General features: G+C 44.1%; 9 protein-coding genes across 9 annotated transcripts; 5 read left to right on the top strand and 4 right to left on the bottom strand.

Annotated features, from left to right (window-relative positions):
* Positions 1-32,532: 32,532 nt before the first annotated feature.
* On the top strand, positions 32,533-32,901 carry GGS23DRAFT_601588 (cytochrome C oxidase copper chaperone-domain-containing protein; the record flags this gene model as incomplete). Its single annotated transcript, XM_051519214.1, has 3 exons — positions 32,533-32,557; positions 32,612-32,676; positions 32,761-32,901. The coding sequence occupies 3 exons, from the start codon at positions 32,533-32,535 to the stop codon at positions 32,899-32,901; spliced, it is 231 nt and encodes a 76-aa protein (XP_051367087.1).
* A 5,021-nt stretch (positions 32,902-37,922) lies between these two features.
* On the top strand, positions 37,923-41,006 carry GGS23DRAFT_590555 (general substrate transporter). The gene is made up of 6 exons (XM_051517702.1): positions 37,923-38,360; positions 38,430-38,820; positions 38,883-39,008; positions 39,083-39,333; positions 39,417-39,859; positions 39,923-41,006. The coding sequence occupies exons 2-6, from the start codon at positions 38,651-38,653 to the stop codon at positions 40,508-40,510; spliced, it is 1,578 nt and encodes a 525-aa protein (XP_051367086.1). The 5' UTR covers positions 37,923-38,360; positions 38,430-38,650; the 3' UTR covers positions 40,511-41,006.
* A 2,967-nt stretch (positions 41,007-43,973) lies between these two features.
* Positions 43,974-45,318, top strand: GGS23DRAFT_601586 (uncharacterized protein; the record flags this gene model as incomplete). The annotated part of the gene is made up of 2 exons (XM_051519213.1): positions 43,974-44,058; positions 44,120-45,318. The coding sequence occupies 2 exons, from the start codon at positions 43,974-43,976 to the stop codon at positions 45,316-45,318; spliced, it is 1,284 nt and encodes a 427-aa protein (XP_051367085.1).
* A 1,587-nt stretch (positions 45,319-46,905) lies between these two features.
* GGS23DRAFT_590539 (SURF4-domain-containing protein) lies at positions 46,906-49,169 on the top strand. Its single transcript, XM_051517701.1, has 4 exons — positions 46,906-47,365; positions 47,536-47,648; positions 47,725-48,218; positions 48,292-49,169. Exons 1-4 carry the CDS (start codon positions 47,205-47,207, stop codon positions 48,427-48,429), a joined length of 906 nt encoding a protein of 301 aa, XP_051367084.1. The 5' UTR covers positions 46,906-47,204; the 3' UTR covers positions 48,430-49,169.
* On the bottom strand, positions 49,170-51,362 carry GGS23DRAFT_590535 (glycosyltransferase family 57 protein). Its single transcript, XM_051517700.1, has 2 exons — positions 50,908-51,362; positions 49,170-50,799 (listed from the first exon to the last, which is right to left on the bottom strand). Exons 1-2 carry the CDS (start codon positions 51,137-51,139, stop codon positions 49,250-49,252), a joined length of 1,782 nt encoding a protein of 593 aa, XP_051367083.1. The 5' UTR covers positions 51,140-51,362; the 3' UTR covers positions 49,170-49,249.
* Positions 51,363-51,390: 28 nt separating this feature from the next.
* GGS23DRAFT_590531 (uncharacterized protein) lies at positions 51,391-53,753 on the top strand. The gene is made up of 2 exons (XM_051517699.1): positions 51,391-52,911; positions 52,979-53,753. Exons 1-2 carry the CDS (start codon positions 51,739-51,741, stop codon positions 53,045-53,047), a joined length of 1,242 nt encoding a protein of 413 aa, XP_051367082.1. The 5' UTR covers positions 51,391-51,738; the 3' UTR covers positions 53,048-53,753.
* Positions 53,754-54,094: 341 nt separating this feature from the next.
* GGS23DRAFT_608289 (DNA-directed RNA polymerase) lies at positions 54,095-55,579 on the bottom strand (the record flags this gene model as incomplete). Its single annotated transcript, XM_051520183.1, has 4 exons — positions 54,095-54,099; position 54,215; positions 54,408-55,466; positions 55,520-55,579. 4 exons carry the CDS (start codon positions 55,577-55,579, stop codon positions 54,095-54,097), a joined length of 1,125 nt encoding a protein of 374 aa, XP_051367081.1.
* Positions 55,580-55,938: 359 nt separating this feature from the next.
* Positions 55,939-59,507, bottom strand: GGS23DRAFT_601581 (ubiquinone biosynthesis hydrox; the record flags this gene model as incomplete). Its single annotated transcript, XM_051519212.1, has 5 exons — positions 55,939-57,260; positions 57,316-57,386; positions 58,291-58,697; positions 58,779-59,325; positions 59,398-59,507. 5 exons carry the CDS (start codon positions 59,505-59,507, stop codon positions 55,939-55,941), a joined length of 2,457 nt encoding a protein of 818 aa, XP_051367080.1.
* Positions 59,508-62,080: 2,573 nt separating this feature from the next.
* Positions 62,081-63,695, bottom strand: GGS23DRAFT_601580 (Ribophorin I; the record flags this gene model as incomplete). Its single annotated transcript, XM_051519211.1, has 3 exons — positions 62,081-62,357; positions 62,421-63,272; positions 63,343-63,695. The coding sequence occupies 3 exons, from the start codon at positions 63,693-63,695 to the stop codon at positions 62,081-62,083; spliced, it is 1,482 nt and encodes a 493-aa protein (XP_051367079.1).
* Between the last annotated feature and the right edge of the window lie 4,103 nt (positions 63,696-67,798).

The following is a 67,798-nucleotide window of genomic DNA, read 5'->3' as shown; positions in this document are numbered from 1 at the left end:
AAGTAATAAAAGGACTAGTAGGATATAAAGCTAAGGGCGGATACGGTAAAGGCGGTCGATAATCCGGTAGCCGAAGGACTTACGCTTAGTTAAATAAACTAACCGGAATTAGTTACGCTTCGTCGCGACTTTACGGTTTCGGAAACCGCGGGTATTTATTCCTTATCCTAATAAAGGGTTAGGAATTTTTTTATTATCGTAACGAGCTTAAGGGCTTATAAATAACGTTAGCGAATATTAAATAACGTAAAATAAGGCTTATATATCGATAGAACCTTCGATATAAGCGACGATAAAATAAATAGCCGGTAAGATTAAAACGTCGGCCCTATATAATATTAGCTTTAAACCTCGACGTACGGAGGTAAGAATATCTATAGAAATACGTAAGCGTAACCGAATAAGTAGCGGTAGTAACGGCCGGTACTCTAGAAAGAATCGAAATACTTTTTAATAAATCTATTCTAAGCCGTATTACGTACGTAACCTAAGTAAGAAACTATACGGCGAGTTCCGTACTTTCGATTACGGATAACCGAGGTAATTCCTAAGGCGACGGTAATAAAAGCGAAAGCGGTTGGTACGACGGAGGTATTAAACGAAACCGCCGGAACGGCCGGGCTAAAGGGAATAATAGGAACGGTAATAGCTCCGGGAGCCGAGGAAGCGCTACGGCCTCGTCCTTATTCTCGTTTTCGTCTTACGATATTACTACGAATCGAAATAATAATAATAACGGCCGCTTAAGTTACGCGAATAACGGCGATACTACTAAAAAACGTAACCGAATATACGCGAGTCTAAGTTCGGGTTTTACGCGAGAAAACCTTACGAATAATTAATATAACCGGGCGGTCGCCTTCCTCGATTATTTCCTCGTATAAAGAAGGGAAGTCTTCCTCGGAGGATTTTTCCTTAAAGGATTTATCGGTAGAGACCTTAATAACTCGGGATACGGTACCTTAAAAAACGCGAGTAACTAAGGCTTAGGTACGTTATATTAAAGCGCTAGGTACGATTATATCGACGTCGCCTTCGTCGATAAAGGGATCCTTAAGGGGCTAAGCGATAACTAAGGCCCCGGACCCGGGAGTAAAGGGTATCCCTCCGCGGCGAATAAAGCTACCGGCCGAAGCTCTAACGTTACCTCCCGTATAAATACGGAAGATAAGCTAGGAACTCGCGGCGGAAAAGCCGAATATCCTTTACTTTAACGAAGCTACGGTACCTTAAAGCGCTAGTACTATCTTACGAAGCTTTTAAGTATCGGATATATTAAGAGATCGTTAATTACGGTACTATATTATTACCGGTAAATAACGAATAAGTAATAAACGGATTATCTCGAATAACTTCTTATTTATTAATATAAAATAACTAACGATTACTTTATTATCCTAGGATATTTTAATATTAAAAGTAATATATTAATCGTAAATAATAACCCTTACCGTAATAAGTTAGGCTACTATCCTACGGTCGCTTAATAGGAATATATTACGACTCGTATAATACGCGAGCTACGCTTTACGTAAATTATAAAAGAAGCGGACTTACCTTACGATAATAAATTAACGAAGCTTTATTAATTATATTAGCTTACGATCGCGTAATTAATAGAATTATTTAATTATAGTTAGGGGCATATACCTATAATAAATAACCTAGGAAAGAAAAAGAAAAAAAGAGGTACGTTTAATTCGAGAGCGAGAAATCCTAGATATATTTATACTTAACCGCCTTCGTAAGAGAAACGGTAGAATCGGTTAGTATAAGTAACGCGCGCGAGCGCGCGCGATAGTAATAAAAGAGATTAAATCTTAGTATTAATACTAAAGGTATTACTACTACTATTACTATAAAGGTATTACTACTACTATTACTATATTACCTATATAATTAACTACCGCTTAATCGAAAGCGAATAATTATACGAATAATTATACGAGTAATTATTTTCATTTATAATAAACTATAGAATACTAAGTAAGGGGTACGAAGAGTATATAACTTAGGAGAAAATATTATTAGTAATAAACCGGAGCATATACGGATAAGGGGATATAGGGGAGCCCGAGATAAGGCATTTAGTAATCGATTAACCTTAACGAGGCATAGCGAGACTAGGGAATAACCCCTTGGCCTATCATCGTAAGCAAAGGACTATAGTTAACCTTACTATCGTAAGCTTAATTAGGGGGTATATTACGTAGGTATATACCCTTAGTAGGAACTACCTAGCTTACCTAAGCTAGCTAAGTACTACTATATGTACCTATAAATCGCTCTATATTCTCTAGTAGCTTTCCTTTTTTTCTAGTTAGTTAATATATACCTTCTTACCCTCATTCCATTGCTCTCTTTACGAATAACCTATTAACCTAAGCTTAGCTCTCGCCAGCTACGTAACAACTTTATAATTAAGGATATTAAGAGTTTATCGGTTAGGTATTTTACTTTCTAAGGAAGCTTTCCGTTATCGTTTATAAGCTTAGAAAAACGTTTATAGTTTATAAAATAGGTAAAGATCGCCTCGGAATCGTAAATTACGTTACCTCGTTCTAGCTATACGAGTTTTCGTTTAACGTTAGCTTAACTTAATTTATTAGTAATCTTAAAACGGTACTTTAAGGTTATAACGATAACTCTTTAGATCGTTTAATCTTTTATAACGTCGTTAATACGCTCCTTAATAATCTTAATCGTAATTTATTCGCCGATTTTCTTAATCTTATCGTCGTCGCTTATACGATAGCAGTTAAATAATCGATCTACCCTTTTTAGCTATTAGGTTACATTACGTTTATTAAACTTAAGCCTAAGGTAATCGGTAGGGTTTAGAAATCTAATAACTAGTATTATAATAATTAAGGTAGCTACCGGTATATTCTAGCTACTATAGTGGTGCGGTAAGACATGCCCTCTTGATGTATCACGTGACACGCTACGATAGGCCTTATGCCTATATAGAGTAACCATAGCTCCCGTAAGTGCAGGCTATGCTATGCTTATTATTTAGTTTACTACCTAGCTAGATTACTATCTTTACTATTTTTACTTTAATTAAAGATTCGTTTTTATTATTAAATTCGTCGTTCTTTAATTAGTATATCTATTTTAGTTATAGGCGCTTAAGTTACTTTGTCGTACCGCTATAGCCGAATAAGTAACTTTTACGTTTTGTTCTTTTTTTTCTTTACCTTTTATGCCTTCGGGCTAGCGATTATTATATCTCTACGATTAAGGGGCATAACTAAGATACGATAACTATATTAGGTTCCTTGCCTCTCGATTAATATAACGGTATTAGTTTTATTTATCTTAGACTATCGTACGTACTATAGTCTTCGATAGAGTATACTTTCGAGTAAACCTATCCGGGTCTTTAGTATCGCGTATGCTTTGCTCCTCCTTAGTAACGATTACCCTATAATTTTTCGACCCCTTAACCTTTAGTCTACGGAGTTTCTATTACGTTATTAGGATTTAGAGGATACCGATCGCCGTTAGCGCCGCTATTTAATCCGCGAAATAGTCCGCGTTTTACGTTAAATAAAGTATCCCGCCTTATAGTCGTTTATCTATTATAGGGAAGTACGTATAAGCCCGGGAACGTTTATAATGATATTATTATTACTAGGATAACGCTTAGCCCTTAAATACCGATAACGCCGTTACGCTATCGATACTACGATATAATACGACGATTAAACCGCGTTTATACCGATTAGGATAATCCTCGTATGGTTATCCATCTACTATATAAAGGACGTACGAGCGCCTTAATATAAATTACGATAACCTATACGACCCGTTATTCCCTTATTAATATTAAGGGCGGATAAAGGCTAATAGTAAATATACTTTAACCGATCTTACGATAGCTTCTTTTCCCCTCTAAACCTATTAATCGATATAGATTAAATGTATAGAAACTAATAACTTATTATACTAAAGGCATTTTAGGATACATAGGCGTAGCGATTCGACGATATAGTATACGATATGATATGGATATTAGTATTAATAGCATAGATAGAATTAATAGATTAATAACTATTAGTAACCGATAGTTTTAAGGAGAATTAAAAATTAATATTAATAGGACTACGTAGATATAAAGGATTAAGGAAACGGAACTAAAATCGAGCTAATAGGTATACCTATATATAGGCTGGCCTTATATTACTAACTAATAACTAGTATAGCGAGAAGTACTAATATAGGCGTAAAGCGGCGCCTAACGGTAATACTACTAATATTATTAAATAACCCTTATTAGATCGAGACCGGCTTATAGCTCTAACCGGTATCGTATTTAGCGCGATCCTTTACTCGAGATCTATTCCTTATACGTATTACCTTAACGAAGGTTATACGTTAGGAGTTCTAAACCTTAATAAAAGGAATTATCGTCGATTTATTTATAATAATCAAACTATTGATCCAAGGAATACGTATCGTACTCTAGTTAGGCGTTAGCCAACTAGAAAAGCTTGTATAATATCTAGATCCTATCGATCGGAATAGTATAATAAATAATAATATATCTATACTAGAGGAAAAGTATCAAGATATAAATAATAGCTATCTTATCTTTACCCTTATGTTAGATAATAAGACCCTTACTATCCCTCTTTCTACTTTATACCTCGTACCGTTAGATTAAACGGAATCCGTAGCTAAGAAACGGAGTAAATCGCTATCGAGGCCTAAAGTAATAAAAACTAAACTACTAATAAAGACCTTAAAAGTCGATACTAGCCTTCCGCCCTTATATCCGCCCGAAGAAAAGAAGGACGACGATAAAACTCCTACTTAGCTACTCCTTACCCGTAGCTTTATACTTATTCCGTTAATCCTTATAGTATTATCTTAGAATAATAATAACGGGGCTTTTAGTAGTTAAAATATACCGGTAGCTACCCCGATTATCGTAATACTAACTATTAGATTCCCTAACCTTACCGATTATCCTAGGCTTAAGTTTAATAAATTTAACGTAACCTAATAACTAAAGAAGGTAGATCGATTATTTAACCGCTACCGTATAAACGACGACGATAAGATTAAGGAGATCGGCGAATAAATTACGATTAAGATTATTAGGGAGCGTATTAACGACGTTATAAAGGATTAAACGATCTAAAGAATTATCGTTATAGTCCTAAAGTACCGTTTTAAGATTATTAATAAACTAAGCTAAGTTAATATTAAACGTAAACTCGTATAGCTAGAACGAAGTAACGTAATTAACGATCTTAAGGCGATTTTTACGTATTTTATAAATTATAAACGTCTTTCTAAGCTCGTAAACGATAACGGAAAGCTTCCCTAGAAAGTAGGATACCTAACCGATAAACTTCGGATATCCTTAATTATAAAGTTCTATAAGACGGGAGATTATAACTATAATAAGATCGGAAATGTCGACTACCGGATTCTTTATACCTAGCTTTATAAGTAGGCGGAACGTCGTATAATAGCATAAATTACCGATAAGGCCTAAGCCGAAGAACGACGATAGTAAAAAACGGTAACTTTGAAAGAACCCGAGAAGCTTATAATATAAATAGTTTAACGATTAGCGACTCCTAGCCTCTAAATGCCTCTACTACCGCTTCCTTCGTAGCCTAAACCTTTTTATAGCTACTTAAGTATTTATTAAGAAGCTAATATATAGGCCTTCTACGACCGACTTAATGCTTTAAAGATAAAAATAACTTTATAGAACTACCGTTAAAAGAATAGTTCTTATAGTCCTAAGGATACGTACGACGTCGATTAATAATATTAATAAGAAAACCCGTTCCTAGTAAACACGGTTCGGAACGTAAGTCTTTATAACCTATAAACTAACGGTAGGACCTTCGTAAGTTTTAAACGTAATATAATATTAAACTACCGAGGCATACGTAATAAAATTCTATTAACTTAGTCGAATAATTATAAGGAATTTAAATACTAGTTTTATAATACTTTTAATCGGCTTTATAACTATAGCCGCTACCCGCTACTAATGGATATAACCTAGAATCGGTTTTACTATAGGAATAATAAGCGACTATACTACCTCGAGAACGAAAACCCGGATAAGTTAGAATTAATATTAATCCTAGGATCGATTATTACCTAAGCTAAGCGTAAAAAGGAACCGATCGCTTACTATATCTTATTTTACGTATACTAAAGTAAGGAATCTCTAGAATAGATACGTAAAATAGTATATTATTATCTAGCCGAAAAACTAAAGCTTATATCCCTCGACCCGCGATACTTTAAGAACGAGGAAGCAATATTAAAGTAGGAAAAGACATTAAGAGCTATATTAAAGATTAACGTTATTTAAATAGTCGAACGTAAATATAACTACGAGTTATATAAGACGGGGATCTTAAGTTATAATTAAACGAAGGGTTTTATTAACGACGAAGGTATCTATTATTATAAAGGTATTATTAAAACGGACCTAGTCGAAGTTAATATAGTTAAGCGAGCTAAAGGTCCTAACGGCGAATATATCGAAAGAGAAGTACCCGATTAAGAGGATATAGAAGTCCTATCGTTATAGCCTAGGCGTAAATCGACTAAAGCCGGTAAGAACGCTACTTCGAATACGAACGACCTAACTAAGAAGGCGAGGATTATTAACGAGTTATTAAAAGAGTTTTAGTTAGATAAAATTAATAAGAATAATAAGAAACGCTTTAAGGTTTCGTAGGACGACCTAATTAAGTTTATACCCGGGTTTTTGAAATAAGTAGTTAAGTACCTTACGATACGCGTTATAGAGATTAACGAAGGTTAGCTTAAGGTTATTAAAATTATAAAGAAATAGATATAAAAGGATTAGAAAGAAAGCGTTAAAATACCTAGCGTACCGTAAACTACTACCTCGTTTACTAACCCTTCGAGTAAAATGGCAGTAAATTTTATTATCGTAAAGGATATTAGAAACTATATCCGGCCTTTCCTTAAGTTAATAATTAACGTAGGACTTAATAAGGACGAAGCTCTCGTATTTACGGTAATCGATATAGGGACGTAGGTTAATATAATCGAAGAAAGCTACGTAAAGAAGTAACGTTTCTTTATAACCGGTACTAAGGCGATATAGTAAGGTTTTAGATCTTCTATAAAGACCTTATACGTAAGGATAATCGACGGTCTTATCTAGCTTATTAATTACTACCTTCGCTTACCGATCTACGTCGTTAAAAATAGGTTCGTTAATTATCCCTTATTACTTAATATAAACTTTATCTTCTAATCCTATATAAAACTCGAATTCGACGGAAGTACCTTTATAGGAACCGTTAACTTTAATTCGGCCCGGATAATAATCCCTTTCGTTATTAACTTAAGAAGCGATACGTTACTAAGCCTTATACTCAGCGATTAGGAAAACTAAATACCATTAATATCCTAAGCCGCTTTAATAACGTATATAGGCCTGAAAACGCATTCTTAGCCGAGTACTTAGAAACCGACGCTAGCCTTTAAACTAAAATTAATTATACCCGCCTTTATAACGACGATATAGAGGCAATACTTATTTCCGAAGCTAAGGACTTATCGGCCTTCGAACTTAGTTTAAATAAGGGAGATAAAGCGATCGTTAAATTAAGCGACGAAGAATTCCTTTACGTCTTTAGTAAAGCCGTTACGAAGGTAATTCGATATACGACGTAGGAATCGAAATAGCATAGGCGAAGCCTAGCCCTTATTTCGGAATTAGCTTATTAAGTTAAATATACGTTTTTAGTTAATACCATATATAAACCTAAGTCGCGTAAAGTTTAACCCGTAGATAACGTACCGTTAAACGGTTAGATACCGCTAGGAATATTCGATTAAAAGGATTAAGTATTAAGAAAGGTTAAGTCGAAGTACGAACCGCTAAAGGTATTATAACGCGATAGACCCTATAAGAATATTATACTAAGATTCGCTAGTAACCCCCGAGATATTAAATTAATAACGGAAAGGCTTAACGCTATTAAAGTAGGTTTATTAGATACGGAATTAACCGATTAAGAGAAAGACGTACTTATTAAGATCCTATACCGAAAAGAGATAGCCCTAGCCTAGGATTTCTTTAAAATCGGGAAAATCCGACCTAAGGTTTACCCCGATTATAAGATTAGGACGGTACTATATAACGCCTAGTAAGCTAAAGGCATTCCTATCCTAATACCTTTTAAGGAACGAATAATCGAAGTCTTACGTATACGACTAAAGAACGAAATCCTAGATGTTATGGTTTCAAGAGCTATTCGCTGGGTGAAAGGGTATAAATTAAAGGAATAAAGTTATACGAAGAGGAAAAGGAAGAAAGGTACGCTTTACTAAGGCCGCGCCTTCAGGAGCTGGCTATATACGGGAGGAGCGGTTACGTATCCTAGTATTATATTAACTAAGGTTTTATAATTAGGCGTAACTTATTATATGTTACGTAGGCATGTACCCCTAGTGGGAACCACCTAGCTTACTTAAGCTAGCTAAGCACTACTATATATACCTATAGATCGCTCTATATTCTCTAGTAGCTTTCCTTCTTTTTTAGTTAGTTAATATATACCTTCTTACCCTTATTTTATTACTCCCTTTGCGAATAACCTATTAATCCTAGCTTAGCTCTCGCTAGCTACGTAATAGTTATAAGCCCGGGGTACTTCTAAGGAGCTATTATTACTTAGGTTATTCTAGCGTAAGTAAGTAATATATTTATCCATTTCTTAGATCTTACGATTATACTCCCTTTATATTTCTATACTAGTACTCTACTCTCGTATTAAGTATTAGATAGTCGATTACTTATTTCGCTATAACGATTAATACTTCCGAATTCTCCTTAGATAAGATTCTTATTAACGTTTACTTACGAGCTTACGATAAGTAGCTACGGTAGTTCCTAACGCTTAAGTCGATAGCTACTTAATTCGATATCTAAAAGGACGTTAATCTAGATGGAGCTAAGTTTAACGTTATTCGAGTTATAGTAAGTACTCTTAAGGAGTATATTACTTAAGAGAACGAACTCCTTAAAGAAAACTATAAGAAAGCCGTCTACGAGTAGGCGTCGATCCTAACCGAAGACCGGGGAGATTAATTATTAAGGCTTAAGGTACGAACTCGAGAGTAATAAACGGTAGCGTATAATAAGTTCGTTTCCTAGTAGATAACGATCCAGGCTTAGGTTATAGCTATTAATAAGTAATATAAGGTCCTTTATAGCTAGATTCTCGCATTTATTTTTATAGGATTTCTTAAGGTAGCTAATATAGAGATATAGTTCTTAGACCTTAACCCGATTATTTAAAACCTCGTAAAGATCTTCCGTAAGTAAATTACTCCTACCGAAGCCGTTATTAAGACGCTCGTTAAACGAGAATACCGTAAGATGCTTTAAAGAGTAATGGTAGGTACTTATAATCCCGAGTAATTTTACGCTATATAGTAATACGCCTTCCTTCGCGCTCGCGTTTATTACATTAACGAAATTAAGGGCGTTATAAGAGTAAAGGATTTCCTCGAAGTAGTTAGGACTAAGATCGTAATCGACTAGGTTATACGGATATTAATCGCTCTTACTAAAGCTAATAAACTCGGCGAATAACTAAAGATCCTTAAGTAACTAGGTATCGTATTTAACGCTTTCGCTACCGAGAATAAGTAGAAAGGTAAATTAAGTTATAAAATTTTCGTAATAACCTACCAAGGACCGACTTTAGGAGCGAAATTAGCTAATAATAGCGGCTAAGGAAAACTAACGAGCTACGAATACCTTTATAAGTCTAGAGGTAAACCATACTTATAGGTAGCTCGCTCTTATAGAATCCTATAGAAGTCCGTTACTAATTAGACTATACGTAACCTAAAGCCGATCCCGGTTAATATTATACGAAAAATTAAGGCTAGATACGACTTATTTAAGTACGCTAAGCTCCGAAACTAAATTAACCGCTAGGGGTAAGACGTTCCCGTAAATAATATACCTAATAATCGCTCCGGGAACGGGAGAGGAAATAACGCTATTACTTAATTAGCTAATATTAACGTAATAATAATCGACCTACGTACTATATACCTATCTACCTAAATTAAGATCTACTTTATTATAAACCTAGTCCGATACTTATTATCGGAAAGTACCGTCTTCGATAATTATAAAGTAGTTTACCTTATTAATAATCGTAATCTTTTAATAAAGGGGTCGTTCGTTTCCGTTAGAGACGGATAGACGGTCGAAGCTAGTATTATAAGCTTTCTTATTATTAGTACGGGTCGTAAGATTATCGAGAAGTATATCTTAGATTAATTTAGTAAACCTATCTTTAATTTAAAGCTTAAGGACGTCGTACTTATTAAAGATTTCTACGTTAATATTATCTTTAAGGCGAAACTTCGTAGTATAGGTATTTAGTTTTACGGTTTAAATTATACTTTAAGGAATGAAACCCTCGAAAAAAGTACTATAGTAAGGAAGCTAAAGCGACGCTTTAACCTAGTCTTTTTCGAATTTAAGTAGTTCTTTTCTTATTCGTAAGTCCTATCCGTAATATTATTTATAATATTATCGAATATTTTACGTAGCGTAGCGTCGATTATAGTAGTACCTTATTTCCCGGAGAGAAACGTCTGGTAGAGAAGATCGAGAGATACTACTAAACCGAGAGAAGATTCCGAGGCGCTCTAGTACTAGCGAGTAGGGTATTTTAGTCTTAAGGCGCTTAGAGCCTTCGTTAAAAACGCCCGGAACGTTAAGATTAACGATATATCTACGATTAAGTACGAGTATTATAGTTAAGTAATAAGTAAGAGAGTAATCTCGCGCCGTTTATTAATATATCGCTTGCTACGTCTTTTTTAGAAGGTATATTAGAATTTATTTAATTACCCGGAAGGTTACGACGGATTTAAATAGCTTATCGTAATTAAGGATAAATTTAGCGGAATGTTATAGGTTAAGACCCTAAAGAGTAAGTAAGGTTTACTAATAATAAGAACTCTTCGATTCTTTAAAAGATAGGTTTAGAAGTAATTCCGATTCTTAATCTATAAGATACGTTACGATAACGAACGCTTAATAATAAGTATTAAAGGTATGTTTAAATATAAGATCTAGGTAGTAAAAAAGGGCATTAATTTCGAACTTCCGCCGGTTAATACTAAGGAGTTAACCGGTAGGAATAAGAGAGCTAGATAAATTATTATCGTTAAGTCGATTAAGATAAGGATTAGAGTAAGGCTATTAAAGAAACTATAACCGGAAACCGTTAAAGCCGCGGTATATCTAATTAATATTAGCCTTAGCTAAGCTTATAATCTTCGTATACCTTACGAGCTTTAGATACTTAGTTTAAATAGTATTTTAGATAGTATACTCTAGAGGTAATAAGGGAGCTAACGAGCGACCTACGACCGGATTAGAACGGTATTTATATATACGGGTATCGCGCGTATCCTTTAAAAGGAAAACGTATCTAGGATCTTAATAGGAAAGGATTTAAGGTAAACCTACGAGCTTATATCGGATATTTAATAGGATATTATACTAATAACCTATACCGAATTTAAGTTCCTAAGCTAAGTAAAGTAATCCTAACTAAGGATATAATCTTTAACGAAGAAACGTTTTATAGCTAGATAGATAAGCTAAAAGCTTAGTAACTCGAACGGGAAAAAATTAATCGAATAAATCTCTCGATACGTATAAGTAATAACGTTATTTAATTAATTATCGAAATATTAAACCTATAGGATTCGCTCGTATTATTTAATCGAAAGCTAAGTAGCGAACTAACTCCCCTCGGGGGTAGCGAGCCTACTTCGGGTAATTAGGATTTAGATACGACTTAGTCCGCCGGTTTTAGCTCGGGGGTAAGGTAGCTTTTAGAAGAAGAAGAACTAGAGATAGATTCCGATAATTTAAAATACGAAACGGCTAGGTTTAAAAACGAATAACTATAAGAGGTAGTAGAATTATTCGAATTAATCGAGCAGGAAATATAAGAGTAACTCGAAGCGAAAACCTAGGAGAAATTAAACGAAGAAACGGATATACCTTACGGGCTCCCGAGTTTAAGACTTACTTTAATTATACCCGCGGAAGCTACGGAAAATAAGAATATTCCGATAAGGAGTATAAAGTAACTAGAATTAGATACGGCTATTAGTAAAAATACCGAAAGTCCGGAGCGGCGAATATATTTCGCCGACGGAATAGATACTCGGGAATAGCCTCTAAAGTAATTAATTAAAAAAACTCGTACTTCCTCCGAAGAAAAGGAGTAATATAGCCTATTCCCGTAAACTACTTAGCGTAAGTAGCGTAAAAGAAAGGTTTATCCTCCTATTATCCGTTATAATAAAAGGAAGAGAAGAGAAAGCCCGGAAAGGAATAAAGTAATAAGTAACTTAAGTATTAGAGTCTACGTAATATCGGGTAACCTAACGGCTAAGAATAACCTCCTAAAAGATCGTTAGCTCGATTTCGTAATAACCTTCTAGCTTAATTAATTAAAAGGATAGTAAGTAAAGAGCTACGATAAGTATATTACGCTATACTTAGTTTTCGTAATAGCCGTTAATTAAATAAAGGCCGAGCGATTAAGCGTATCGCTTAATAAGATAAGAATTTACCGCAACGATTTATTTAAACCGCTAAAGATATAAAAGGACCTAGATAAGTATTTATTAGGAAAGCGATTTAAAGAGAACGCTAAATTTAAGATTAAGGCCTTCCTACGTATTAAAATATAGCGTATTATTAATCGCGAACGGGTAAGAATAAAGCTAATTTATTAATATAAGTCTTCGATTATAAATTCGACGAAGATAATTTCCTTACTACTTATAAGTCGCGTTAATAACGCGAGGAGATTTATAGCCTAAAAGAGTTACTCGAGAGTACTTACGTAACTACGTTAGTAATAAAATCGTTCCGTATAATAATAACTATCGTAGCTTAATTTAACCTCGAAGTTAATTAATATAACATTAAAAACGCGTTCCTTAACGCGGTAAGACCGGAAAACGACCTTATACTTATAGAGTTACTAAACGGGTTTAAGGAAGAAGGAAAATACGCCTTCGCTATAAAAGTAATATACGGGTTTAGAGATTTACCCCTACTTTAGTTTAAGAAGATCGAAAGTACCTTTAACCGCCTAGGACTTTAAAGCTCTCTAAAGAAGCCGTACTTATTTTATATAAAAGGACGAGAAGTCTTCGTACTAGTATACGTAAACGATATATTAGTTATAAATTATAAAAGCTTAAAAGCGATAGTATAAAAGGTAGCTTAGGGGTTAAAGAATACCTATAAAACGAAAGAGCTTAAACCGGTAAAGTAGTATTTAGGGATTAAGGTAATACGTAATCGTAAAGTACGAATTATAACCTTAATATACGACGTTTATATCGAAAAGATTACTAAACGCTTTAAATTAACGAATAATAATTAATTTCCGATAATATTATTATTAATTACCGAGCTAGTAAAGTATATAGGCGTTACTTTAAAATAATAAGTTAAGGAATACTAAGAGAAAGTAAGGTTACTACTTTATAGCGTAATTATAATACGTTTAGATATCGCTTTTATAGCGTTTTAATTATTCTATTTCCTAATTAATTTAAGACCTTAATACTTTAAAGCGATTAATTAAACGATTAAATACCTATATATTACTCGTTTCCTTAATATAAGGTATAGGGATAAGAATAATAACGCGTAGGTATTCTTAATTAATAATAACGCTTCGTTTATAAACGATTCCGAGTTAAAAAAGTCGTCTTAGGGATACGTAATATCCTTATTTAGAGGTCCGATTATATGAAGAGCCGTTCGTTAGGATATAGTATCGATATCGACGACTAAAGCTAAACTACTCGTATTAAAGTATATAGTTAAGGAAACGATAGCTTTTAAACGTTTCTTTAGGGATATTACCCTAAAGTTAAGAAAACCTTAGAAGGTATATAACGATAACTAGTAACGATAAAACTAATAATAGGAAAGAAAGAAAGAATTAATACCAGGCTACGTTATATAGATATATAGAATATATAGCTACGCTAGAAGTATTAAAAAGGTACCTTCGAAGTAATTTATCTCTTTATTAACTAAATACTAGTAAACGGACTTACGAAAGCTTTATTACGTTAGTCGTTCGAGTATTTTAAAGTATTACTTAACCTATAAGATACTCGCGGAAAAGTAGTTACGATAATACTTAAAGAATCGCCGTAAGTATTAACGGTACGTAAATTCTTACCTTAATTAATTAATATATAAATATAAAGTATTACCGTTATATAGAGACGGCTTTCCTTACCGCTAAATATTAAACTCGTATTACTCCTAGATCCTAGCATAGGAAGGCTACTTTAAGATAAAGAACTTAACTATAGGAATAATAAGCGCGGTCGGATTAACGGGAAATATAAGTATTAACGGGTTCGTTTTAGTATTCGATAATCTCCTTATATAAGCGGTCGGCTTATCGGTATAATACTTCGTATAGGTATTATTCGAAAAAGATAGGCGCGTAAACGCGAGCGATCTTAGATATTACTTCCTTAGAAGATTACTCTTCGTCCTTAGAAGTCTCTTCTTCCCCTTCTTTTCCTCCGACGTCCTTTATTTTTATATTTAATTTTTATTCGGGGGCGATAACGGGCGAGGCTACGCTAGGTATTACGATCGATAGGCCGGCGGAAACGCTACTTACGTTAGCTAAAGTAATAAAAGGGCTAGTAGGTATAAAGCTAAGGGCGAGTACGGCTACGGTAATCGATAAACCGGTAACGGAAGGGCTTACGTTTAACTAGGTAAATTAACCGGAATTAATTACGTTTCGTCGTAACTTTACGGTTTCGGATACCGCGGGTATTTATTTTCCGTTTTAATAAAGCGTAAGAAACTCCTTTATTATCGTAACGAACTTAAGGGCTTATAAGTAACGTTAACGAGTATTAAATAACGCGAAATAAAGTTTATATATCGATAAAACCTTCGATACGGGCGACGATAAAATAAATAGCCGGTAGGATTAGAACGTCGGCCCTATATAATATTAGTTCTAAACTTCGACGTATAAGGGTAAGAGTACCTATAGAAATACGTAGGCGTAACCGGATAAGTAGTAATAATAACGGCCGGTATTTTAAAGAAAATCGAAGTACTTTTTAATAAACCTATTCTAAGCCGTATTACGTACGTAACCTAAGTAAGGAACTATACGGCGAGCTCCGTACTTTCGATTACGAAAGGCCGAGGTAATTCCTAAGGCGACGGTAATAAAAGCGGAAGCGGCCGGCGCGACGGAGGTATTAAACGGAACCGCCGGAACGGTTAGGTTAAAGGAAATAACGGAAGCGGTAATAGCTCCGGAAACCGAAAAAGCGCTACGGCCTCGTCCTTACCTTCGTTCTCGTTTTACGATATTATTACGGGTTAGAATAATAATAATAACGGTCGCTTAAATAACGCGAGTAACGGCGATATCATTAGAAAACGTAACTTAATATACGCGAGTTTAGGCTCGGGTTTTACGCGAAGAAACCTTACGAGTAATTAATATAACCGGGCGGTCGCTTTCCTCGATTACTTCTTCGTATAAGGAAGAGGAGTCTTCCTCGGAAGATTCTTTTTAAAGGATTCGTCGGTAGAGACCTTAATAACTCGGAATACGGTACCTTAAGAAACGTAAGTAATTAAGGTTTAGGGGCGTTACGTTAAAGCGCTAGGTACGATTATATCGACGTCGCTTTCGTCGATAAAAAGGTCCTTAAAAGGCTAAGCGATAACTAAGGCCCCGGACCCGGAAGTAAAGGATACTCTCCGCGGTAAATAAAACTACCGGCCGAAGTTCTAACGCTACTCCCCGTACGAATACGGAAAATAAACTAAGAGCTCGCGGCGGAAAGGCCGAATACCCTTTACTCTAGCGAGGCTACGATACCTTAAAGCGTTAATATTATTTTACGAAGCTTTTAAGTATCGGATATATTAAGAGATCGTTAACTACGGTATTATATTACTACTAGTAAATAATAAGTAAGTAATAAACGAATTATCTTAAATAATTTCTTACTTATTAATATAAAATAACTAACGATCGTTTTATTATCCTAGGATACTTTAATATTAAAAGTAATATATTAGTCGTAAATAATAACCCTTACCGTAATAAGCTAAGTTACTATCTTACGGTCGTTAATAGAAATATATTACGATTCGTATAATACGTAAACTACGCTTTACGTAAATTATAAAGGAAGCGGATTTACCTTGCGATAATAAATTAACGAAGCTTTATTAGTTATGTTAACTTACGATTACGTAATTAATAGAATTACTTAATTATAGTTAGGAATATATACCTATAATAAATAACCGAGGGAAGAAAGGGAAAGAAAGAGGTACGCTTAATTCGAGAGCGAGAAATCCTAAATATATTTATACTTAACCGCTTTCGTAAGAGAAACGGCAGAATCGTTAATATAGATAACGCGCGCGAGCGCGCGCGATAATAATAAAGGAGATTAAATCCTAATATTAATACTAAAGCTATTACTATTACTACTACATTACCTATATAGCTAATAACCGCTTAATCGAAAGTAAGTAATTATACGAATAATTATACGAGTAATTATTTTCATTTATAATAAATTATAGAGTATTAAGTAAGGGATACGAAGAGTATATAACTTAGGAGAAAATACTACTAGTAATAAACCGAAATATATACAGATAAGGGAATATAGGAAAGCCCGAGATAAGGCACCTAATAATCGATTAACCTTAACGAGGTATAGCGAGATTAAGGAATAACCCCTTAGGCTACTATCGTAAGTAAAGGACTATAATTAACCTTACTATCGTAAGCTTAACTAAGGGATATATTACGTAGGCATATACCCCTAGTAAGAACTACCTAGCTTACCTAAGCTAGCTAAGTACTACTATATATACCTATAGATCGCTTTATACTCTCTAGTAGTTTTCCTTCTTTTCTAGTTAGTTAATATATACCTTCTTACCCTCATTCCATTGCTCCCTTTATAAACAACCTATTAACCCTAGCTTAGCTCTCGCCAGCTACGTAACATTATATAAGCTTTCCTTTCTGTTAATTAAGGTATTCGAATCGTTCTTAATTAGTAGCGCTTCCTTTCCTTTTTAATTAATTAACCTTTTTCTTACTTTTCCTCTTATTCTTCCTTCTAAACCTCTCCTTTTCTTATAATAATAATAGCTTTTCCGTTTCCGTTACCTTAATTAACGTAGGTAAACCTCTTTCTTTACGGCTATTTATCGTTATTATATTTTACTAAGGCCGTATTTCGTCGGGATATAGCTCTTCTTTTAACTCGCGCGTTCCGTAAGATATTCGATCAATTCCTAGCTAACGTAATATTAGTAAATATTTTTTTCTTCGTTTCCCGACCCCTTAGGTCTTTCCGCTCCTACCTTTCGTCGCTTAATACGACGCCTTACGTCCGTTTTTCCCGCCGACGAAAGTAGTAATAATAACGCTAGTAATATCGCCGCCGTAACGGCCTTAATAAGGCTAATCTTTTTCGTTTCGTTATTCCTTTCGCTTAATTACGTATTAATCGGTTTTATAGCGAGAAAGCGCCCTTTTTAACCCTAAGCCCGCCGCTTAGGAAATTACCGCTTTCCTTTAGATTCTTATCCTCTCGCGTACGATTACCGCCCCGCGTACGGTTATTACCCTTCGTTTAGCCGTTACCCGCCCGGCGGATACCTACGCCCTTTCTTACCGTCGTTACGTAAGCGCTTTACGTATTTATTACGATAAAAAGGGCCGGAGCCCGGCGTATACGGAATACGTAATTAACGAGTATAGTTATTAGCCGCTATAAATATTACGTATGCTTTATATAAATAATTATTATTAATATTTCTTAGCCCCGCCGTCGCGCTTTCCGCCGCTTATTAATAAGTAATCGGCCGTACTTCCGTTAATAACTCCCGCTTACGGGACGTCTTCGCTTTTATTAACGCCGCCGAACGCTTATTAGCTTACGGCTTAATCGGCTCGTTAACCTCCTTTCCTTTTTATATATATATATATATATATATATATATTAATCCCTTTTTCTAAGGAATTCGTAGATACTATAACCCGAGCCTCTAGCCCGGCTTCCCGCTTTAATAAGGCCGCTTTTACCGGTTCGTTTACCGTCGCCGCTACCGCTTCCGCCGGCCCGCCCGCTACCTCCGTTAGCCCGTCCGTTACTCCCGCCGCCCCCGGTCTTAATAACGCCGTTCTTTAGCGTACGATTTCGGCCCTAGAGGAGCGGATTAACGCCTTAAAGGGCTCCTAAAGCTTCCGTTCCCGCTCGCCGGCCCGCTTCCCGCGCCCCTGCTTACGTTTCCGCCGCTCTTAACGCCGCTTCCGCTCCTTAGCTTCTCCTCTTTCCTTAAAGACGTTAGGTATTAACCGCGCCGCGCGCGCTTATTACTCCTTCGCCGTTTAATTTATTTTCGACGAGAAAGCCGAGGAAGCCGATACTTCCGAGTTTTTTTCGGAGGAAAAAAAAGACGGCGACTACGACGACAACGACGATTAATCGCCCCTTTCTTTCCTTTTTTTTTTATAATTAAATAACGCTTTCATAACGTTTAAGAAAGAGATTTAGCCTCGCGGTTTAATTCTTAGGTATTCCGTTTCTTAGTTAATTATAATTTTAAGTTTTCCTAGGTCGTATATTTTTCCCTTAAGCCGTCGTTTACGGTTATTAATCCGTATTTATTTTCGTAAACGTTTAATACCTCCGCTTCTATAAAGTCGGATCATAGGTACTAGGATAATTCCTAGTAGCCCTTTTAACGTATTAAAACTTCGCGTCGTTTTTCCTTCCTTACTTTCTTATTTCTTACGTAAAGGATTTCCTTTATTATAAACTCGTTAGTCCTTTCGATAAATAATAAGAAGAGTTATAAGTCGTTTCGGGTTTAATTTAATAACTCGTCCGTATACGCTTTCTATAATTAATCGACGTAAAACTTATTATTAATTTCGGTCGGGATATCTTTTAGTTCGATTACGTACGGGTTTAATACTTTCGTAACCGTATATTTTATCTTTAATTAATCGAGCTTTTTCTTAAGTTTACTTATATTATAATAAATAAGGTCGAGCTATATTTTATCGCTTACTTAAAATCTTTCGGCCGGGAATCGTTTTTAGTTTACGTAGAATTCGTATTATTAAAAGGTTACGGTTAACGTTACTTATACGAAGTTTAAAACTACGCGGACCTTATTTACGAACGCCTTCGCTTAAAGTTCTGGTAGTAAAGGTATTATTTCCGCGCCCGGGTCGGCGGAAACCGCGGGTACGGGGTTTAAATCGAAGCCGTATATCGCGAAAAAGGGAAAGAGCTTTATCGAGGTATTAGGCCGTTCGTTTAACGTTAATTAAACGATAGGTAGCTATTATATTTAATCGTTTTATTCGTAGTTAATATAGCTTCGTAATACCGCCTAGATTTCTTAATTAACCCTTTCGGAGCCTTCATTTATTTAGGGGTAATATACCGTACTTAGTTTTTATTTTATATTGTCACGTAGAGAGCCACCTGTACATGGCTCCCTACTCCTTCTCGAGTTGCTCGCTTACCTAACATAGCTCCCAGCTCGCTTATATAACATAGCTCGCAGCTCCCTATCGTCTATATATAGGTAGCTCGCATCTCCTTTGTTAATCTCCTTCCTTCTTAGATAGTCAGTCAATTCACCTTCTTCTTCCCACCTTCCGTTGCTCCCAAGAAGCAACCTCAGTGCCCACGTAGCTCTCCCGATCTACGTATCATATATTTATTAATCGATAGAGATAGCTTTAGAAACGGCTTAGTTAATTCGATCCTTTATCGCTTATAATATTTCTTAGCTAGTTATAATATTAAACGTAATACGCTAGGAAGCGCTTCGTATACGCTTTTACGTTTATAATAGGCGTAGGTTCGAGGATTATAATCTTACTTAAGCGGTTCTTAATTACTTATATATATTAATTATTCTTCGATAGAGGTAGGTTTACGATAAAGTCTATTTATATATCCTTAAAGTAACGGTTAGGTATAGGAAGGGATTTAAGGAGTTCTTTTTTATGTTTTTTTTATAGCTTAAAGCGGCCGTAGACGTTATAGTTACGGATAAACCTCTTTACGTATTAATAAAGCATCGGTTAATAAAAGTTTCGGCTTAAGATCGTTATAATATTCTCTCAGCCGGGGTAGCTAATAACGTATAAGTCGTAGGCTCTTTAAATTATTTTCATTCGTAATTCGTTAAATTAATCCGTACCTCGGGAGTTTATTTCCGCGTTTCCGGGGAACGGACCTCTTAATATCTATATCCGGTCCTTTAATAATAACCGTCCTCCGGCGTTAATCGTATATTCCGCGATTTATACCTTTAATTTTATGGTCGGGGCGAAGGAGCGGGCGCTTTATTTTATTACCTAGTACGTTTATTAATATAACGTATCGAAGTACGCCGTCTTTTTTTATAGGGACTAAAGTTCGTTATCTTCGAAAACTCTAACATCGGGCCCGGCGGATTAAGACGTTATTATTACGTAGGTTTAATTTCGAAAAGCCCCTTTAGGGATAAGTTATAAGTACCGTAATTCCTTATCGTTTATACTTAATCGGTTTTAGTTCTTTCGGAAGAGCGTATCGGGAATCGCGGCTTAATTATTAGCGCGGTAAACGAGGTCGAAGTTATATCGGGATAGGAGTTTCGTTTAGCGCGTTTATCGCTCCGAGAGGCGCTAACGGGTTATAAAATATTCGAGGTTTTTATGGTTAATTAAAATAGTAAATTTTTTATAGCTTCTTAGCTCGGCGTTTTATTATTTTAGGTACCTAATAATAATTAATATTTCCTTATCGTAAATCGGGTAGTTAATTTCGGCCGGCCTTAGCTTTTAAGAGTAATAAGTTACTACCTTTCTTCCCTTTCTAGCTTATTAAAATAATACGCCGCCGAGCGTCTATCTTAAGTAGTTTATTTCTAAGAACGTTAACTTATTTAGGTTCTATTACGTTAAAATAAACGCCGACGTAAATAAGGTCTTTAAGCGTTAGAACGCCTTTTCGTAGATAAGGTTCTATTTAAAGGGCTAATGCTTCTTTATTAAAGTAATAAGGGAGGCGGTAATCTCGGAAAATCCGGGGATAAATATACGGTAATAATTAGCGAACCTTAGGAAGCTTTTAATTTTTTTTATTAAGGTAGGGGCCTCTTAGTTTAATATTGCTTTTATTTTTTCCGGGTTTATTTATATTTCTTTACCGGCGTATATAATAAACCCTAGCTATTTAATGATCGTTATTACGAATTCGTATTTCCCGGGGTTTAGGTAGAGGTCGGTTTTATAAAAGCGCTTTAAAATTATACGTACTTTAGCTATATAGTTCTTACGGAACCCGCTCGTATAAATAAGAATATCGTTTATATAAGCGCTAGCGAAGTCGTCGAGGAATTTCTTTAAGACGTTATTTATATATCTTTAGAAGGTTACCGGGGCGCTTATTAACCCGAAAGGTATTATTAATTATTCGAATAATTCGTATCGGGTTTTAAACGCCGTTTTAAATTCGTCGCTTTTCGCGATACGGACTTTATAAAAGGCCGCGATTACGTTTATCTTCGTAAACTACTTTACCGACGTAAGGTTACGTAAGGTATCGCCGATAAGCGGAAGCGGGTAACGGTTCCCTCGGGTTAAGCGATTTAACGCCCGGTAATTATAATAAAATCGGAAGCCGTTTCTTAGCTTACGGGCGAAGAAAACTAAGGCTCCTACTTCCGAGTTACTAGCCCGGATAAACCCCTTATTTAGTAAGTCGCGGAACGTTTTCCGTACTACTAGGAGCTTTTTCCGGGATATCCTATATAAGGAACCTTAAGGTAACGGTTTCTCTTTTCCGTTTAGTCCTTTTTCTATATTAATTTTATAGTTAACGCCTAGGCGATACGGGGCGAAACGGTCGGTTTCTTTCTTCTTTTATAGCGGGAATAAATCGTAAAACTCCCGTGGGATTATTTTTCGTAGTTCCGCTTCCGTTTTTACGGGTTTCGGCTTTAAGGCTTTCTTTATATTTACTAAGGAAGCGGCGAATATCGATATACCTTCCGTATTTATTCCTTCTTTCTTACGGCGGCGTATCTTCTTAGCTAAGCCTACGAACGTATTAACTAATACGTATTAAGCCTTTTTTAACTCCCTTATAAGCGGGGTCGTACGTTTCTTTCCTTTATATTATACGCTTATTCGTATTTTTCCGTATTATAATCGGTTCTTATATAGGTACGAAACTACTTCGTTATATATTTATTACGGTTTTTTTAAAATTATTAAGAATTTTAATAACGGAATAACGTATACGTATATTAACTACGTATATCCGTTAATCTTTAGGGCTATATAAGTAATACCTTAAATTATTACTTCTTTTATAGCGCTTAAAGCGCCTTTAATACTACGGGAAAGAATAAGAATAAGAAGTAGGTTAAGAAATCTAAATAAGTCCTTATTAATAGCTATAAAATATAGGTAACCTTCGTTTATAAGGGCTTCCGATAATAACGTTTTATTAACTATAATTAATAATAACGAGGAGCTACTTTTTATTTTATCCTTATAAGCTTTTTATTTATTTATTACCTCCTAGCTAGGCTCCGTCGCCCGACTTTATAACGGAGTTATTCTTTTTCCGCTATTATATTAATTAATATATCCTTTAATTCTTTTAATAATAATTCGATAACTTACGTTATCCGTACCGATACGGGCGGGAACCGCCTTTAGTTACTCGGGCGAATAGCTAGTAGGTAGGAGTAATCCTTAACCTAATATTAGTTAACGCCGTAGCGGAAGTAGCTATCTTAGACCTTCCTTTTTTCGTACTTCTTCTAAGGTACTTATTTTATCCGTCGGGTATTACTACTAGGTCCGCTACTAGACCTACCGTAAGCTTAACGGGGCTTCCTTTACGATTTAATAAAGCCCGTTATAATCGTATCGCTTTAAGTATTTATCCGGACGGAGTTCGAGCGCTAGGTAGCGGATGTTAATTCGTAGCTCGGGGTCGCCGAGTAGCGCTTATTTTCGCCTAACTTCTTCGCGAGCCGCTTAAATTCGGTTATTTATTCGTAACATTACGCGATTAAGTAAATTTAGACGATAAAGATATCGTAATCTTAAGATATTTAAATCGGGATTAATATATTTTAAAGGTAGTTAAATAATATTACTTTTAGTTACGTTAGTTTATTATCGTTATCCTAGCTAGAGCTTCTAGCGTTCGTTAGGACCTCTTCGAAGTCGGGTAGGAAGCTTCCGAAGGTCTTTTCCTCTTTCTACCGTAGTTTCCGTAGTTTTTATTACGCGTTCTCCTTAACCTAAATATTACCGAACGTTTCTTTTATATGCCTTAGTAAGTCCTTAGGTTAAAATCCGTCCCCTGAACCGCCGGATCTTTAGAAGTATTTTATTTTCCGCTACCGATCTTCGGATATCGTACCGAGGATAAAGTACTATATCGCGTTATTATTACCGAATAAACCGTTCGGAACGTCGATTAAGATTTTCGCTTATAGCCTTTTTAAAATAAAGTAAACCGATATAGCCTTTCCGTTTTATTCGTATTACTTAAGAGGTTTTCGTCGAGTTCCGTTTACGCCCGTAGGTAGGGTAGTTATAACCTTAAGTACCGGTACGGGTACCGGTAGTACGGGTATTAGGGAGTTACTTCGTAGGAAATCGATTATATATTCTTTTATAGAATTTAAGAAGTAAAGGTCTTATAATAATACGTAATAAGCTAGCGTCGCCTCCTAAGCGCTCGACTACGCCTAGGCCTTAGATTTATCTTTCGTTATTTAGGAGTCGGATATCGAATATCTAGGTATTAACCTTACGGAGAAGATAGTATAGCTTTTTATTACGGTTTTAAGAGCTATTTGCTAGGTAAAAGGATATAAATTAAAGGAATAAAGCTATACGAGGAAGAAAAGAAAGAAAGGTACGCTTTACTAAGGCCGCGCCTTTAAGAGCTAGCTATATACGGGAAGAGCGGTTACGTACCCTAATGCTATGTTAACCAGGGTTCTATGACTAAGCGCAGCCTATTATACTAGAAGAGAGTTACGGTCCTTATCGAAATACGTAATTCGTAGTCGAGAAGAAAGATGGTAGTTTACGACTTATTAACTCTACGATAAAACTTAACGCCTAGATTATTTACGACGCCTTCCTACCCCGAAATAAAGACTCCTTTACCTAAGAATTCGTTATATATTAAATCCTTATAATCGTCGACCTTTTCTCTAGGTACAATTAAGTAATACTAACGAAAACGAACCGTAACCTAACTACGTTCGTTACTCTTATTAGCCTTTTACGTATAACGACTTTATTAAAAGGCGCGATAAACTTAGTTACCGCTTTTTTTCGAGCCGTTATACGAATTCTTTACGATTTAATTCCTATTAAATGCGAGCCTTTTTTCGACGACGTTAGCATTAAAGGGCCGGTATCGAGATACGATAACTAAGAGGCTTTTCCGGGAATACGACGCTTTATCTTTAAGTACTTAGAGAATATCGACGCCGTTTTCTTAAACTTCGAATTAGCCGGTATTATTACTAACGCCGTTAAGTTTACTTAGTATAAAGATAGTACGGTAATCGTCGGATATCTATACGGAATAAACGATAGAAAGCCCTCGGAAGCGAAGATAATTAAGATCTTAGAGTAAAAGTTATATAAGAATATAAACGAAATAAAGTCTTTTATCGGTATTACGGTTTTCTTTAGGATATAGATCGATTATTACGCTATAGTTACTAAATCCCTCCTAATATTAATGCGTAAGGAAATATACTTTATTTAAGGTATCGATTAATAACATACTATAAATTCGCTTAAAACTACTCTTATTAACGTACCGGTATTAATTATTTTAAATTATATTATTGAATAACTAATTCGAGTAAAAGTCGACGTATTAAGAAACGGTTAGGGTTACTTACTAGGTTAGAATAACGATAAAGGTAACTTCAGACCTTCGAGATACGAGTTAGGGATCTAAAAAGAGGCGGAGTTAAATTACGATACTACGAAACGAAAGTACCTAAGAGTCGTTAAGTCCTTACGACGGCTTCGAAACTACCTTTACGACATTTACTTCGTACTTAAAACCGACGCTAAAGTATTAATCGCCTAGCTTAACGACGGATTCTCTAGTTTCCCGGGCGCTATCCTTACTAAGTAAATAACCTATATTAAGATATTTAGCTTCAATATTTAATATATACCCGGCAAGAGATATTTCGCTACGGACGGTTTTTTACGTAAACCTAACGGCCTAAGCGACGACGATAACGATTAATAAAAAGGCGATATAAAGGACTTTATTAATATATAGTTTAATATAGTATACGCGAATATAGTCGCGTTACTTAACGTCGTTAAGTAATCTAACGATAAAACCCTACCGTTATAACCGCCGGAAGAATAGTCGATAAAGTCGTAAGAAATAATAACGTTTCTTACGCGATTTTAATTACCTACCCGATTAAGAGATAACCGATTAATAGGATATTAAAAGCGGTAGACCCGGTTTAAAAAGGAAGCGCTTAAATACGTCGTTTCGGAAGGTATCCTATAGAGGAAGCCCGAGAAGTATAAGGGCATACGACGCGTTATCGATTAGGAGAAATTACGTAAAGCTATAGTTAAGGATTATTACGAGGATTTCAGTTATAAGGGACGTATTTCGACTTACGATCGGATAATTAAACTATATTATTAGCGCGGTATATTCGAATACGTCGCCCGAAAGGTTAAATCGTATTTTAAAATAAAAAGGAAATAATACCCGAAAAGTCGATCCCGCTTTATATTACGAGTTAATTAACGTTCTTATTTATTAGGTAATAAACGTATAATATATACTAATAAATACTAGATTTATCGTAATAATCGAAGCACGAAACGAACTATCCGGTTTTTTCGAAGCCCGAGCCATTAGAAGGATAGATTCTAAGACGATCGCTAAGTTCCTTTAGGAATAAATATTCCTATAGCACGATATACCCCTAGTAATTAAGTATAATAATAATTCCGATAATAAAAAAAAAGTTCGTAAAGTAATAAAGTTAATCGGTATTAAAGTTAAAGTCGGTATTATTTATTTCCTATAATCCTAGGATATAGTCGAAGTTAAGTATAAAGTAATTCGCGGAGGCCTTATAAAAGGTATAAACGGTAGTAATCGGAAATAAACGAACCTATTAAGGGTAATTATATAAGTAAATAAGACCTCGACGCGCTTATACGGAATATCGCTATACGAATTAATATATAAGCGTAAAGCTATTATCCCGAAAGAAAACCGTTATCCCGACCTAATATATTATAAACTAAAAAAATATCCCGGACCGAGAATCGCTTTTAATTATATACGTACGATTAATCGAGAGATACTAGGAAGATATATTGCCGTAACTAAGGTTTTAACGGCTAAATATAAGGAAGTTATCTAGTATTAGGACGAGAAGAACGCTTACCGGATACGAAAAGAGCCCCTAAAAACCGACGACCTCGTGCTATTATACGATACATTACGATATATAAATAAATCGGTAGCCGTAAAACTAAAGTACTATTAAAAGGAATCGTACTTAATCGCCGAAGATTTAGGCTATAATTATTATAAGCTTAAAGAACCGGATAAAGTTACGTTATTATACCTAGTTTTAGGCTATAAATTACGGAAATCTATCTAAGATATTAACGGGTTTTAAAAGCTAAAGAACCCGGAGGAGGACGAATGGATTATACGCTTACTACCGACTAAATATAAGGACTAGGAATCGACGATTACTAACGACCCCTAAGCTAAAGGAAGCCTAGAACTTATACCCTTAGTAATCGACGATAAGAAAAAGAATATTAGCTTCGAACGATAAGGTACGAATTATAATAAAAATATTAAATAGAAAGCTTAAAGGATACGAAGTTATACCTAACGATAAACCCGGACTAAGAAGATCGACCCGATTTAATAAATAACCCTCTTATTATAATACGATAAAGCTATAGTACCTTAAAATAACCTACTTATACCGATCGAAGAGTAATAAAGCCTAGGAGCTTAATATATAATCGCTTTCTTAAGCGAGGGAGAAAAGAAGTTATTCCTATATGGTTATTAAACCGGTAGCCTATATACGAAATTAATACCTTAAATCATAATACTAATAAATACGCCCCCTTTATTTCTTACATTAAAAGAAAGTATATTTCCATAGATTATTAACGCCGATTAACGCGTTCTTATACTTAGATAAGTTATTCTTTACGTTTATTATTAGGAATCCGGGATATTAATATCCTAGTATTACGAAACTATTATATTTTAATATAGGTATATTTTAATATTTAAAGGGAAAGTAAGGAAAGTAATTTATATTAGTATTACGTAAAACGTAGACGCCTACATTCACGCTTTGCGGTATGTAGGCTTATATAGGCTGGTTCAACTGCTACGTGACAATTAGTAAAAGTAAAAGAAAAAGGAAAAGGAAAGGAATACGCGTTTAAAAATAAGCTAGAAGTAATATATACCCGCCGATTAATACCTCTTTTTTCCTCTTAATTTCCTTACTTTATCTAATTTCCTTACTTTATCCTTTACTTATTAGTTACTAAGAAAACTAAAAAACTTATTTATTTCCCGACCCCCGGAACGTAGCGATTTTCGAGTTTATTATAGCTAGTAACCCTTTTTCCGTTACCTATATTATAAGTAGGTATACGGCCTAGCTTAGATCCTTTATTAAAGGGAGGTTACGATTTATCCGCGTCCGTAGGTAGGTAAACCGTTCGTTTCGAAATTTATAACGTACCTTATTAATAAAGAAGAGGTAGATACCGTAGGAGTACCTAAAGATATGATCGGGAGCTAGGGATCGGTAGGAAAAGGCTATATACCCGCGTACTTAACGGTATCGGAAGAAGCGAGCCGGCGCTTATAGTATTAATAAGGTACTTCGTTAGGTACCTTATATTATTAAACGAATAAACTAACGACGTAACGAGGGTTTATTATTAATCGACGAAAATATCGCCGACCGGGCCCTTATTATTAATCTTTATAAATAACGTCCGACGGCGAGAGGATTAGACGTAACGAACGAAGGATATAATATAGCTCTAGAGGTAGGTAACCTCCTAAAAATCCTTACTTAAGATCTCTTACGTAATATATTAATCGGCCGCCGGCCTACCTAGAAAATAAAACCGAACGTTACGAATTATTTTTATTATTAATCTAGCTTTCGATTAATAGATCTTATTAATATTAAAAGCTATATACTTAGCGTTATTAGTTTATTACCTAAATTCCTTCGATACCTCGGAACTACCGGCTAATAATTATTTTCGGGCTTTAGTTTAACGGGCGGGAATACGGAATATACGATACTTACTAAGGCTTAGGAATTAATTAATTAACGTCCCGGAATTCCTCGGTAGAAGATAAGTAACGGAAGAATTCGTTAGGCTACTTATTTATTAAATTTACCGGCGGCGGTATCGACTTAGCCCGTTAATGCGTTACGGCCTTCTTCTTATCCTCCTTAGCCTTCCTAAAGGCCCCGGCGATCTCTTCGTCGGTAATTCCCGTAGCTTTAAGCTATTCGAATAGCTTAAGGACGGACGCCCGGTTTAGTTTAAGGAGTTACTTTTAGAGGATAGGGTTTATTATATATATATATATAAGAGAAAGAGAGATAGGGACGACGAAATTATGAATCTAGAATTAAGAAAAATCGAAAAACGAATTAAAACGAAGATAAAGAACCTAAGGAGAAGAAGAAAGGAAATAAATCGGAACCGTAAAATAGCGAGAAATGAAAGGAAAGGTCGAACGAAAACGAAAGAATCGAATACGTTACCTAGGTCGTAAGTACCGTACTTAGGAGAGTCTCGATAGTACTTACCTTAGCCTACGTTTAATTACGTATCTATAAACGTACGTATTTATTACTTTATTAAGAGTATATAATAAGAAGTTATAAACTAACGTATCTCCTATTATAGCTTTATACGTATACGGGAGAACGCGCTTTCCTAAAGCGTAAGCCGTAAAGGTATATCTAACTATATCGTCGATACGTCTCCCTTCCTCCCCTCTTTTTCCTCTTTAGGTATTTTATTTCGAAACCCCTTCCCCTATAATTATTATATTCTTATTAATCTCTAGCCTACCTTTTTTATTATTAATTTAAATTCTTATTTTTACCTTTAATTTATTATCTTTTCTTTTCCTTTCCTTAATTCTTTTTTTATTTTTTATGTCTTTCCTCCGTTCCGCCGGCATTCCTCCTTCCTTTTCCTTTTCTTCCGTTTATAAAGACGTACGTTACGCCGATCTAGCCGATTTAATAAAACTCCTACGGGAGATTTATAATAATAAAGATAACTAAAGTAATATAAAGAAGTATTAGCTTAATATTCTAGATAATTACGATTCGGGGAATAGTTTAATCGAATTAGGATCCGATATAGCCTAAGCCCTTTAGCTATTCGTTAATCGATCCCGAATTATGAATTAATAGCTATAAGAATAAACGAAGGTAGCCCTAGCTAACTCTTTCGTATACCTCGCCCGTTACGACTACCTTACTAACGAAGATATCCGCGCCTTTTATACCATAACTAACTATAACCTTAAAGGTAGAAAGGCGGCCTTCGAAGTAAATCCGTATTAAATAATAAGCTATCGATCGGTAGGATCGTTTAACTTCTTAACCCGCTAATACCTTTTCGATAACCTTGCCTTTATTTTAATTTTTACGATCTATACGGATTTAATAAATTCCGAACGAGTTATTACCGACCCGGAGAAGTTCTCCTAAGCCTATTTCGCCGTAATATTATACCTTCCTAAGCCTTGAATATTATTTAGCTTTAATATAGTTAAAAACGACGCCTTTAATCGGGCGGCGTACGCGTTTAATTAATTACGGCGAGTATAAGAAAACGGTAATCTCGAGCTTACTATAACCCCTTAGTTTATTTATTACGTCGCGTTAATAAATTAATAAGATAGCTTTAATTACGGTTTTTAAAGCGGTATTTTACCGTATCTTATCTTTAAACGACCGATAGAAGTCGTTTACTAAGCCTAAGAAATAAAGGGCTTAATCCTCCTAATATTATAAAAAAAATACGCCGAGGTAGTAAAGTAATTTTATAGCGTTCGAGTTTTAAAGGAGGAGGTAAGTATCGTTAAGTATTTTCGATAAGCCGTAGATTATTAAAAGTAAATTAACCTTATTAACGTTATAGCTTCGGCGTAAAATACGCCGATCGGCGAATTCCTTAGCCGTAAATCCTTTATTCGGTTTATCGCGTAAGCCGAAGTCCGCCGTTCCTTTGTAGTCTTAATACTTAATCCCTTTTACTTCCTCGTATCGGTAAATACCGACCTATGTTACGACGACCTCGTTAAGGTTACGATCCGTTTTTTTCCTTCCCCCGGCTTAGTAAGGATTAAAGCTTTTTAATCCGGGAAGATCTCTATATCCTATAGGTAGAGGAAAGATACCTAATTAACCCTCGGGACGCGCCCGTTCCCTTGCTATTTCCTTAACTAAGAAGGCTAAGCCGAGACTAAGAAAAAGATAGCCGAGGTAGAGAAGAAATACGCCGATCGGGTTAGATCGGTAAGGATAAACCGGGCTAAGTTAACTATAAAGTAATAAAAAGGCTTCTTTATTATATTAAACGATAAACTAAAGACCTACTTTTAATAATTAAATAATAACCGAGGAAATAAAGTTTCGTAATAGTTTTTAAGAGAAGATATTAATCGGGATATACCGTATTATCCTTTTTAATTTAATTATTCCTTACGATATAATTAAACTAAAGAGGCTATAATAATACGGTAAGACATATCCTTTTAATATATTACGTAATACGTTACGATAGGCCTTATACCTATATAAAGTAACTATAGCTTCCGTAAGTACGAATTATACTATACTTACTACCTAGCTTATTACTTAATTAAATTACTATCTTTATTATTTTTACCTTAATTAAAGATTCGTTTTTATTATTAGATTCGTCGTTCTCCGATTAGTATATTTATTTTAGTTATAGGCGCTTAAGTTACTTCGTCGTACCGCTATAGCCGAATAAGTAACTTTTACGTTTTACTCCTTTTCTTCCCTTACCTCTTATGCCTTCGGGCTAGCGACTACTATATCTTTATAATTAAAGGGTAGACCTAAGATATAATAACTACATTAGATTCCTCGTCTCTCGATTAGTATAGTAATATTAGTGTTATTTACCTTAGATCATCGTACGTACTATAGTCTTCGATAGAGTATACTTTCGAGTAAGCCTATCCGGGACTCCAGTATCGCGTACGCTCTATCCCCCCCCACTATGAACTTCGATAATAATATCCCTAAACTAATTATAAATATTAATAAAAGATCTGTTAATAAATAGCTTAGGATCAGATAACGAAGAAATCTTAACTTAAGGATATAGTGATAGTTTAGAAATAGCTTTAGATTTACTAAAAAAGATAATATAGCAGTATACTTATAAGTAACTAGTTATTTATACATTTTAATAAAGCTCGCTTACGTTACTTCACAATTACTTAATTATCTAAGAATATATAAAATGTTATAAATTAAACTTAACTACTAGTCTACTAAAAGAAGATCTAAGTCCTAGAATTATAAAATAACGAGCTTTTGTAAAGCTCGATTTATAAGTAAATTACAGCTTCCTTTTAGGCAAATAAGCAAGCCTCCTTTTAGATGAATAGATAATCGTTACAAGAGCCTTTAACTATAAATAGGCAACCATTGTAAGAGTCCTTTGCTAACTAATTGGATACATCAGAATCTACACTGGTAGCCTCATCCCAGATTTAGGAATATGTTTTTAGCGAGAGTTAGTAGGGTATTAATGTACGTTTTAACAGTTTACTCTCGGAGCCTTGCTATATTAATTATAAGGTATATAAAACGTATTAAAAGCTAAATCTAGTTAATTAATTAAAAGTATAAAAACTAAACTATTAAAGGTACTTAAATATAGCGTTTTGTAAATAGTTAGCTCTTACGTAGTTTTCTTTAATTCTACTAATTATAGGGCTCCTTTCTTAATGCCTGATTGCTCAGGTGCTATATCGATAGAAAAATAGGAACGAAGGATATGCGTCTATCCAGTGGTTGGTAGATAGTATCTCGCTATGCTCTTAGGTACTTATGTAAGCGCCGGGATCGCCCGTGCATTACAAATCACGTCATGCCCGGCCGTCGAATCGTCGATCAATTCAACCTAGCATCCAACTTTTACGACGAGGGAAGAGGACGTCCATAACACCATCCGCCGTCCGCGACCATCTAAAAGATAATACATAAATAAAAGGACTGCTATGGCGTCACAGAAATTATCAATGCGTAAGCAGAGCTAGCCAAGGTCACTTGTTCCCGTCGCTAATCTCTTCTGCGCAGCCTCGATTTCTTCGAGCTCCGATGCGAGCCGCGATTCCGACGCGGCCGTAGCGTCAAAGCCGAAGGTTTGATTGGAACCCGACATCTCGTTCTTCTCTCTGCCTGCCGGTTTCCAGTAGCACCCTCGCTAACTCACGCTCCCCGTGTAGCCTTGCTGCGTCTGCAAAGATGAAAAATCTAAGCGCGACGAATGCATGTTATTTTCCAAGGCATCGGATCCTGCAAGCGATTGCAAGACGACTGTCCAGCAGTACAAGAGCTGCATGGCCGGGTTCGGCTTTCAGGTGTAAGGAGGAGGGGAGGGGAGACGCACGGTGAGGGGAGCGCGGTCCGTTCCTCCCCGTTTCTCTCGGAAGGGGGATTTGTATGGCATAAGGCCGATCAAATTAGGGGAAACTCGGCGTTCTGGAACCAGCCAGAAGGGATTGCATGTATCAACTGGCTCTCTCTCTCTCTCTCTAGGCGTGTCATGCATTAACACTGGCGTTCGACGAAATAGAAGATAATTTAGAGGCGATGGTGGGGTAAGAAAATACCACTGTTCGGTGTCATTACTCGGTCGTTTTGATGTTCAGGGGGGTTCTCTTTCGGCCTGCCTATGCCGCGAGAGTGACGTTTAACTTGGAAGCAATTCCCTTGACTGCTAACAACCTCACATCTTGAGGGGGCGGGTTAGGCCGGTGTTTATCGCGTGCCAGGCTGAATGCGATGGAGGCGATAACCGAGATGTCCACCGCATAAGCGATGCAGACAACGGCACACCACGACGGCGCCACCCCGGAAGTGATATGGAAAACCCACCACGCCGTCACAGGGCGGCCAATCAACCACGGCGCCCGATACAGCCTCGCGCAGGCCAGTCTCCGTTGTCACGCGCAACGTATGTCTATTCGCCTCCAGCTAGGTTGCGACCTGGCCCGAACCTCACCCAGGTCGTCGTGCCAGATCGGCCCGTCGCCCACCGGAAGTCTCTTCGACTATTCCCGGCGAGCGCCGCGGGCCATCACTTTCGGGGCCCTATTGCCCCTATTCATGCGGGAACTTCCACAAGTGGTCGACCGAGTCAAGATGTGATTCCCGGCAACGCCGGCTTTTTCCTGGTCCGCACCCAGGGCTCTTCCCACGGTCTGCGTGGGCGCATATAGATAAGTATATCGGCGGACCTGTAGATCAGGTGGTGATGGTCATTGTCGGCGTCATCATGGTGGTGTTGTGAGTAGTTGTCCCCCTCCCCCCCTCTCCTTGGGACGTCTCGGCGCAGAGACATCTGTATGAGCAGCACCGAGAATTCCTTAGCTCTGTCCTGAAAGGATTAACGGAGTCGAGGTGCGCTGAGAAGGTATTCTAGGGCGGATGTCCGTCGAGGTAGGTGGCTGACAAGGCATGTTCTACCTACGGTTTTCCCTCAGGCGGTAGGTAGGTACTTTTGGGTTTCGACAATATCGGCCTGTGGCTCGGGCGAAGCCGGCAGGTTGACGCACGATCTGCGAGATCTCCAAGCTCCACCATTCTACCTACATTACCTGCGTACTTAATCTACCTACATACCGCCATCATATCACGGATTTAGCTAACGCGCTACACGGAATTGCTGACACAGATAGGTGTGTGATCGGTTAATAATCGATTTCGTCGAACAGACGAATATGGATCCGTTCTAGGGTGAGGCCTTTCGAGGAACTTTCGTGAATCCCCGCAGCTCCTCTGCCTTGTGCGAAAAGCAGGTCTCAATACTTGTACGTAGACCTTTGACCTTTGTGGGCGTGGGTGGGGATTTCTCTTGGACGAGGCTCAGATGAGGTTGTGCGTTTTGGTGGCGGTTCCTTTCGTGGCCTCGCTGCCTTAATGGTAAGGCACGCAAGACGAGTTGAAAGGTAAACCTAGTTGATCAATTGAAGGTGTAAAAACTAAACTGCTAAAAGGGCTTAAATACAGCGTTTTACGAACAGTTAGCTGTTGCGTGTTTTTCTTCAATTCCACCAATCACAGGGCTCCTTTCCTGATGCCTGATTCCTCAGGTGCCGCAAGGTTACGTGTATATTACATAGGCGGTATGTACTTACCTAGGTACCTAAACATCTAACGCAAGGGCGTATATTCCCTCGGAAGCTTCCGCCGGAGTGTGGAGACGCCTAGCCTCCGTTGTCAGGCGCGTACCTACCTAGGTAGGTAGGTATATATGTCTGTACATGTTCTACGCTGTATTAGGTAAATCTTTTAGGTACCCGCCATGTATCCAGCCGTGCGCGGTACGTCCGTGGGTACCGAGCCTGCGCGTGTCTATCCGATGGACCCCATGTGTCCCTGATGGATGTGTACCTACTATATACACCCAAGGTACATTTTCCAAAACAGAAGGCCATGTACCAGCCACGCTCCCTGGACCCTATGCATCACGCATGGCGGTCCCCGGCAAATTACTAACCAGGGGATATTTTTGCCGCATTTAGGCTAAATGGGAAGATCAACAAGCCTTGATCTCAAATCCCACCACCTAGCAGCCTAGGTAGTTAGCTAGCTAGGTAACAGACCAGCAACACGTAGCACCATCCCCTCTGATAGTATCGTGAATAGTATCGTGACATGCCTGTGCTTGTCCTCGGTTGGTGTCTACGGCCTCGCGCTATGGCTAACTGTGGCTAGACAGCCCGGCGGCGAGCGGCATCGCGCAACTACATGCATCACTTGGACCAGCAAACCCGGCGTGCCTGAGGCGCGCCCAAGACCGCCTTTTTGCTGTGGGCATGTGCCGGGCTGAAAGTCGCCGGCGATGATGACATGAACGTGACCAAGGCCGTGAACCCCGTCGGAAACGGTCTGCTAATTTAGTCGCTCGTGAGGTGAGACGTTGTCCAGTCTCGTCTCCTCTTTTTCCTTCTCTGCGTCCTAGGTCTGTCTGTCCATTCGCTCGTCTGCCTGTCTGTCCTGCTTTCTCTCTCTCTCTCTCTTTCTCTCTCTCTCTCTCTCTCTCTCTCTCTCTCTTTATACTACGTCGTATATCTCGCAATCGCCCGGCATTACGGGACGGCGCTCCGAAGCGAAGCATTCCTCGTTGTTGGTGAAAGAGCTATGCGCCTGACCACGCCGTAAGCGGATTTTACCGATCGAGCAAACCCCCTGCTGCTGAACCCGGTCGTTTTCAGTGTTTGAATTCCTTCGTCGCTTCTGAAGTACATGCATAGCTCAAATAGTTGGTCGGTCTATGAAATGCGCGGGCGCGCGTACGCCAATGTATCGGCCCCATACCCGTCGCCTTACACGACGCAGCGCACGGCGAGACGGCCTCGATGTGGTTGGGGCGAGTACGTAAGTCGCCTCGTGATGCGGACAAGCGAGCTCAACCCCCTCATCGAGCGTGTCGCAGGCGTCCAGGACCACGGAGCAGAACAAGGAGGCGAAGGGAAGCAGAGCATTGCCAAGACCGGTTAATTTAACCCGCCGCGACCGCTGTAGAATGCCTCGGGTCCAATATAACACCCGCCCAACCATACGAACCCGTTTTGGCGAACACGCGATATACTTGCCCGTGAAAAGCAGATTCACCTGACGGCGCAGAATTTCTGGTCATCGGCCGCCTCAATGGCCGGAATTCGTTAGCCGCGCCGGACCAATACGTTCACATGAAGTTGGGGATAAGAAATGGCCTCTAGGGCCAGCGGGCCTGTTCCTCTCATCGCTGTGCTGTATAACACCTTGTCTTGCCATGGCCACGGGGATAGACAATTAATCATGCTTACCAGCCTACCTAGTACCTACCTACCTACGTGCCCGCCTACCTGCCTACGCGCCTAGATTCCTCCTTGGGGCCAAAAGGGGTACAAATTTGGTGTATGTATGCGCGAGTCTCTGTGCGGGCGTGAGCGGCTGTTTTCGTGTGGTGTCGTGGTCTCGGTGAATCTCGACCGCCCCGTCGGCGTCCCGTCGAGGCTCTTCTGAGTATGTACTGCTCCTGCGGTATGGGTAGGAAGTGGGGGTGAGGGGGGGCCGGTGGACGACGTCGAGCTCTATTTGTGCCACCCTATCCCGTGCCGAAGGACGATTCTGACGGGCATGAGGCGATATGGCATTGCTTCTGCCCCAATACAGAAATCAAGGTAGCATGTCCCAGGCCGTCCCCGACACGGTGGAACCGTCTATTCTAGGCGACGGGACATTCGTGCGAGGGATTACAGAAAAAGAAGGGGAGACACGCACGGGCAAGCTGCTGATGAATTGGCAGCAGCGGGAGCAATTTGGGAGGGAGCATGGGTGGGTATCTTGAAACAAGACGCGGCGCCGCGGCGGGGGATGAGAGTGAGAGGTGGCGCCGTCGGGGGGACGTGGAAATCAACGTGCGGCCTCTATGAGTACTCGTCCACCCCGGCCACGACAAATATACGCCACCAATGAGAGGAATGGGGGGCGCTTGGATGCGGTAACTTACACGGCGTCCAAGCAGCGCAACCCTTCTTCGTCTGGTCTCCCGTGGTGGCATTCCAGATCCAGCACGTCGGTGTTACTGGGCGTATTTCCCCGCAAGTCCATAAGCACACACAGGAGCCAGCAACACCGAACCAGAGGACGGGTTGATCACCGTCACCACCACCATCATCACACGGCATCTGCTGCTGTCGCGCCGATAGCGAGTGGGCTTATTACCCATAGGCGAGCAGGGTAACTGATGCTTTCTGGAATGCTTCCGGTACACCTGGGGAAGATGGTCCACCAAACACCCACCCATGATTTATTTCGCCGCCGGCCCCCGTCCCTCCTCTCCCAAGCCGATCCCACCAGTTCGCAATGCACACAAGTAGATATTCTGGTGAGGTCGATCGCGAGGGAAGTAGAATCACCTACCTGACGAACCCCGGCCACGGTGGAGGATCCCCGCTGCTATCCACCCTTACGTAGGTACCTTGGCCATCTCATCTTCCTCCTCCCATCTACTGCCGCCCTCTCACCTCGACGGGCGACAGCGAGATGCCGGAACTTAAGAAGCACATGGGTAGGTACCCAACTAAGTATCTACCATAGTAGATATACCACCAATTGACAAGCCCGTGTACGTTATGTCCCTAAGTCACCTAGGTATCCAAGGTACTCAAGGCAGGTGGGTACATAAGCGAGGTGTACACAGCTGTATCTCGCATGCATCGAGATACCTGAGGTACCTACCTAGGTAGGTAGGTATGTTAGGTACCTAATGGCAGAGATACAGGTATATAGACGCACGGGATAGGTACCTAGGTACCCGGCTGTTTTTTCAGCTTACGTTCCAAGCAGGCCGAGTCCCCGATACGGCGATGCCTCGATTATGTGAGTGGCGTTGCATATAGGAACTCGACCTTGCCCTTGAATGCTCTTCCTCGGCGCCATCCAGAATTTGGTTCATTATCCGAAATGTCATCGCTTTTTTTTTTCTCTTCCGGATCCCAGGAGTCTCCAATGCCAACTGGAACCCGTCCCCGCTCCCCCCGGTACCCTTCCCCCTCCATCTCCTCCCTCCCCTTGACCTACCTCGCGTTGGCTGTCTTTCCCCATGGCACCACGGGGGTTAGGGATGGAGCAACGGGGCAATGGGGTAGCTAAGGCAGATCCGCAACCCACACACACACACCCACGTGAGCCGTCTCTTACCATGAGGGAGGTCGAGCTCGTTCGAGATATCGCTCCTCCTCGGTGGGATGTCCTGCGGACTAGTCGCTCTTGGTGTAAGTCGGGGGTGTAGGTCGACCTCTCGACCGGACCGCTCGCCCGCACCTGTATCCTTGTAAGACCGCCCTGTGCGAGAGGGCCCCTGGCCTTTCTCTTGGTATATCTGGGCTCACGTCCCTTCGAGCTGTGCAACTCCCACCTGCTGCTGTCTACTCATACTCGTTTCTGCCGACGATTCTCGCGTCTCTTCCCCTCCCCCCTCCCCTAGCCATAGATAAAATAGCCTTGCAAGCAAGCCGGCGGGACAAGGTCATCATAAGGCATCCCTAGCGCTCGCATCTCCGAACATAAACACACCTAGTCGTCCGTCAGTTCAGCGACCCGCGGTATCGACCAGCCGCCACGATGGTGATCGGCTTCACGAAGAAGGCGCCCCGAGAGGAGGCAGTCGCGCACTCCCAGGAGGACGCGCCGGCCTTCGAGAAGGTTGACTGGAAGAGAGATCCTGGGTTGAGGAAACTCTACTTCTATGCATTTGTGCTCTGCTTCGCTTCCGCCACGACAGGTTACGATGGGTACGACACAGGTACCACTGCTAGGCATGTGGGAAGATGGGCTAACTCGCACCGTATGATAGCATGTTCTTCAACTCGGTCCAGGTGTTCGAAACGTGGAAGTCCTACTTCAACAATCCCCAGGGATCGGATCTCGGTCTCCTCGCAGCCCTATACCAGATCGGTAGCTTGGGCTCGATTCCCCTGGTGTGAGTATGGGTGATTGCCCTCCCCGTTCGAAGAGAAGGACCCCGGTGTGCTGTTCGCTAACGCCCCATCCTAGTCCTATCCTCGCAGATAACTTTGGCCGCAAGCTCCCCATCATAGTTGGCTGTGCCATAATGATTGTCGGTGCCATCATCCAGGGAACCTCTCAGAACATGGGCGCGTTCATGGGCGGCCGTGTCATGCTGGGGTTTGGCAACAGCTTGGCCCAGATCGCCTCCCCCATGTTGCTGACTGAGATCGCTCATCCCCAGCACCGCGGTCGTCTAACGGCCGTTTACAATTGCTTGTGGAACGCAGGCGCTATCAGTACGTCGACGCCCCGGGATCGATGGCGTGGCTGGGATGAGAAGGAGAGAGGGACGAATGAATGCTAATCTCTATTGATATAGTTGTTACATGGCTCTCGTTCGGCACCAACTATATCCAGAACGACTGGTCCTGGCGTATTCCGGCCATCATCCAGGCCCTTCCCTCGGTCTTCCAGATACTCTTCATCTGGTGGGTCCCTGAGTCTCCCCGATACCTCATAGCCAAAGACAAGCAAGACCAGGCTCTCGAGATACTCGCCAGGTACCACGCCAACGGCAACACGCAGCACCCGACGGTCCAATTCGAGTACCGCGAGATCAAGGAGACGATCAGGCTCGAAATGGAGAGCAAGGCGAACAGCACCTATCTCGACTTCCTCAAGACCAAGGGCAACCGCTACCGATTACTCATCCTCCTGTCTCTCGGCCTCTTTTCCCAGTGGTCTGGCAATGCCATCATCTCCAACTTTGCCAGCAAGCTGTACGACCAGGCCGGGGTTACTGATTCTAACTCCAAGTTCGGCGTAAGTTCTGCAGTTCTCTCGCTCCGAAGAAAGAAGGGTTCATCTAACTCGATGCGTCGTTAGCTCTCGGGAGGTCAAACCATCCTATCCCTCATAGTTTCGGTCACCATGGCTATGCTTGTCGACCGATGGGGCCGCCGACCGATGTTCTTGGCCTCGACCGCAGGCATGTTCGGCGTCTTCATCTTCTGGACCTTGTGTGCGGGTTTGTACGGGGAACACAACGCCCCGGGCGCCAACCACGCCATGATCTTCTTCATCTGGCTATTCGGTTTTTTCTACTCGATGGCATGGTCAGGCTTACTGGTAGGCTATGCCATCGAGATCCTGCCGTATAAGTTGCGTGCCAAGGGTCTCATGATCCTCAACATCATGGTCCAGGCGGCGTTGTGCCTCAACTCATACGCTAATCCGGTTGCGTTCGAGGCCTTCGGCGAGAAGCACTCCTGGAAGCTCTATCTCATCTACACCTGCTGGATCTTCTGCGAGCTGGCCTTCGTCTATTTCATGTACGTCGAGACGAAGGGCCCTACGCTTGAGGAGCTCGCCAAGGTCATCGATGGCGACGACGCGGCCGTCGCCCACGTCAACCTCGAGAAAGTCGAGCAGGAGACTGCTATCGAGTCTCATGATGTCGTGCACAAAGTTTAATGCGGAGCGGGTGAATAATAAGCGTCGGCGTTCCCTACTTGGGGTTGGTTATCTGCATAATATGGTCGGTTTCTGCTGCGACGTCTCGATTCTCTAGTAATGTTTCTACCATGGCTCCCATCTTCGCTGTCGCGTAGAGCGAAGCGTCTATCTCTCGCCATCGATACCTCCCCTCACTTACCTATATAACGAGCGTGGCACGTATAGTCTCTCTCTCCCTCTACCCTTGCATCTGGGTAATGATTGGGGCCATCTTCTAAAAGTCGGGTTATATATATGCATCGATATAGGTATATAGGCATACACATCTAGGAAGTGGGAAGCTATGCCCATCGAGATATACCTCTATTCTTCGAATGTTTTCTCGCAGGCATCGTCCGTGGCTACTTAGTTAACTACCTAGGCTAACTCGAGTAGAGCTATACACTATCATCGGATGCTAGAGATATCTACCTAGGTATATTAAAGCCGCGCACTGCGATTAGTCGGATATCGACCTATTCTCACAGGAGGGTGTTTTCTTATAGGAAGACAACCCGTAGCTCGTCAACTTCCATGGAACACGATGTTAGCGTCAAGTCCGGGCCGTTTAATTGCATCGGGATCCACCTCCAACTCAAAGGGTAGCGTTGAAGCCGAAAGAATTTACTCAACTGTAGGTAAGTAACCTTTTTTTATTACCTATCCAACACTTACTTAGCAGCGCCTATGCGGAATCGAAACTACCTGTATTATCTACCCCTTCTACCCGTCACGCGAGGCAAATCATTACCTACAAGCAAAGCAAGATCAAAATTTGTCTCAGCTTCTTGCCCCCTAGGCCGCTCTCATACCCTAAGCACAAAAATTGCACGCTCATAACCAGCTTTTGCGGGGGTTCAAAAAAAAGAAAAGAAAAAAGCTTCGCTGTTCGTTCGCATAGCGTGAGGCTGGGTTAAAAGGGAGAGAGGGGGAAAGGTACGAGATGGAATCTTTTTCTCTCGCTGCGCAACATGGGGGCGCTGTCGAACATTTACACATAATACGTCTGGACTCGTCGGTGACGAACGTGGCCCGCGAGTTGCGCATCATGGTGACAATCGCCGTCGCCGGTTGGGTCGTCGTTCAGGGGCTGAGGACGCTACTTGGATTCAGCGGCCGCGGCCGCGGAAGGTGAATTGACTACTTCTTCCTCTGGTTATATTTTTTCGGCTGAGGTTGCAGTTGATTTCCACGCGGCCCTCCGGCCCAAGCCCGTATGGGCCCGCACAGCGACGACCGAGGAGGGAAATGCAACCTCACGCGTGTTCGATGGGTCTGTTTTTAATAGGTACGCGTCGCCGCAATATGGAGTTGTTGGGCCTCGTACGGACAAAGCTAGACGAGTCGCTTTGGGCTACCCAGATCTCTTCAAACTCTCCCTAGACCTACCTACCCCAAGGGAAAGTGGCGGTACTACACGCGCTTCCTATACCTATGTGCAAGTCAGGAAATGCTTCGTGAGGCGGCCTGGGAAGCGAAGGTTGGATGTGAGCCAACCCAGCCGTACCTACATACTTTTTATTTCATATTTTATCCGTTTCTTTTTTTTAGATTTGTTTATACGCACCTCATGTTCACGTACTTAGATACCTAGTACCTAGTACCTATACCTACCACCACCCGGATTCCTCGAGACTACCTCCTAGCTACGTCTGAGAAAGTGGTGATCTGAATCCGTAGGCGGGTAGAGATGAGTCGTCTCCTGTTGGTTCATGATATCCGTTTATAGAATACCCCGATTTCGGCATAGACGTATATAGATATGTAGGTATAGGTAGGTATAAAGGTACGGAGGCCAACGGGGCAAGCAGGGTCCCCATATAATTAGGTAGCGTGTAGTATCGAAGGCAAGTCGACGAAATGTCGTCCTTGAGGTTCTTGGACTACTCCATTCATTCTATCCACAACATCGGTAATAGGCAGCCCCCTCACCATCTAACGACTACCTACTGTTTTATGTGATGGTCTGCTGCATTGATAAGGATACCGGAAATGCGCTTGTCGGGCCTGCAAAAAGAAGTGTTATCACTCTACCGAAGTTGCCTTCGCCAGAGTCGCAAGAAACCTGCTGTCGGTGCCGCCCTCCCCACCCCGTTCTCTGAGAGGAAGAAAAGGGAAAGAATGCGTTGTATGGAACTGACTAGGCGATGGTAGGCAACGCGGCCGCGTTTCGACTCTTTTTCTAGGCACGTACCTATCACTTTACCGGGCCTGACGAGCTCATGTTTATGCTAACCCGGGAAGCCCAGGTCGGAGTTCAACAAGTACGTCACGGTGGATAGGAAAGACTTCGCTGTTATCGAGTTCCTTTTGCGAAAAGGCCGGCGCCAGCTAGAGTTATACTCTTCACCCGGCATAAAAGACATCAGATGAACGGCCTGCACGAGGCATCGTACCCTGTGAAGATCTCCTAGAGATGTGGGTACGGCCTAGATGATACCTAGACCTATATCCCCTTTAAGTACGGCGATATGTCCCTGAGCCGTAAATATAATACTGGGCCGGTTTTTATTTTTATTTTAAAAAAAACATATGAATGCAGTCGCAAACCCAGGACATCAATTGCCAGCCTTCTAGTCTCGCTTATAGAGAGTGGTTGCTCCCTCTAGAATGGGTCTGTCGTCTAAGGAGTAGAGAGCCTCTTGAAAATAAGGCGAAGATACCTACAATCCCTGCCTCACGAGCTTCTCTTGAAACGGACGTGCGGCATACGGTTACCTAGCTACTCGAACTGCGCCTCGCCCCCTTCATCGACACACGGTCGTTATACCTACCTATCGGGAATGTCCCCACGTGCCTGTAGTAGGTACCTACATATCTAGGTATACTCTGGCTCCGTCGTTTGGGGGGCGCTCTATAAAAAGCGGCCAAGGAGTACGAAACGGGGCCTGCTTCTTAGAAGAGCCTAGAAGCTCAAATCCATCGCCCGGTTTGACGGTTTGATCTCGGCGACCTACTTTCCCGGATCCTGCCACCTTCTCCTGTTGTCGTCGCCGGGGGCGTGAGCGGCAGCACGTCCAGGCGTGCTTACCTAACGGGAATCCTGCGCGCAGGAAGTACCTACGTGTAGACCCAGGTAGGTGGCGCAGGCGCATTGGCGTGGAAAGTACGAGTGGCCAGGCTCGACATACTCACTCATCCATACAATATACGAATCATTTCGTCCAATGCATAGGCACTCAAAAAATCAACCACCTCCCTACCTCCTCAACGCTCCGCCCCCCTCTCGCCCCAAGTCCTCAAGGTCCTTCTCTCATAGGTAGCCGTGGAGAGTGGACGGCCTAGGCTAGGTCAAATTGCCGCCCTCTATTGATGCCTCCCCCATCGATGCATCGCCTGCCGAGACAAACCTGCCCTCTCCCCGTCGCTGCATTCGGTGGCGAGTTGTTTCGCAGAAACCCAGCCTAGAAAGCTGAGTCGGCGTCTCGAGTCCGAGTCGAACATGTCAACGGCGATGGCTACCGGCACTACCGCCATCTGTCCGGCTGCCACGTCTCGCCCGAAGCACCGCGCTTGCGACGAATGCCGTATGCCTAGCCACCGCCCCCCTCCGTCCCGCGTTCAAACGCAGACTGACCATCGCCACAGGCACGCGTAAACTCGCTTGCACCAAGGAGCCAGACGGCTGCTCCCGCTGCTTGCGCGAGGGCATCGACTGCCACTATTCCCCGCAGAAGCCCATGGGCCGGCCGAGGAAGCGACCCCTGGACGAGCCGAACGGCGAAAGCGCTGCCGGTGCTCCCGCGGTGAGAAACACGATGACCGACGTCGCGGCCGATACGCCGGAGCTCGACTTCTCCTTCCTTGGCCATATGGCTACGGAGGATGCTCAGTCTTACCCGCAAACCAGCCAAGAAAAGCCTTTCTCCTGGGCCTTCGGCTACGCGGGGAACAGCCTCGGGGACGTGGGCTTCGACACGGTTCCCCAGCATACACCCTCCTTCTCCCCGTCGAATATCGACCCGTCTTTGTTCATTTCCGAGCCCCCGGGTGCGGAGCAGGTGCCTAACCTGTCGCCGAACTCCGCCACCACGCCCGAGAGCATCGATAGCTCGAGCGCTCTGCCGCCGCCGTCGCCGGGCTGCGCGCACACCGCAGCCCTGTACCTATCCCTGGACTCGATGCAGAGGCTCCCCGAGGGCGTGGAGGAAGGCATCCGACACGCGCGAAAGGCGACCAAGACGGCGTACGATGTCGTCTACTGCCCGGTGTGCTCGTTCAAGATCGAGCCCCCCCACTCGGCAGGCTCCGAAGGGATCATGCGCAACTTCCAAAACCTCATGTTGCTGGCCGCACTGATTCCTAGCATCGTGCACGCTTACCAGCGCATCCTAGAGACCGTCGACCAGGAGGTCAAGAAAGCGGTAGCGGAGCGTCGCCGGCTTGTTTTCAACCTAGCTGGTTTTGGTGGCGTCCTGTTCGGGGACGAAGTAGTAGGGCGCCGCTGCGGCTGCACCTCCACCAGCCTTCTTAACCACCGCGAGATGGAGCCCGCCATGTGGCGACTCACGACCAGGGCGCTCTTGAGAGCCGACATCTACGGGCTGTCAGGCACGAAGACAGAGGTGGCCGACGGTTCACCTCTGTATATCGGCCTTAAGGACATCGTGCTCCAGATGGAGCAAAAGTCGAAGGCGCGGCACGCGGTTGTAGACGCTCTGATAGAGTCTGGCGCTTGGCCGGAGCCGAGTTGCGGCTTCAAGATGCATGCCAAGGGCGAAACGCCGACATGCCAGAGGGTCATCGCCATTGCGAAGGCGTCTATAGAGTCGCTGGTCATACCGTGAGGCGGGCGGTCGACTCATCTTTATGAATACTACGACGCCTTAGCTAGGCATCAGTCACGCCAGAGGGATGTCCCGACCTGAGATTTCGGGCGACTAGATCGAAATTTTCAACACGCAGCGTAACTACCTAGCACCGCCATTTATCTGTTCCATGTTTGGACCCACGGCACTTCTAGATCTAACAGCTACTAGCACGGGGACGGCAACCTCCCGTCGTTTGGACGGTGGCCGTAACGTATAATCGGTTCGTTCCACCTTCCGCAACCTTGACTTGTAGCTTCTGGGCGGTGCTGACACGGGCCATGCAGGTTTCGCGGCCTTCGCAGTACTCCCTTTTTGAACATCCGATACCCAGCCTACAGGTTGGGGCCTAACGAGGGGGCCCCCGAGGCTCGTCGGTATCCAGGGGGCGTGTAGGCGTGGTCGGCCAAGATCCGTTCGCGGTTACGTCGGAGCGACCCTCAGCAGAGGCTGGTAGAAGAAGGAGGAAGGCCGAGGAGAAGACGTGAGACCCAGGTTGTGCTCGTACCGCGGGCACCGTTTCGCCCCAAAGAAGTGGCTTATCTCCGCCATCACCCAGGGCTGGTGAGGGGGAGAAGCCAAAACGAGTGGTCGGGTAGGCTCGCAGGAATACTGCACCAAGAAACAGCACCCACTCGACTAGAGGCGTTTCCCTCTAATATATTGTGCTGCGCTGTAGGCAGCTAATACTACGGATGAGTGCTGGCCCTCGTACCTTTGACGACAGGAGCAGTTAGCGCTGAGAAGGGAACCGGATTTTAGTGTTGTGCTGGAGTTGTCCCCTCGGAGGTTACGGGGATTGTATATATATATATATATCAGGTACCTAATGTAAGTCACTCGTGGAGGGCACCTCTAGTGTGTGGCCTGGGCGAGGCTTGTGTCTGCCTATGTATACGGGGCAGCGGGGATACCTCGGCGATGCCAGCTGCCATAGGCGTGGGCCACGTACCCGAGTACCTACCGTCTACTACAGGTACCAGCTCCGTGGGTTTGATAATAGAGGACAGGTTCGATTCCTGACAGCGCTACTTGGTAGTCTCTATTATTTAGCCTATCTGTACCTACCTACCTAGGTACCTACCATAGCGGGATGCCCCCGGGGGTCAAGCAGTCTGGGACGTCACTTTTTTTTTATTTTTACCTCGGATTCCCCCTCCCTAGCTGGCCCATGCGTCTGGGCCACGCCCCCTGGGGCTTTTTTAGCTGGATTGCAGCGTCCCACACTCGGAGGCGGCGTGCCCCAATCTGGCATGTCGGAACCTGGGCGGATGTTTTGGCGGCTTTGCATCATTGTTCAATTGAGGACACGGTTTGTCTAGCACACATTATAAGCTCACTGTCACGGCCTGCAACCGCCAGCAAGCCGAAAGGTAATTGGAACTTATCCACCGCCCACATCCCGCAGCCTTCTTCTTGCTATCTCCGTCTCCGTCGTCGTCGTCGTCGTCGTCGTTAGACAGCCGGCCTACCTGCTCTCGCACGCATCTGTACCCGACGCGCCTCGTCTCGCCCTCTCACCTTCGTCCCCTACATATATTACCGCCTACTTCCGCTGCTGCTCACCCTCTGTCTCCTCCTACTCATTCCACTACCGCTGCCACCTACTCCCCCCTTCACCACTCCTCCATCCTGGGCCCGTTTCCCCGTCTCGATAATTTTCAATCCCAGCCGCTAGGCACCTTTTTTCCCCCAGACTCTGCAGAACTTGCTCTCCCTGCGCCTCTATCTCTCTCTTCCGCTCCCCCTCCCCGCGCGCGCCCCTCGAAGCCTGGCCGAACCTCTCCCTGTCTCTGTCCTCTCCCGCGTCCTCCGCGCCAAAAACAGCTGGCCTGCGCAACATCTACCGCCGAACATCCGACACTATGGCCCAGATCCGAGGCACAGCCGGCTACCATCTCGGCGGCCCCAACCCCTTCGGCGGCCCGAAAACCGAAGCGCCTGACCCGAGTCCCCTGGACGCCATCCGGGAGCAGACCAGTAAGATTGAGGATGTTCTCGACACTATCAGCGAGCCCATCAAGCCGTACGTGTTACCACGTCTTGCCCCGCCTGTACCCTGCCGTCTGCTACGTGCGGCCCCTCTACCCTCCGCTCACAGAAATATCTGCGTACCCGCGCATGCCTATCCATATTGACTTATTAGCTTGAGATTGAGTCTGCCGGCGACGAAGCTAACGCGCGGTTCTACCGTAGATACCTACCAGCCATTGGCCGTTTTCTGATAGTGGTCACATTCCTCGAGGACGCCCTGAGGATCATAACGCAATGGACTGACCAGCTCGTCTACCTGAATTCCTACAGGCACAGTATGTTCCGGCGCCCTCGAAGCGCTGTCACGGACGAAGCCCCATTCTATCCAGCTAACCAACCTTACCCGTGTAGTTCCCAACGGCCTGACGCACTTGTTCCTCATCACCAATGTCGTGACCATGAGCGCCTGCTCCATCCTGGTCATCGCTCGGAAATATTCCGACCACGCCGTTGCCGGTCTCATGGCAGTAGTCGTCACCCAGGCCTTAGGGTATGGCCTGATTTTCGACCTCAACTTCTTCCTCCGAAACCTCTCCGTCATCGGTGGCCTTATCATGGTCCTTTCCGACTCGTGGGTTCGGAAGACCAAGGCCTTCGCCGGCCTACCCCAACTCGACGAGAAGGACCGGAAAATGTACTTCCAGCTGGCCGGCCGCGTGCTGTTGATATTCCTGTTCATCGGGTTTGTCTTCAGTGGAGAGTGGTCCGTCTGGAGGATCGGCGTGTCCGTCATCGGCCTGATTGCTTGCATCATGGTAGTGGTCGGCTTCAAGGCTAAGTTCAGCGCCACTCTCTTAGTCGTCATTCTGAGCATCTTCAACATCTTGGTGAACAACTTCTGGACGGTAAGTTCTTGCGCCCAGTGCCGGGACGGGCTCTCGGGTCGTGGATCGGTTAACCTATTTGCTCCTATTCTAGCTTCACGAGCACCACCCGCACAAGGACTTTGCCAAGTATGACTTCTTCCAGATCTTGTCTATCGTCGGCGGGCTTCTCCTGCTTGTGAACAGCGGCCCTGGCCAATTCAGCATCGACGAGAAGAAGAAGGTCTACTAGGCGGCTACCAGAGTCTGCTGAACCGTAAGAACGTCTACCCACTAGCACTTGGCATCGCGATCACGTAGGACCTAGTCATCTAGCAATGCATGTGCCGATGCCGACTGGGTCATGCATCGTGCGGCGCAACGGGCGTAGAGCGACGGGGCTTTGGATCTTATTTTGGGGGCCGGAAAGGTTCAAGTGAATCGGTCTGGCCTTTTAGCTAGTCTGATGGTGAGCCCCCCCCCTCCCCACGGCAAAAACCCGGAGTAAAAAAAAACCCGGAGAAAGAGATAGTGAGAGAAGAAAGTTGATCAATTCAAGGCAAAAGTGAATTACAGGTCCCCGACATATGTGCATCATGTAATGTATAGGGTCGATATATGTTGGGGCAGTCACGCATAGCCTCGACCAGACGCCTGTATTGAAAAGATGCCAATAGCAAGGCCAAGTCCATTTCTTACCCCGGGAAGAGTAACATAGCGGACGTATCTGTGTGAAGAGGGAGGTTAGGGACGGAGGTTGGGTGCGTGTATTTGAGAGGACAGGAATGGGACGGGGTTGGCGGGTAGCAGTTCAGAAGAGGGGCTACTTGGCAACGTGATGCGCATACCTAGGCCACCTAGGCATCGAAATTACTCGCACCGGAAAAGGTGTCAATGACGAGGGGGACATAAGGCGGCTATGTACGATACGACGTACGGTACTTGGATTATAGACAGATGGGATAATAGGTGCGTGCCGTGAAGGAGGCTTCCAATAGTTAGTCCATAAATGTTCGCATTAACTCAGAAGCGCCGATGTGGGCAGGTTGGTCTATATTTCCCTACACACAAGGTCACTTCGCTTTAAGCTTGCCTTCTTTTGATTTAACCAAGCCCCCAGAGAGAATTCCGCTCTCCTGAACCAACCCCCAGAGGCACCAGGCGTAGCAGAGCGCAAACCCAGCCGCGCCGACGACGACGTTGGCGACGACCCAGAGGTCGGGTTTTTCCGGGGGCGGAGCGACGAAAAAATCCAGGACGTGCCAGGCACCCATGGCGGCGTAGAAACTGCCGTGGACAATGGCGGTCATCCATTGGACCCAGATGTTCTGGCCTTCCTGGAAGTATGCGCTGGTCGACACGGGAGGTAGACCTAGTAAATACGTCCACAAGAGCGTCAAGACGGCGTAAGGCACACGCAGGTCGACCCTTTGGAGCAGCGGGAACATCGTCCAGGCGCCGACGACGTTACCAAATCCAACCCAGGACCTAATCTCCTTTCCCAGCCCTTGCTTTCCCGCGAGGAGTACCGTCATAGGGAGGAGCGGCAGGAGCACACTCTTCTCGTGAACCTGGTAACTGAACAGGAAAAAGCCCCAAGCAGTTGCGCTGAAGGCGTACGGTAGGAGTTCCTTGCGCGGCTGGATGAAGATCAATAGACAGGGTGGAGCGATGACGGCGAGAGTCGACAAGAGCGACGCCCGCTGAAGCAGTTCAACCGGATACCGCCGCAATTTAATGACGACGTTTGCCGCACACCAAAAATTAGCAACCTTATCCTCAAACAGTCCCCGCGCGAAGGGAAACATTCGGTGGATCATCTGGGCCATCTGCTCAAAAACTGGGTAGTAGGGAGCCCCCGTGTCAAGACGATCGGAGAGAGAGGCGAAAAGGGGTAGTGCGGGTCGGGGATCTTCGAGGCCAGGCTGTGCGTCTACGCCTCGGCTAGCATCGTATAGAGTGCCTATGACGATAGGGAGGACGAGGACGGCGAAGGAGGCCAGCGTGACCGCGGCAATTCCCATCAGACGCCCTATATTGATCCGAGGGAACATGCAACTGCCGAGGAGAAAGGCGAATACGGCCGGGGCGTAGTACAGCGCCATCTGCTTGAACCCCAGTGCGGCAACGAAGAAGATGGACGACCACATATACCGTCCTGCCACCATGCTAGACATGCTAGCCAAGACGAAGCCAAGCATCATCGTGTTATACTGGAAATGAACGTGATCAATGAGGATAATAGCAGGCTGCATGAGTATAGCGACAAGTGCCACCGACGCGCTCCACTGGGCCACGCCAGAGAGCTTGCTGTACCTGCGGATAAACACCACGGCGGCTGGTATGTAGACAAGGTACTCGGACACGATAACGGTCGCCCTCATGAATATCTTGAGCGCCGGGTCTTCGAGGCCGCGCGAGGTGTAGAGGGCAAACCACGACGGATCTATGGCAGACCCGACCTTGCCGAGCAGCCAGCTGTGATAGGCGGTCAGGGGGGGGTAATCGAGCCCCCACCACTGCAGGTCGTGAAAGTACCACTGCGATATGGGCAGGCTCGTGGTGATTTCCATCCAATGTCTTTGTGCCTCGTAATCACCGAACATGGGCGGCTTCTGGAAGCCTAGGGCGAGGAGGGCATACGCGTTAGCTAACTTCTGGCCCGGCATGGTCTCTCGGAGGAGAGAAGAAGAGAGCGCGAGCGAGGTCCGGCGGCAGAGGCGAGACGAACCTGAATATCCCCAAAGGCCGGCAGCCCATCTAAACAGGCCGACGACCATGAGGATGAGCGGCAGAACCTCCCATTGCGAAAGGGAGCCCCTGGCAGGCCAGAGGAAGGCGGCCAGAGGAAACGAAGGGCTTCGGACCAGCACTTCGGGCTTGGGGCTGGCGTGGGTGGCAGCGCTATCTGTCTTCTTCGTCTTGCGCCGCGGCTTGTGCGGTGACGGCGAGGCAGAGACCATGGCGCTTTTTCCGTCGATTGGCTAGTTGGCTCATGAGAGAGAGAGAGAGCGCGCGGCTGGGAAGCAGGTCGGACGAGAAGGAGAGAAGCGCTGGATGCTAAGGAGCAGGCGTCCATAGTCATGGAGTAGGTAGGTGAGGTAAAGGTAATGTAGAGGGTAATAGGTGACTAGCAGAGCTTCCAGTGGCAGCGCTGGCAACCGGTTTGTTAACGTGGAGCTTCCCCTACACATGTGGGTACATTAAGAGGTACCTGTAGGTACCTAGGTACCTATATCTCCTAAGGTACAACATATGTACCTAGGTACCTCTATATTAGAGCCCTGCTAACATTCAGTTATCCGGATTGCCGATACTAGAGCAGGGCATCGAGACGTCGGCTTCAATCCCCTACGAATAGAACATGTCATGACGTCTCATTAGGTATTCAACTACGACGGCCTCTACAAATCCTTTCATTTCGGTCTCTTTTTCTCGCTCCTCCCTGAGCCAACTCGCATCCTCCCCACTTACCCAAGGCCTAGCAATCTAAGACTCTCGTCTCGCCACTGTCATTGCCGTTGTCTCGTCGGTGCTCGTATGCTGGAGTGCGCACAATAACATGCCGTTCCCATTCACCCTGCCCACCACATCCTCCTTTGCCTTCTCCTCTAGCTTCGACTGCGAGTCCCATCCCTCGCTGACCCTATACGCCAGCACGCTCCGAGGCGTCGCCAGGGACTCCTTAAAGAAGCACAAGCGGCTCCCTCCTGCATCGCAAGGGCCCAGCCTCCCTACGGTATTATCCAATGTGAATAACTACCTTCCCTACCTCCTTGCCGTCGATGCTGGACTGGGAAACAGGCTAGTTTCTGGCGAGGAGGTCAACGTAACCCCGACCTCTACCCCAGCCATTGAGTGGAGGCCGACTCTGTCAGACCATGCTGTGCCCGGCAAGGAGATGGCCAGGGTCAAGATCCAATCCCTCGAACATGAGCTTCTCTTCGCCCTTTCCACTGTGGGCTACACCCATACCCTCCTTGCTCGCTCTTCGCTACACCCGCTCTACGTCACTTCGGGCTCGCCCCTCAGCAGTCAGGAACGGACCACGGCCATCACCACGGCCACCAAGCATCTACTCGATGCTGCCTCGGTGCATGACTATCTTGCCCGTCGACCCGACGGCCTGGTCCCCAATCCTCCTTGTATGGACATTTCTAAGGCCACCGCCCGTGCCATGTCTTCGCTCGCCCTAGCTGAGGCAACACTACTTGCGGTTCTCAAGGACGACCCTTACCCCGCTGTCGTTGCCCAGGATAGGAACGAAAATGACCGTGAGTGGATGTATAGAGCCCCTGAGATACCCAAGGTTCGCGCCCATCTATTCGCTCGGCTCTGTCTCGCTGCGGCGGATCATGCAGCGCAAGCGTCGTCGTTGTGCCAGTCTCAGGGGAGGGGAACCTCGAGGCTCGACGAAGGACTCTTGCGGTATCTGGAGGACTTTAGAAGAACGAGCCGGGCAAAGGCCTGCCGGTTCTTCGGCATCGATGCCGAACTATCGGGTCAGACCGGGACCGCTCTCGGCTGGCTGCGGTGCGGCCTCCAAGAACTCGGGGTCGAGCCGAGAGAGGCCAAGAGGGGTCCTAGCCTTAGCAAACTAAGGAAAGACTGGTCCGAGAGGAGAGAGGACAAGAAGGTCGAGAGGGGCACTAACTGGGGGGCAGATGCGGGCAGGTTAGAGGAGACCAGGGTCATCGAGATGTTGGATGCAAAATGGACCAAAGTAAACGATACGGTCAGTATCCATCACCCCAACCAGAGTGTGCTTCCACATGGCGACGCGAGGTAACTGAGGCTCACAGCCGGGGACAGATGCTCACTCAGCTCGTCCCGTCACCCGGGACCTTACTGTCCACTCTCCCGTCCGGTAGAGATATACACTCAATCAAGCCCTACCAACCCCTAGAACTTGACAGGGAAGCTCTAGAGGCAATACGCGCCCCCCCGGATCGGATTGGCGATTTCGCGGACGATCAGCAGAGCTCGGATGAGGAGAGGACTGCCATCGACACCGCGACGGGGTCGTTCTTGGGCACTCACCAACACCAAAGCACCAGCACGAGGTCTTATTATTAGTAACGTTCAGACGGTTCCAGCTTCCCATACCTCATCATCTCCACAGCAACGACGGAGGGAATCGTGCCGACGACGACTCTTAATCCCCGAGTCGAGTGACGCGGCCGTTGGCTCCTAAGCACCGCGGTCTCATGGTATCCTACGACCGTAGGAGTGGGAGCCGTCCAGGCCGCCTCGGTAGATGCCACTATCATTAACCCAGCCATCCGAGTCAGGACAAATAGGCTAGTTGGCACATCCACGAGCCTCTTCACCTGCTGACGCGCAATTCAGGGTACTCTGTACATGTCGTAGTCGCCGCCGACTTCCAACTACCACACGCATGCCCAGAGGCTTTGGCGATCTATCTACCGGCTCGCCAGCTACTGCTTGACAACAAGGTGCGAGTCAGCTTAGACCGGTGGCCTATCAGGAAGTTCAATCGGTACCCGTCGCTCTATCCCTTCCTCATAAAACCTAAGAGGTGAGGAAAAGATATATATATATATATATATATATATAATTGTCAAGCAACCCGATACATATATCCTCGGAGGAACCCACAAAAGGGGCTACCACCGAGGCTTTCTGTACTTTTAATACCTCGACGGATATTGCCCGCTTACATGTACTCCATACTAATCACATCGCTCGCGAGAAGTCCTACCGATACACCTCCCTCCCTCCCCCTACCCGCCTCTACTATACAGAGGGAGACCCTTAGCGCTTGTGCTAGCTCTCTACCCAGCCGCAACTAGATGGCCGTTGCTCCCGCTATACTCACCCACCGTTTATGCTGTTCAGATTCGGGTATTTCCTTGTTTTCAGTTAGGATGGACGTAACCAGGACCATTTGCAACAAACTAAGCTTTCAACCTATATACGTAGACGAGTGATCCAGTCACCATGAAGCGTTTAGGAGCGTCTACTTGCAGATTTCGGTACGTCAATGATTAACGTGTGTGTGGACTTCAGTTAAACACCCTAAATCATCTCTATACGCCCCCCAGGTACCTCCCCCTCGAGGTGTAAGTGGTGAGGACTGTCTAGGTCTACTTTCGTTCTCGTTTACTTTTCCTCGCAAACGCTATCCCTCCATGGCGCCACAAAAAAAAGGTGTACCTTACCAACCCATCATATCTCAGTAAGTGCAAGCCATGTTTGTATCTTTGTAACCTGGGGCTTGAGTACTTGGCACTTCTTCTTGAGTGCCTTTACCGCCTCCATGAACAGCTCGTCACTATCCCACTGGCCTGTGCTCTCTATCGAGAAGATGAAGTGATCCTTCTTCCGCCCGAGCTTGACCTTGCCCTCGAATTCGGGGTGCCGCAGTACCTCCCGACTGACGGTGTCACGCATCGGGTCCTTCACCACTGCCTTCATCTCGCCCTCGTGGCCCTCGTAGCCACTGCCGCGGGTCCTGGCCTCCTGCCTCGTGACCGGCTCCAGCCCTATGACACCCGGCATGAAGCAGTTGGCGAATTTCTTCGCGTCCTCCCCTAGGATCGGCTTCGTAATCTTGATGGTGGGCATCAGACAGTAACTGGCTGTGGCTACAGGCGACCACTTGGCGTGATCCCAGCCGTATCCCTTGTGCATGTGCATCTCGATGTCCAACTCCTGGCCCGGCCGCATCTTGGCAATTAAAATGTCGGGGTTCAGGGCCCGGATGGCATCTTCCCCAGAGAAGAATTCGCCCTGCCTGCCAAGCGGCTCGAACGTGATGTCCTTGGCGTATACGCAAGCGTTGTGGTACAGCTCCTTGGGATCCGTCGAATCGGCGGGTGCATCCTTCTTGTGAGTGCACTGAGCGACGAGCTTGAGGCGTATAGTGTTCGTGTCGAAGGTGGTGGCGTACGCCTCCTCGCCTTCGGCCGGTTTCCTCCAGAACCGGAGGAAATCCCGGATGCCCTTCTTCCCACCGGTGAACGGGATGAGGCCGAGCCTGTGGGCGAGAACCTCGTCTTGGATGACCGACGTATTGTTGTGCACGAAGACAATGTCGATGGCGAGGGTGGGTATCTCGGCGATGAGTATGCGGCGGAAGGCGTTAGCAATGGAGGCGTCAATGCCGATGAGGGAGAATTGAGATTCGAACTGCCGATTCTCGTGCCACTGGACCTGGAAGCTCTGACTAAACGCCTCCTTGTCCCACGCATGCTCTTCGTTTGCAAAGTTATCGGGGTAATCGTCCGAGACGGTATTGGTAATCGTCTCCTTGTTTATGCCTATGATCTGGCAGAAATGTTAACCGAGTCGAGGCTAAGCTAGGCTAGGCTCTAACATACGTTACGGTCTTCGAGATCCTGTGCGCTGGCAGGTCGTCGCCTCCCCGACGAGGGTGCCATGATGCGTGGTATGGCTGGTTGTTGGTCTCGAGCGAGGTGAATGGACAAATGCGAGCTGAGGAATGGGTGTGGAGGGAAAAAAGAGGGAACTTGGTAAAAGCGACTTTCTCAGATCTGCCCTTTATCGATTGCTTATCGATATCCCATCCCAGATACTGGAGGGGACACTAGGAACACCCCCCTTCTTAAATTGGTCCACCCCTCTAGCTTCAGGCATGCATTCTCAAGGGGGCGGGTAATTCTCGAGAATGGCCACATGCGGAGGAGGCCATGTATCGTACACCCACATCCACAATATACCTACCTACGCAGTGGCGAGCTTGTAAGCATGGCTTGCCATAGTATAGGCGGTCATTTGCTTAGAATAGTTTAATTCCGTTGCCCGCTGCTTGTTCCATCATGAAGCGCTTTACGGGCCCCATGGCGTTGATCGCATTGAGCCCCAGCGTCCTCAGAGGGACCAAGGGACCGCTGCCGACGGAATAGATCTTGCTCATCTTGTCGCACACTCCCAGGAGGACGTGGTTCGGCCTGTACCGCTCTGCGCTGTACGGCTCAAGGGACATGCGAGAGCCGATATCTTGGCCGTGCGCCACCGCGTACTCGATCGTCCGCGCCAGGCTCTCGACGTCGCCTTGACCCTGGTTCAGTCCCTGCCCAGCGAGCGGGTGGATCGTGTGGGCCGCGTCGCCTACGAGCGCCACCCGCTCGCCAATGTATGTGTCCGCGTGCCGCATCTTTAGCGGAAACGAGGCCACTGTGCCATCCTGAACACCCACCACCATCTGTGGTATAACATGGTGGTCAAAGGTCGTGTGCTGCAGCCTCCACGACAGCTCCTCTTCCTGGCCCGAGCCTAGCGTGTGCATGAATTCGAGGTCTACGGGCCTGAGCCGGAAAGCTGCGTTGACGAGCGCGACTAAGTCGCGCGCCGAAAGACTCTTTAGCACCGCAGCATTCGAGGGCGTCGTCGACCAGACGAGGGTCGAGTAGTTCCCCGGTAGGGGTAGCATGGCGACGGGACCTGTTGGCAGAAATCTCTGATACGCAACCTTCGTCGCGTCTCCGCCCCAGCCGGCACCCTCAAGCTCCAATGTCGCTACGACGCCATGTCGCTCGTAGTCCCACCCCCTGCTCTCGATCCCCGCAAACGTCCGCACGGGACTGTTAGGACCATCGGCACCTACGAGCAGCCGCGCAGCAAGCTGCTTTCCGTCATCGAGGCGGACTATCGGCCACTCACGAAGGTCCACACTTTCGGTCTCCTCTCCAAGCACGATATCCGTGACCTTAGCTTTATCAATTACCGACACGCCACCTAGCTCGTGCAGCTGGCGCATCAACCCAAACGTCAGGTTCAGGTTCTCCACCATATACGCGATGGCCTCGACATCCGCTCCATCCCCGTCCCTTCCCGTCGCCTGTGTGCTAGATGCCCACTCGAACTCGATCCTCGCATCTGTGACGCCATCCCAGACCTGCATCTCGTGGTACGGCTGTACCCTGGCCCGCTGCATGTGGTCCCACACGCCGATCGAGGCGAGGAAGCGTACAGATTTAGGCGTTAGCGAGCTGCACCGGTTTGAGTACCGGTCGTGCGGCATCTGCCAGGCGCGGGTCTTGGCTAGGTCCTGGGCCTCAACAAGGGCGACGCGTAAGCCAGCAGTGGTGGGGTTCGACCCTGCGTACCTCGTCTCAGTTCGTGTAGAATCATCGGTACGGGGCGGCAGACTCACGGAGCGCGGTGAGCAGACTTAGGCCCGCAGGCCCACCGCCGACGCATACAACATCGTAGATGTCCAGCGGCCTAGAGCCGGCCCCGGTAGTATACGATCTAGCCGACTGGGGAGGGAAAGGTCGGCTACACCCCCTACATAGGCTCAAAAGTGGCTTTCGAAGCTGGGTTCTGCGCAAAGCGGTATTGCTATTCATCTTGTTGAAGCGCAGTCTCTCGGTTTCTTCAAAGTGTCAAAGCCGTAAGTAGGTAGAATGACATTTGCCTATTCACATACTACTTAGGTAGGTATTACTAGTGATATACTTGCGCTGAATTACCTTCTTATACTTTGTTAAATCTATTAAAACCTCGTTTTATATAAATATAATTTAGAGTTTCTAACGAGTTCAACTCTGTTACGTTTTTATTATATTATTAAATTATATAAAATATTTATATTATTTATTAATTTCAAAAAATAATAATAAATATATAATTAATTTTAAATTAATATATAATAATTATATTATTAAACATTTTATAATTAATTTTATTATAATGAAATATTAATTTATAATTAAATACTTACTTATAATTTATTATTATTAAAAAGCTAATAAAATAATTATATATATAAAGATTATTAACTTCATAAGGTACTGTAATTAATTTTATTACTTAGGTAGGTATAGTATCAGCTGAAAGCTACCTAATTATACCTAGGTACCCTCCTCTCCCCCGTTACGGCATTTAAGCGAGTGTAGATAAAAACTCGCGTCGCCGGCCCCTCCTCCTGTACTTTTAAGTGTGCGGCCCGAGGCCAGTCCAACAAGACGATAACGCAGATACATTAACCCATTCAATGTTTCTCTCACGAACTTTTATTTTGGTACGAGTCGGCCCAACTCTCTCTTAGCCGAATTCCCAGCGTGGCATGCGCAAGCCATGGTGCCTATAGTATCGCATGTTCTTAGGCATGCCTGCTCGTGTTTACTCGGCACCGTTGAGGATGGGGCTCTCGTCAGATGCTCCTCGAGAGCCCGGTTTGCCCTCATCAGCAGATGGCCAGCGAATGGCACCGGACATCATAGACGCCTCGCCCCCTCCTGGCCCCCTATCACCGTGCCCAGCCGCGACAATCCCGATAGCGCCGTCTCCGTCTGAGTCGAGGCCGCCAGCATGCACTTCCCAGCTCTTGAGGTCATCCTCCGCGTCATTGAGTACCTGCCGCGAGGCCGTTCTGTTCTGGTAAACGCGCCTCGGGTCGCCCGGTGTCACAGGCGAGTCATCCAAGAGGTCGAGTAGACGACGGCCGTGTCTGGCGAGGAGGATCTGCTTTTCTGCGCGCTCGATGACGGCGACAAATTCCATGTCGTAGGCTTCTTTCAGCTTATTACGGGTCTACGCTCGCGCGTTCACACGACGCGTCAGTTAGTGGCTTCGCCCACCGACCACCATACCAGGAAACTCGGGGGTACATACAACATTTGTCAGCTGGGCCTCAGCAACCAAATTCTCCGCCTCCGCCCTGACTAGCTCCTGCTCCAGAACGACAAGGCGCGCGCTCTGAGAATCCCTGAGCTTGAGCCTCTGTATCTCGTCTGCAATCTTGCTTTTCGCGTCGCGGCTGGGTTGGACACTCCTCTCGGTATTGCGAATGGTTTTGAGAAGGCCGCGCGCCTCATCGAGCGTATGGGCATAAGCTTCCTCTTGGGCGCCGAGCTCAGACAGCACGACACCCACCTTGTCACTGATGTCGGAGACGGCGTCGTCACGCGTCTGCTCGCCCCATTCCGACAGTTGCCTCGCCACAACCTCGCGCTCGCGTCCCGCCGCCTCATGCGCCGATACCAGGCTGTTGGTTGACTTGATAAGCTGGTACAGCCGCCGCGACAGCTCAGGCTGAATCGAGCCGCGTAAAGACGCGAACGAGAATCCCTTGTTGCGTCGCGGTACAGGCGAAGATGCCGGTATCGGCTGCCCTACCGCGGCATTTCCCTTATTCGAGCGAATGGAGAGCGAACGGTTCCTAGGGTAGACCTAGATGTTAGCTGCCTGTGTTTTCCCGCTGTTATAACCTAAGCCCCGCAGGACGTTTTACATGTAAGTCAAGGCTGGGAATCGAGTATTGCCCTTGCAGCTCAGCTGTGACATCCTCTCGAGCTCTGATACGCCTTTCGAATTGCCGTCGAGGAGTGGGAAATCATTCATGGCCTACATGGTACGTTCAGGGTGATGCTCCTTGCACCAGGGTCGGCCTTCGGTTGATTATAGGGTGAGCAACTACCGAACTGGTTAGTTAGCTGCTCCCTATCGTCTCCTTCTCTTCCCCTCTCGCTTCCTCGTTGACTCTCGCGTACGTCTTCCCCATTGTGGCAACCAGCCAGCCTCCGAACCTAGGCTTTCCCAGAATGCCACTTTCCAAGGAGGGAACGGTTGGTCTCCCCCCTCCCCCACGCAAAAATGGGCACACGCGAGACGGAGGGAAGGAAAGGGAAATCGTATGCTCCGAGGATGTCAGCAAGGCACTCGTTCGACTTACTATTTGGTCCCTCCCAGGTAGACGAGATGCAATGTTACCGTTCTCGGTGGGGCGAATTATCGTCTTGCAGTGCGTATGCAGGATGGTATCATTCCCGCTGCCCGCTCTAGCAGGGATCTGTGGAGGGGCGAACCAATGCGAGCCAGGCAGCTAGTTATCTGTCTCGATGTCTGTGGCCATCCAACTTGTCAGTCCTTGGAGGGCGGCAGCTTGGGGGTGCGTACGTAGACTGGGCCGAGTAATGGGGAATGTCGAACAAGCAAGCAGGGAAAGAGAAAGAAAAAGATGAATCCCGTAGGAACCGGCTTTGGTTGTAACAGAGAGGGGGTGCTGGGCGACGCCATGTCATCTGCGAGGAGATGCTCCGTTTTGGGTGTTGCACGAGGGGAACCCGTCACCCACGGTCCGAGGCGGTCATCGCATTCTATACCTAGGTACCTACCTAGCTGCCTACCTATGACGTCGGTAAAGAGCTACTAGTGAGATCATGATACCTACATGTTTCCGCGCCTTCTATGATGTCATTTTTCGGAGCTACACCTAGGTATAGGTATAGGTATATCCATTTGTCTTGACATTAACTTGAACAGATGTATTCTACCCATCCACCCACGCTTGATTTGGGGTTTGCCTGCAATTCAGCGTGCCCAATATTATCCGTCTCGGACCCCCTAGGTACATAGTGACGCCATCCCCCCCCCCCCCAACAACGTCAAGTCGTCAGGATAAGGGACGCTACACCTGCCGCCAGCAACGGCGACCACGGAAACCTGGAGAGTTGTCTGCCTGTTGATCGAACAAGAGCACTCTAGTGCCCGGCACCGCTTTCCGGGGAGGAGAAGGATGACATCTTAGTGGTATCTTGTCTGGCTCGCCCTCTCGTACACAACTGGGCCCCCGTGCCGGTAACTAGTGGCGCTCACACGTGGGCTATGATGCGAATGATAACTAGCCCTCGGAATCGCCGAGCGATGTTGATGGTGGTGGTGCTGGTGGTGCCCGTGATGCGGTCTCACGGGAACGTACTCTTCGTGGTAGTAGTACTTGGCCCGCGAGGGCTCGGCGCGGAAGCACATTTAGGCCTTCCCAGAAACGGCACTCCGGTGCAGGCTGTCAGAAAGGAGCCGTGGGCGAATCCGGTATTCGAGTAGTCGTCACTTGGACTTGTCGAGAAGACCCGCGGTGAGTGACCACCCAATCCCCCGAGGGTATGGGATGTGGAGGTATAGACGTAGGTAGTCAAGTGCTGGGCAATTTTCGACGCTTTCTGGCGAATTCAAAGAAATACCTAGCGGGGCAGCAGCCTTGCATCCGATGTGGTGGATGCTGAGAGACTCGGGGAGGGTCGACTGGGCCTTTATTTATCTCCCATCTGCCCGAGTCATGGTAGGACTAAAATGTAGGTTATGTCACCCCCCCCCCCTAGCTCCCCCTTCTTGCCCTCTTCCCTTCCTTGCTTAAGCTGCAACAGGAGCCACAGCCACGACGTCCAACCCCCCCCCCCCCCCCAAGAGCCTTACCTATAAAGCCGGCCATATCGTTAGCCAGTCTACTACCCAGACAGTTCGAGGGCTGAACATAAGCAAGCCATATATGACCTAACCTACACCACGGTGGCAACAGTAACAAGCATGGAAGAGGCGGGTCGAGGTAGCGGTTAACAAGGTGCCGATCCTAGCAACATTGCGTCTAGCCGTCAAGCCCATAGTTATCCATACGGATACCAATGTCTGTCGGCTGGCACCCCCTCCCCTCCTGGTGCCTTGGGGTTGGGTAGTAAACCTGCCCCCCCATGTACCACTTGTAGCAGGTATACAGATGCCTGCGTGCGTCTACATAGACCCGAGGCTCAACCAACGCGTCTGCTGCTGCGTATTTTGCATTGGCATTGCTGAGACCCTGTACAACAGTCCGGTGGGGATTCTTGTAGCGGGCCTATTCGCAGGCTAACTCGGCCATTCAGATATACCGAAAACGGTGTGAGGTTATCCCCATTCACCTCAGCGCATGCCGCCAAGCCAGGGTCCTCATAGGGAGGGGATTGATTAAAGTGCAAATGAGAAGGAAATGCGTCAAAGTCGTATTCTTCATGCTGGACCTGTGTGCCTTAAGCTAAGCAACCTTCCCCCCTCCTCCTCCTTAGGGCTGTTTATGCTACGCTCAGATCCCATGGAAACCCTGTACTGTACACGATGTGCGTCGCGCCTCCCGCCCTCCTTCCCCTGGGGAAGTCAAAGGTCTTTTATGTTGTCGAAAACTTGACATTCACTTTTGAGACAACCCACATTCCGACGAATACCGCCATCGTGCTGGCAAATACTATCAATGGCTTCCGAAGGCTCGCCGCTATCGAATAGTCGTAGGAGACGACCAAATCGCGGTCTCGGAAGTCGTCTGCCAAGTTCTTTGCCTTAATTGTTAGGACTGTTCGGCCAATGGTGTCCAGATATATCTTTTGTAGATCAACCGTATAATGTGTAATGGCGGACCCGGGAATATTTGTGTAGAACCGAACGTTCCTGAAAGGTGACGGTTAGTATATATCTGCGTCGACGTAGCGCAAGTCACAGGGGGGCACATACTCGGCGCCCTCTGGCAAGAAAACACGAATCTGTATACGCTCAAACGAGATGCCTTCCGACTGCTTAGGCCCCTCGATAAAGGGCACGTTCAACAGATAGCTATCGCCAGACTGCTTCCTCAAGAAGTGCCTCGAGTCGGCGTTCCATCCGATCGTGAAGGGATACTTCCAACCGCCAAAAACGGGATACCGGGGTTTGAGTTCAAGAACGGCCTCTCGCCTATTAGAACGGAAGCGCGACGTAGATACATTGCCAATGGCATCTGTAAAATACGCATCCTTACTTCCAATCCGGAGGGGGAACTTCATCTCTTTTAGAGCGTACGTCTGCGGGTTGAAGTACTGGGACTGCGCCCATTTGACTCTGTTGAACTGCGACGAGAGGTTCGCGCCTTGATTGTGGAGAGTATATCGCTCCTCGAACGCGATATTGCCGCCCCAATGGCTGACCTCAACGTCCCGCTCTAGCTCTGACACGTGCGTTACTGGTTTCGTAAACTCGTACCGTACTGTGACAGGAGATACCGCGCCGGCTGGGACTTCGAGGAAAGGGCCATAGGTTAGCTTCGACCCTTGCTTCTGAGGAAACTCTTTAGTCTCTCCGCTACCAGCGATCCTAGTATAGTCCGGGATATCAGAGGATGGAAATTTAACCTCCGTCTTCTGCTTCAACGTGGGATAGACTGATGGGCAGTATGCTGAGAAATGGTAGACAAGGTATTGCTTGTCAGACTGCTCAATAGCGGTTGGCAATGGCGCAAAAGCATTAAGAAGGTAGAAGGAAATTCCTAGCGTCTGTTGACCTTTTACTGGCAATGGTGTAGGTAGTCGAATGCGGTAGTATTGAGTATCGCTAAGGATACAAGACGTCAACAGAAGAGAAGGGCGGCGGGAGAGAAGTCTAGGAGGTAATGTTTTCATACCTCTGTCTGTCGAATTCAACAGCTTCCACGGAAAACCCCAACAAGCTGGCATCTTTCCTATCCTTAACCTCAATGCCTCCTACATTCTTGACCTGGCCTCGCATAAAAGGGAGGAAGTATTCATCCTGCGGTTCTGTTGACGTATTCTCAATCAGAACATTGATGGACTCTTTTGCGAAGTTCTTCTCCAGAGAGATGACATGCACCAAGTTGGCATTCTTGAAGACCTGCGGCGGTTTGAAGGTAGCCGGGAGGGTGATCTTGGACGACAATGACGGCTGAGATATGTTGATTGCGCCAAGTGCCTGCGAGACCAAGAAGCACGCTGCTGCTGAGACTGCAGTAAACTTCATGGCGTTAGGGGGTCAGGAGTTCTTTACATGGAGAAAGAGATAAAGAAAGGGCGAGAAGAGAGCAAGCTCCTAGAGACTTAGATAAGCAGTTAAGGTGTTTTGTTTCCAATGGACAGCTGGCTGAAGCTGCTACGCAGGTACGCTAGTACATAGATATGCCTGGTTTATTTCGGACCCGCCTACCAGATGCTAGGTATAGTTACCTACATAAGTACCTATACTTAATAAGGAGTTATTTTTAATTAATATACTTCATAGAAATAAAGTAAATAAAATACGTCAAAGTACTCTGCGCTTCTCTAGGTTTTCGTATCGAAAACTTAAAACCTCTCTAAAGGCTATGGAAAAAGAAGTAAGCAGGAATTGACGCTTAATTTAACTACGAAAAGGGATTAATTAAATAGAGAGAAACTAACCTGGATTAAACGAAGAGAAATTAACTTTTATTAATTTATATATAAATAGGGTTAAAATAAGTAGAAAATATAATTAAACGTGTTATTAAGTAAATAGATAGACGCGTATACTGTGGTTTTATTAGATGCATTCCTTTTAAGCAGGTCGTATGAGCTTTTAATTAATTCAAACGGCGTATACGAACTTTTAGCTAATAAAAATAGAGTATCCTTTAAATAACTCTATATTTATAGAGTTATTTATAAGGTTATTTATAGGGTTATTTATAAGATTATTTTTATAAGGGAATTACCCTTGTAAATTGATCAGCATAATAAGAGGTTTAACGTATTATAACTATCCTTCGAATACGGATAATAATAAAGTATATTAGCTTAAGCTTATATTTTATTTTTATTTAAGTTTTATATTTAGTGCTTTATTATAAGTTAAACTTTAGATTTTAGAGTATGTCACGTAAAACGTAAACGCCTACATTCACGCTTTGCGGTATGTAGGCTTATATAGGCTAGTTTAATTACTACATAATATACCCCTTAGTTTTTAAATACCTCTAGTAGGTGGGTTAATAACTACTAACGTCCGACCGCCTTTTTTAAGGCCCCTCGTGGAGAATTAAACCCCCTACCTCTTGGCGCGATACCTTACTGCTAGTTCTAATCTAGCTCTGGGGCTTTACCGCGTAAGGGGCTACGCTTACTACGCCGTATACGCGTAATTAAGGGAACCGAACTACTAAGCTACTAGTACCTTAGAGCGCTAACCGGGCTTATACCTATCACGTAAAACGTAGACGTCTACATTCACGCTTTACGGTATGTAGGCTTATATAGGCTGGTTTAATTACTACGTAACAGAGTATTATATATATGCTATAGTAAATTGTTTTCAAAAAGTTAATATATTAATCTCATACGCAAGATAGTGTAGTGGTGCAGTGGATCTAGGCCACGTAACCTTTTCGATGTGTATTTATACGGGTCGCGCACTCATATTTTCATCAGTCAGACTTAGACCCGTAGCTATCACAGGCATCACGACCTACAGCTATTCACTCGTTTCTTATCATGCCTTTCTAGCTATCTTCGTTACCTTCTTTTTCTAGTCTTCCCTTTCCCAGCTGCCGTTTTCAGCTGGCCGATCAACCGATTACAGCTGTTTACAGCTGTGATCTTGGTTGATCGGCACTGGGCCAGTTGTTGGCGGTTGGGTAGTTCTTTTTTCGAGCCTCCGTTAGCGTGCCCACGCTGCTCCTATTTAATAGTTATAATACGTTAAGCTTACTGTCATGCTAATTAATTACAAGGTTAAATACCTTTATAAATATCTTTGTAAATACGGTTATAAATTTAAGGAAAACTTTATTTTCATTAACTAAAAGTTTATATATGTATTTTAATTAGTTAAAAGTTTGTATAGTATAGTAGTACGGTAAGATATGCCCTCTTAATGCATTACGTAATACGTTATGATAGGCCTTATGCCTATATAGAGTAACTATAGCTCCCGTAAGTACGGGATATGCTATGTTTATTATTTAATTTATTACTTAGTTAGATTACTATCTTTATTATTTTTACCTTAATTAAACATTTATTTTTATCATTAAATTCGTCGTTCTCCGATTAATATATTTATTTTAGTTATAGGCGCTTAAGTTACTTCGTCGTACCGCTATAGCCGAATAAGTAACTTTTACGTTTTATCCCTTTTCTCCCCTTACTTCTTATGCCTTCGGGTTAGCGACTACTATATCTCTACGACTAAGGGATATAGCTAAGATACGATAACTACATTAGATTCCTTATCTTTCGATTAGTATAGCGGTATTAGTTTCATCCATCTTAGACCATCGTACGAGCTATAGTCTTCGATAAAGTACACTTTCGAGTAAACCTATCCGGGTCTCTAGTATCGCGTACGCTCTGCTCCTCCTTAATAGCTTGCTTAAAAGGAATATATCTAATAAAACCGCAGCATATGTAGCGGGATTTATATATTACTATTTACTTATTAACGCATCGATTTTCTACTTATTTTAATTCTATTTATATATAAATTAATCAAAGTTAGTTTCTCGCTATTTAAAAATTAATTACTAATTCTTTTTCATAGTTTAGTTTCATTTATATACAAATTAATCGAGGTTTATTTCTTTTTATTTAATTAAAAATCGATTGTAAATTAATTTCCTTTTGTAGTTTAATTAAACGTTAATTCATACGTACTCTTTTTCTCTAGCCTTCGGAGAGATTCTAGATTTTCGGTATAAAAGCATAAAAAAGCACAGAGTGCTTTAACATATTTTAATACATTAAACCCTCTATTATACTAATTAATTATAATGGTGAATACTTTTATAAAAATAGTACTGTAAATTGCTCTATAAATAGTTTTCACGTAGAGGATTCGCCTCTTCATTGCTTACCTCAGCAACAGGAGCTTCTATATATACGCTTCCATTGCTTCCACTCCTCTAGCTCGTTTTTAGATAGATCTATGACTTTTTCTCTCCTTTCGCTCCTCCTCCTATTGCTCGTAAGATAGCTCTCTACGCGCGCTCTCGCACGTAGCTCCTTTATATAGCTACGTGATAATAGCTCTATAAATAGCTTTATAAATTTAGAGAAAACTGTATTTTTATTAACTAAAAGTTCGTATACGCGTTTTAATTAGTTAAAAGCTTGTACGGCCTGGGTAAAAAAGATGCATCTATTATAGGCTATGCATATTGTAAAGCCTTAATTAGCGCTAGGGTATAGTACGTAATTAGCCTAGTACTTACGGAAAATAAGGGTAGCTATTATAAATACGGCTTATAAGGCGTACTTTTTCTTATTTTTTCCTCGTTTAGCTTTAAATCATTTATATACGGGTTTTATTTAGTATATAACTTTTAAACTCGTAATAAAAAGCTAAACTAACTTTATTTTAATCGTTTTACGGAATTAATATCAAAGCGAGCAGAATTAATAATAGGAACGGCGGTATAGTACTTAAAGAAGCAGTAGTTAATAAAACGAATAGTTAGGAATACGGTATTGATTTTTAGATATATGCGCTGGTAGTATCTACGAAAGAGGACGGATAGAAATAAGTATTTTAACAAACGGAATTCATAGTGGAAAAAACGATATTAATACTTAAGAAAAAGATAATGAACAGGAGCAGCGTGGGCACGCTGTGATGGAGGCACGAAACAAGGACTGCCCAACTGCCAACAACTGGCCCAGTGCCGATCAACCAAGATCACAGCTGTAAATAGCTATAATCGGTTGATCGGCCAGCTGAAAACGGCAGCTGGGAAAGGGAGAGACTAGAAAAGGAGGGCAAGGAGGATGGCTAGAAAGGCATGGCAAGAAACGAGTGAATAGCTATAAGGCCGTAATGGCTACTGTGATAGCTATAGGTCTAAGTCTAACTGATGAGAATATAAGTGCGCGACCCATATAAATAGATATCGAAAAGGCTACGTGGCCTAGATCCACCGCACCACTACAATAACTAGTTAAATTAATAGTTATAAAAGCGGTATTAACCTTTAGATATACGCGTCAGTAGTAACTATGAGAGAAAACCGATAGAAGATAACTGAAGAAATGATCGATAATATCTAAGAAAACGTAGATTTAAACGGTAATTTCGAAGAAGATACGATATAGAAACGTTTAGAAATATTCATAATC

The sequence above is a fragment of the Durotheca rogersii genome (assembly GCF_024521655.1).
Source record: "Durotheca rogersii strain YMJ 92031201 chromosome Unknown GGS23scaffold_64, whole genome shotgun sequence".
In the NCBI taxonomy this organism is placed as follows: domain Eukaryota; kingdom Fungi; phylum Ascomycota; class Sordariomycetes; order Xylariales; family Xylariaceae; genus Durotheca; species Durotheca rogersii.
Note: the sequence above shows the minus strand (reverse complement) of the source record. Positions and strands in the feature narration are given on the sequence as shown.

Bases quoted from the DNA above. Each gene is read 5' to 3' on its own strand.
- GGS23DRAFT_590555 (XM_051517702.1), top strand. From the start codon at position 38,651: ATGGTGATCGGCTTCACGAAGAAGGCGCCCCGAGAGGAGGCAGTCGCG. The intron at 38,821-38,882 runs GTACGACACAGG...ACCGTATGATAG, and splicing joins GCCACGACAGGTTACGATGG to CATGTTCTTCAACTCGGTCC. The intron at 39,009-39,082 runs GTGAGTATGGGT...GCCCCATCCTAG, and splicing joins TTGGGCTCGATTCCCCTGGT to TCCTATCCTCGCAGATAACT.
- GGS23DRAFT_590539 (XM_051517701.1), top strand. From the start codon at position 47,205: ATGGCCCAGATCCGAGGCACAGCCGGCTACCATCTCGGCGGCCCCAAC. The intron at 47,366-47,535 runs GTACGTGTTACC...GTTCTACCGTAG, and splicing joins ATCAGCGAGCCCATCAAGCC to ATACCTACCAGCCATTGGCC. The intron at 47,649-47,724 runs GTATGTTCCGGC...TTACCCGTGTAG, and splicing joins CCTGAATTCCTACAGGCACA to TTCCCAACGGCCTGACGCAC.
- GGS23DRAFT_590535 (XM_051517700.1), bottom strand. From the start codon at position 51,139: ATGGTCTCTGCCTCGCCGTCACCGCACAAGCCGCGGCGCAAGACGAAG. The intron at 50,800-50,907 runs GTTCGTCTCGCC...TCCTCGCCCTAG, and splicing joins CGGCCTTTGGGGATATTCAG to GCTTCCAGAAGCCGCCCATG.
- GGS23DRAFT_590531 (XM_051517699.1), top strand. From the start codon at position 51,739: ATGCCGTTCCCATTCACCCTGCCCACCACATCCTCCTTTGCCTTCTCC. The intron at 52,912-52,978 runs GTCAGTATCCAT...TGAGGCTCACAG, and splicing joins GGACCAAAGTAAACGATACG to CCGGGGACAGATGCTCACTC.